The following is a 72,089-nucleotide window of genomic DNA, read 5'->3' as shown; positions in this document are numbered from 1 at the left end:
AAGACTCACAGATACCGCTCTTGTTGATTAGCAATACGAGGCTGCACAGGTGAGCAAAAGAATAAAAAATTAAATAAATCCTGCAGGGTACTTAGGATAGGAATAATAATAATTGCAAAATTTTTGTATGTTTTTTGAGAGCTCGGTGTTTATAAAGGCTTTGTGTTTGTAAAAAGTGTGGTCATTTCTGTGGTTTGTGAGAGTATCTGTATCTGTGTTTGAAAGTGTGTGAAGAGCAAGTGTGTATGGACGTGTATGACTGAGTACAGACATAAGCCCAGTACAAAGATTTGAATGAAAGCCTGTCTTGAGAAACTTTGGAATAATTAACTTTGTTAAAATATAGAAAACTAAAAATGTTCCAAAATATCAGCCTGTGCTGCATAACTGGTGAAGATGTATATATGCAATTTACAGCAGAGAAAATATATTTGGGCTATTTTCAACCTTCCATCAATATATGGAGGCAGAAGAGAGCTGATAATTGCAGGCAGAAAAGGCACCTAATAAATATTCTGGTTGTAAAGTGGAGATAAAACCAATGATAAAGATATATAGATAGAAAGATACATTTAATAGAGTATAAACAAACAATAAGAAAAAGAATAAAAACAGTGAGATAATATAGATGTAAAACAAAATTAGGAAAAAAGAAATCAAAAAGTTAACTCACAACTGGCTGGAAAATATTTAGTCTTGGCTGTTCTTAGTCTAGCAGCTGTTGATTGGAATGGGATAGAACATAACTCCTAAACTAGACTGTAGCATAGAAATGTATTTGACTTCATGCAGAGAATCTATACATTCAAGAGATATTGTAGGGTGTGTGACCAAGATAGAGAGACTCAGCTTTTGCTGCTGGAACAGAAATTTAACTCTCAGCTTGTGAGTTTTTTTTTAGACTGGCAGCTGTCTGTAAAAAATATGCCAGACTTCTGAACTAGTCTGTAACATAAAAGTAATGGATTTCATACAGAGAATCTATACATTCAAGAGGTATAACTGTGCTTAGAGAAAAGTTTATATTAAAGTGACGAGTAAGAATATTTAAATTATAAAGAACTGTAAAGTGACTTAATTCCATTTGGGAAATCACATTATCTGGACAAATAATAAAGCTTTGAGTCCAGTGTATTGCATTTAACTGAAGTCAACTAAGTAATTGGAATTTAAACAAAGGTTGTATTTAAGAAAAGTGTTGTTATATTACATAAGGTAAAACTCCAGTGGATATACTAAAATTTAATAAAAGTCCACTGTGTAAAATCTCAAAGAAATGAGAAAGCAAAATAAATAAATAAATAATAAAGTGACGTGAATGAACTTTGTGTATTAAGAAGTAAAGGTGAAAGAAATTGGAAAAATTGTTTCAAAATATTGCCGTTGAAGATTAGTGTAGAAGGAAATACATTTAAAAAATAAGAGATTAATTTATTCTCTAAATGTAATGATTTATCTAAATTAATGCTGCTACAATAATTTTTCATTTTTATATGCCAAGTAAATAAACAGTGGAGGAATAAAAAGATCTAGATGAAAACTGATCCTAAAAAGTAAATTGACAAACATATAGGAAATGTATTCATGTATGGGGTATAATAATTCACATATTAGAAGAAGATAAGGAAATTGATTTAGAAAGACATTTAGATTAAAAGGTTAAAAAAAAACAATAAATATAAAGATAAGAGTAAAAACTAAAAGCAGGAACAGTAAAAATAATAAAGAGCTATGTCCAGTAAGTTTAAAATTCACTGAGAAATATGAGGCAGGACAGAAAAGCTGAGGGATGCAGAGAAAATACCTCCCTATGTGACCCCAAAGGTCAGCTCCCAAAGGTCAGCTCCAAATACTTTAGATAGAATGTGGATGGTATTTCTCTTAGAAAAGCCAGTAGTTATCAAAGCCACAGAAAATGGGAAAGGGAGATTAAAAAGAAGGATTTTGAAATTTTTGAGGAATATGAAAAGTAAATCTTAAATGTGAAAATTTCACATTCATGTGTCTGTTTTATGTTCTGTCTAGTCCAATATGAGAGAATAACATTTTTAACAATATTAAATTAAACTATAATGTCCTGATACATTTAAAAACCCATGATTATATGTTTTATTTTTGATGTGTTTAAATATGTCTGGAGAACAATGTACATGTGTGTGCAACTTTATTGGTGTAAAATTGATTAACCAACAAAAATAAGACAGATAGTGTTTATTATTTTTGCTAGGGAATGTCTGACTGGAGAGATTGAGTGAGACCTGATAGTGCTCTTAATAGAAACAGATCCAGAAACAGAGAGGTTAAACCCGGTATCTCTCTTGATGTCTCCACTCAAACAGAGGGGCCCCGAATTTAGAAAAGATAGAAAGAAGATTCTTTTAAGAATAGATATTTTTCTATTATTTCTTGTTTTATATATACAGTGTAGGCATTGGTTGATCATGGGTACACTGAAAGCTGTCACTGAGACTAGGACTAAAGAAAATAAATTTAAGAATAATTTAAATCATTTCATGTTCTCTACGTTTCAAATTTGCTTAGAGAAGTTTTTTCTTGGGTTTGTTCTATGAATAATCATGCCAGATAAAATTGAAATAAGTTCCAATATGTGGTGTATGTGATTGAAAAAATATTGATAATGCTAAGGAAAAACTGGAAATTGGTACTAGGTGAAACCCACAGAGAACCATTAAGATTAAATTGAATATCATAAATAATTTCATGTTCATGTATCTATTCTGTGTGAAAATGATGCTAACTATGTTGTACCCTCTCTGTTGTCAGCATTGTGTGAGTCATTTCAATAACTCATTCTGGAACCAGTCTCTCACCATTGCAGATTGCTGGGCCAGTTGATTTATTGAAGAAGCTTAGATTACAGGAGGCAGTCCGGAGAAAAGAAAAAGACAGAGAAATACAGTATGTGGGCTGTTATATGATTGGCCATCCTACTATCATGAATGCTGGTAATCATTACTGAACTGACATTTCAATTGTGGATTCAAATTTCTCTTGATACGTTGATTTCAGTCATATATGACTAATTGGATGTTTGATTCTCCAACTGCCATCCATGGGTTCAATACCCATGTCTAAATTGTTCTGAGGGTCTAAATTTAAATCCAGCATCTAATTGCTAATTTGTTGGCAAAGTAAGAGTTACATATTGGATTGTTTACTCTCCTAAATTTTCCAAAGACTACCCTCACTTTAAAGAAAAAGATTAATCAGTGCTGCAAGGAGTTAATTAAGTGTCTATTTCTAGTAAGCTATTTTTATTTTGAGTTAAATCCATGAAAATAAAATTTTAGAGGTATACAGTTTATGCACAGTGACATCTGTCTCTGCTATTTAACTGAATAATTGATCATGAAATGCTGATAAGTATAAGAGGATAATAACTGAAAAATCATATTATTAAATGATGCTAACATTAGGATATAAAAATTAGACTTGTAAGAAATTCAAAGGATTTAATGTATTTTACTGATCAAATATTGCAAAACACAAGACATTTGTCTGAACTTCCATTGTGCCACTTTACTATTTTATTTTGTTTAAAATATTTAATTTCTTTTTTTTATTATTTAAAAAGGTGATTTAGGTTGGTTTATTTGACATAATGAAAGTTCCTTCTCCTGAGAAAGAGTAAGAAAAGGGAGAAAGTAATCATAAGAAAGTTTATTGATTTAAAAACAAAAACGTAAATTTCTCAATGGTCTGAATACAAATGCGCATTATTATCATTGCGCGAGGGGGGAAGGGATAAGAGGAGTAGAAATTCTAGAAGTTTTCTTGAAGATGGTTTAAAATGGGAAAGGTTGAAAGCAGATAATATAATGAAATATATTTGATTATATTATTTCATTAAATTACATTTATCACTATTCTCACTGTTGTAGAATTACATAAATGTGTTATTGTAATTTTCTAAAAAAAAAAAAAAAAGTGAATAACTGTAACAACAGTGTGAAGGAGTGCAATCTCTCCCTCAAAATTATTTCCCTCTCACTCTCAGTTTAAGTGGGCTAAAACCATATCTCTAAATTGTTTTATTTTCTTTTGATTTTATTTTCTTTTATATGGAAAATGATGTGATTTGACAATAATGTTAGATACAGCAATATGAAGGAAAGGTTCAAACAGCTTTCCTCATCATGATTAAAGATTTTTTATGTTCAGAGGGCAATTTGAATCTCATACTAAAGATAAGAGATTTGGTTGAATGTACATCTGGATGAATAAATGTAGGTTCTAAAACTACCTAGAAATTATTAAATTAAGTGATGATTTAAATTAAGCATCTTAGAAGCTTGATAGAGGCGACCCTGTATTTTGATATGTTCTGATGGTTAGTCTTCACCAAGAGACAAGGTCTTTTGTGACCTTTGCTAAAGAAAAAAACATAACAACTTAAATGGAAATTAGTGAACTGTAGATGAGTTCAATTGTAACATTTTACTTTTAATTTGGACAATTTCAATAGATTGTTGAACTTTGAATAATGCTTTGTGAATTTAACCATGTTTTGGACTGTCTCAATGTTTGAGCAGTTGTAGATGGCTCCATTGGCTGTGATGGTTCTCAGGTGATGCTCCCTGAAGCAAGGGAAAATGTCTGTTTACGGATACCAAATTATTAAAGATTAGATAATAGGACTGAGCGGTACCGAGACAAGAGATGATAACCCAATGATGGGTAAAATTCTCCAGTGGCAAGAGATGATGACCCAATGATGGGTAAAGACTCTCCAATTGCAAAATGAGAGCTGCCTAAGACAGGGTTCCACTGCTCTGGAAACATGCCCAAGAAGGGTGAACTGGGTTTAAGGAAGTGGATGGATGCTTTTAGAAAAGAAGCATCAAAAGGGAGGGAGGTCTAGAAGAAACCTGTCAGAAGTTGTGAGTTCCACTCAACCCGATTGTGTCTTAATAACCGCTTTATTAAAATATTTTATCACAGCGATGAATAACAAGCATTCTATCACTGTGTTATCAGGGAATCACACCCTGTGTAGAAGATCAATTATAGATTGATTTTGGAGGTAAAGCTTTGAGAACCGTTGCATACAAAGAAGTGCCTAAATTATTAAAGAAGTATTAAGCAAACCATGGACTGTTTGCATGATGAAGGGTTAAAAAATAATTTTTGTTTATGCTTTTATTGAACTCATGTACATTTTAATAATAATGAAGAGGGCAAAAAGAAAACATGGTGGTGACTAAAAATTAACATGGCCTGATTGCCATAAGAAATGGGGTGTACAATTAACTAAAATTAATATAATATCTGGATAAAAATTGTGGAAGGAATAAGATTCTGTTGTGTGTGATCATTGATAAAATAATTTTGGATTCAAGCAACAGTGAAGCAGATGACTTTGATAGATGTGAATGGCCTAATGCAATGGCAACTACCCTGAATGGACAGAAAAACCAACTTGGGAGGAAATTGATTCCTTCAATGAATATATAAGAAGATATGAAGAACCACGCCCTGGTGTAAGTGCTGGCTAACCTCTCCCCAAAGGGTGACCCTCTACGATGCGCAAAGTATCCGGGTTGAAGACATCTACACTACAAGCAAGAACTCTTAAAATTAGGATGAATATTTTGTTTGATACACTCTACATAACTGTGACAACCAAAAACAAGGCTGAACCACGAGCACGCACATGCTTAAATATGTTAATTTGTGACAATAATGTCACAGAGGAGGGAATATGTAGTATATTTTTATCAAGTTAATCAGGAGTAATCAATGAAAACATTGTTGATTTGTACCACAGTTATGTCTGACAAGCAAACATGCAGTTTACTGTGTGTAAAGGCATGTGGACGGTGATGGAATGTGTGCTCAACATATGTGTGACCATTTGAAGGTATGTGCAAAAACAGGAATAGCATTACTTGGGGGGCTCTCATGACCGCTGGGAGAATTGATCTCTTCCCAAAAGACGTTTTTAACTTCTCAATATGGTCAGACCAGAGTCAATGAAGAGGATGATAGATAATGCATGTAAGCCCCACCTTGTTTGAGGAGATGTATTTAAGTGAAAGCAAACCCAGAGATGGTTCAGTTGTTGTTTCGGTGGTTTCATTGCAGGCAACTCGGCTTTATTGTATGATAATAAGGTCTATTCTTCTGAAATCAAAACCCCAAAGATGTTGAGTGATTTTTCACAAAATTAGCAGAAACGTCTAGGTTACGTATGTAACCTCCGTTCCCCGATGGAGTGAACGGGACGTAGTGTCAGAGAAGCGACACTAGGGGTCTCTGTTGAGCGCCGATATTCACCTCTGAACTATGAAAAAAGGCCAATGAGAGTTGGCAACCAGTATTTGCATGACCCGCCCCCGGACATACGGGTATTTTAGCGGCGCAAATACGGGAATTCATTCAGGATTTTTCTGAGGAGCCGGAAATGGTCCAGCCACAACAGTGGCTCGGCTCAGCGACGTGGCAGGGAGACACAACATCTTGTTCCCTCCATCGGGGAACGGAGGTTACATACATAACCTAGACATTCCCCTTCTGTCACGCTCTCCACGTTGTGTCAGAGAAGCGACACTAGGGGTCCACTTATAAAGTGCCATGCGCTGAGCCGTGTACGTGAACTGCTGATACAGGATCGAGCAGGTATTCTTACGTGCAGAACGACCAACTGTATCAGGCTGCACGTACCCTTCCCCAATGCCCCATTCAAGCCATCAGACTCCTTATCTTTACCCTGGAGGGGAACAAGGTGATGGCCGCCAACATGGGAACGGGCCAGCCTGGCTGGGCCTCTTTCTCTCTATGTTTCTCTCATAGAGCAACTACGGCCAGGGCCCTTACACGCATTGAGGGAAGGGGTTCTAAGCCCTTATTCAGGGCGGGGAAGACCCTGCGGAGGCCATACCTACCCGGGAGGGGAGGCAAATTTTAGTGGCAAATGCATCACATGGCCTAACTTAGGACCTATGTGGAAAAGCTGGTGCGTTGGTAGATCCAACCTCGTAGAGGGGGGAAGCATACAGCACGGTGACCGAGGCAGCTGTAACTGCCTAAGGGAAACACAGAGTCAACTCGTGAGGGGACAGTACTGTGGTATTACACACAGGGGGAGTCCGAACAGGAGGCCTTACCTGTGGAGCACCTATACCAGTACAGGGTAGCTTGCAGTACCTGCAGTGGTTTGGGTCGGCGAGTTCCTCTGCAGAACTGTGACCCACGAGGGCTAGGGAGGAGTCAACCAGTGTCCCAAGATGGGATCTCCTGGAACGACGGCGCACTGTTTTCCCTTGGTTAGGGGGAAAGGGCGCTAGGTGCAAGCGGTTCACCCGGTCAGATCGTCAGCGTGCTACCGAGTTCTACGGCTCGGACCTGAGAAAACACGGGACGATACTGACTCAACTCGGAGATTATAGAATCTCGCAAAAGTGTTAGGTGTTGCCCAGCCCGCTGCTCTACAGATGTCTGCTAGGGTGGTGCCCCTAGCCAGTGCCCACGAGGACGCAACACTCCTGGTGGAGTGAGCTCGGACCCGCAAGGGGGGGGCACAGCCTGGGTGTGATAAGCCAGGGAAATGGCGTCGACAACCCAGTGGGCGAGTCTCTGCTTGGAGACAGCGTTCCCTTTCTGCTGTCCCCCAAAGCAGACGAAGAGCTGCTCAGAGCGTCTAGTACTCTGTGCGGTCCAGATAGATATGTAAAGCACGTACTGGACACAGCAGTGAAAGGGCCGGGTCTGCCTCCTCCCGGGGCAGCGCTTGCAGGTTCACTACCTGATCCCTGAAGGGTGTGGTAGGAACCTTGGGCACATAGCCTGGTTGCGGTCTTAGGATCACGAAAGTCTCTGCCGGACCGAACTCCAGGCAAGTGTCGCTAACAGAGAACGCATGCAGGTCCCCGACCCTCTTGATGGAAGCGAGCGCGATCAGCAGGGCGGTCTTGAGAGAGAGGGCCCTGAGTCCAACTGAGTCAAGCAGCTCGAAGGGGGGTCTCTGGAGTCCTGTAAGGAGGACCGAGAGATCCCAGGAGGGGAACAGGTTAGGCCGGGAGGGAGTCATCCTCATCCGATCCTCCGGATCGTCAGGTTCCTTTTAGGAACCTGACAATTAAGTAGTGCTTACCAAGAGACTTGCCGTCTACTGTGTCATGATGGGCCGCGATAGCGGCGACATACACCTTGAGGGTGGAGGGGGACAGCCTCCTCTCCAGCCTCTCCTGTAGGAACACGAGCACTGACCTAACTGCGCACTTCTGTGGGTCTTCGGCTCAGGAAGAACACCAGTCTGCGAACAGACGGCATTTTAGGGCGTAAAGATGCCTGGTCGAAGGGGCTCTGGCTTGGTTAATAGTGTCTATGACGGCCAAAGGTAGGCCGGATAGATCTTCCGTGTCCCGTCCAGGGGCCAGACATGGAGATTCCAGAGGTCTGGGTGCGGATGCCAGAGCATGCCCCGTCCCTGAGAAAGGAGGTCCTTCCTCAGGGGAATTCGCCAGGGAGGGGCTGTCATGAGGAGCGTGAGATCCGAGAACCACGTCCGGTTGGGCCAGTAGGGGGCCACCAGAGTGACTTGCTCGTTGTTCTCCCTGACCTTGCATAGCACCTGTGCAAGAAGGCTCAATGGGGGAAAAGTGTACTTGCGCAGCCCCGCGGGCCAGCTGTGCGCCAGCACATCTGTCCCAAGGGGGGCCTCTGTGAGGGCATACAAGAGCGGGCAGTGGGAGGTTTCCTGGGAGGCAAACAGGTCTACCTGGGCCTTGCCGAACCTGTCCCAAATCAGCTGGACCGACTGGGGGTGGAGCCTCCACTCTCCGCCGGGCAAGCTTTGTCTTGACAGCGCATCCGCTATCACATTGAGGTTGCCGGGGATGTGAGTGGCACGCAGTGACTTGAGTCGCTGCTGACTGCAAAGGAGGAGACGACGGGCGAGCTGTGACATGTGGAGGGAGCGTACTCCACCATGGCGGTTTATGTAGGCTACTACCGTGGTGCTGTCTGTCCTGACTAGGACATGCTTGCCACAAATTAATGGAAAGAAACTTCTTCAGGGCAAGAGAAAGGCAGTTGATGTGCCAACGCAGCGGGCCTCGGTTCCACCGGCCTGCAGTTGCGCACCCGTTCCACACAGCGCCCCAACCCAATTTGGAGGTGTCGGTTGTAACCAGAACACGTCGGGACACCTGCTGCAAGGGTACTCCTGCCCGTAGAAAGCAGATGTCTGTCCAGGGTTTGAAGGTTTGGCGGCAGGCAGTGGTAACTTTCACAATGTGCGTGCCGCGGCACCATCCTCGTCTCGGGACTCGAGTCTGGAGCCAGTGCTGAAGTGGTCTCATATGCATCAACCCCAGCGGTGCGGCTGCCACGGAAGATGCCATATGCCCCAGGAGCTGTTGGAAACGTTTTAAAGGGACCACGGCTCCTGGCTTGAAGGAAGCGAGGCATTTCAGCACTGACTGAGCATGCTGTCATTGAGACTGAGTCTAACTTCAAACCGAGAAAAGAGATGCTCTGGACCGGGGTGAGCTTGCTCTTCTCCCAGTTGACCTGAAACCCTAAACGGCCGAGGTGCTCGAGCACCTGGTCTCTGTGCGCGCATTCCTGCGAGGAGGCCAGAATAAGCCAATCGTCAAGGTAGTTGAGTATGCATATGCCAGCTCCTCGTAGCGGGGCAAGAGCCGCCTCTGCGACCTTTGTGAAGACGTGAGGGGACAGAGACAGGCTGAATGGGAGGACTTTGTACTGATACACCTGGACGCCGAACGTGAACCGTAGGAAGGGTCGATGTCGAGGGCGAATTGAGACGTGGAAGTACGCGTCCTTCAGGTCTACCGCTGCGAACCAATATAGATGCCGGACGCCAGATAGAATTTGTTTCTGGGTGAGCATTTTGAACGGGAGTTTGGACAAGGTCCAATTGAAAACTCGCAGGTCCAAGATCGGTCGTACGCCGCCACCTTTCTTGGGTACAACGAAGTAAGGTCTGTAGAAACCCTTCGTTTCGGTCAGAGGGACAGGCTCTATCGCGTCCTTGATTAGAAGGGAGGCGATTTCTTAGTGCAGGGAGTGGGCATGAGTCACCTGCGGAATAGGTAACGTGGCGTCAGGAGGCAATGTAGCGTCCCGAGGCTCTGGTGCTGAGAATAAACTCAAAGCACTTACCTTGTTCTGCGCACCTGGCGGGGGGCGGGTTCATGACTGAGGAGGAGGTCTGATGCTGGCGTCCTCTGGACTCATCTGAACCGGCCGGCCGGGGAACAGTCGTGGGGCTGAGGGCGGGGACACCGCGTCCAGGAAGCCGGGACTGTTGAGGCCTGAAAGCAGAGTGCCGTGAGAACGGCATTTGCGGGCCATGTGACCCAGAGGTAAAGGAAATAGCTCTTTGGTGCGGCAAATGAAAAAACAAAAGATTCTCCTCCCGGCCCTCCACCAGGGGACGGAGCGGTCTTACCACCTCTGGAGCTAACTTCTTGCACTCTGGGTCTGCTGTCTCAGGAATGCTTGGGAGCCTTCCGGGTCCTCGAATGGGTCCATGAGACAGGGGGCGTATGCTTCCCGCGGTTTGCTGGACGCCGGGGCTGAGAGCTGGGCCCAGGTTGGGGCAGAGCAGAAGGTCTTCTGGCCGCAGGAGGACGCCCTTGGCGAGCAGATGGGGCCTGGGCCGTGGCGGCAGGCTTGCGGCGAGGCATGATGTGAGAGATGGCCTCCGTCTGCTTCTTCACCAGGGAGAACTGCTGGGCAAAGTCCTCAACGGTGTCGCCGAAGAGACCGAACTGGGAGACAGGGGCGTTGAGGAAGCGAGTCTGGTCAGCTTCACGCATCTCGACCAAGTCCAGCCATTGCTGACGTTCCTGGACCACCAGTGTGGCCATCGCCTGCCCGAGCGCCTGCGCTGTGACCTTCGTCGCTCTTAGGGTGAGGTCGGTCGCTGAGTTCAGTTCCTGCAGCGTGTTGGGATCAGGGCCACCCCCGTGCATGTTGGCTTGGTGGACCTGCAGGAGAGCCATGACATGCAGGGCGGAAGCGGCATGTCCGGTAGCGCTGTAGGCCTTCGCGGTGAGTGAGGATGTTGCTCTACAGGACTGGGAAGGGAGTACAGGGCGACCCCGCCAGGTGGTAGCGCTTCCGGGGCATAGGTGGAGCGCAACAGCCCTATCCACCTGGGGAATCTCCGTGTACCCGTGGCACGTTCCGCCGTCAAGGGTGGCAAGGGCGGATGAGCAGGTGGCAGTGCGACGAGTGGAGAGGGGTGCTCTCCATGAAGACATCAGCTCATCATGCACCTCCGGGAAGAAAGGAACCGGGGGGGCGAGGCTGTGAGCGGCGCCCAACACCCAAGAACCAGTCGTCCAGCCGTGATGGCTGTGGGGAGGATGGAGGGTTCCAATCCAAGCCCACGCTGTTGGCTGCCCGGGAAAGCATATCGGACATCTGTGCGTCGGCCTCTTCCTGGGCGTGCAAGCCCAAAGGCGGCAGCCCAGAGGAGTCCTCAGCATCAGAGCCCACGCCCTCCGATGTCGCGGTGGATTTATCTGCTTCCATCGCAAGAGGGTAGGCAGACTGGCTGTGAGGCGAGTCGCTGCCACCTCGAGCGGGGACGGGAGTCAACGAGCGTGCCGGGGCGCGGGTGGTCCGAGGGGGCGTATCCGGCGGAGCTGCACCCGCTGCCATCCCCGAATCGCCTCCATCGCCAGCCGCATCGTCCTCAATCCCGTGGGAAGAAGGAGGGATGCGGGGGGCGGCTTACGGTTGTAAGCAAGCCACGACCGCAACGTTGTTATGGTCATGTTCTCGCAGTGAGTACATGAACCATCCACAAACGCAGCCTTGGTGTGATCGCTGCCCAGACACACGAGACAACGCCTGTGGCCGTCGGAAGCGGAGAGTACTCTACTGCATCCAGGAACAACACAGGGGCAGAAAGGCATCTTGAAAAGACGCGTCCTTAAAAGGACGTTCAACGCCGCTGTGTTTTGCTCTTTTAGAGGAAATTACTCTTAAATAAAATCACTCTTTTATGAAAAAAAGAATTCGTGAGAGATCTTTATTATCTGCACTGTCGAAGCACTCAGGGGCAGGAAATGCACAGCCGTGCAACCAGGAGAAAGCCGCTGTTGTGCGCCGTAGAATCCAACAGCATGCAGCAGAGGGATAGCAGGAACTCGGTGTGTACACGCAGCAGTTTGCAGACACGACCATCGGCTGCGAAGAAATTTTCTGAATGAACTACCGTATTTGCACCGCTTAAATACCCGTATGTCCGGGGGCGGGACATGCAAATACTGGTTGTCAACTCTCATTGGCCTTTTTTCATAGTTCAGATGTGAATATCGGCGCTCAAGAGAGACCCCTAGTGTCGCTTCTCTGACACAACGTGGAGAGAGCGACATAAGGGGAACTACTACACCAGTAATAATATTTGAACTGTGGTAGGCTAAACCCTCCATCCTTCTTAGCTTTACATAGATGCTTCTTAGATATTCATACACTCTTATAATCCCACAAATAAGACACAATTATAGCATCTAACTGTTTAAAAAAAACTTTGTGGAATAAAACAGGGAATTGCCTGAAAAGTGTACAAAAATTGTGGGAGTACCACCATCTTGATCGAGTTCATCCTACCAGCCATTGACATGGGCAACATCATAGTTTCAATCCAGCCCTAAAAGACATGCCCAAATCCAAATGCTTCTATGGCGGATCTCATGTATGACCATTCTACCTGGTCAAAGGCACGTTGCGCATCAAGAGAAATGCTATGTCTGTATAATGTTTGGCATATAAAATATTAAAAAGATGACGCAAATTAAAAAACATGTCTGCCAGGCATAAAGCCTGTTTGGTCAGGATGAATGACAGCGCAAATGTGGCTTCTCAGACGATTTGCCAGTATTTTCCCAATAAGTTTTGTTTCTATTGGGATCAGTGAAATAGGACGATAAGACCCGACCAATAAGGGATCACGTCCTGGCTTGGGAATCAGAGTTATGTTGGCTGTATATGAAGTAGGTGGCAGCTCAGAGGCATTGCCGCTATGTTTATACATACGCATAAGAAATGGGGAAATTATATCACTAAATTTCTTGAAAAATTAAATGGTAAACCCATCTGGTCCAGGAGATTTATTATTTGGAAAATAATAAATTGCTTTATTAATCTCTTTAAAGTCCCTGTGAACCGGAAGTTGCAAACGACTTTTCTCCAGTGTTGTGACGTATTTCCGAGAGAAACGGAATACTAAATGAGGCAAAATAGTGGGCGTGGCTTTTTTTTCCAACTAGCACCTGATTGGATCTAAAAAAGTAGGTGTTTCATTCAGAAATGGAGGCAGATCTGAACGCAAGTTTACAATCAGTTGTTGAGGATTACTCGCCGCCTGAAACACCGCCAGCAGTCCCCTTCCTGCAGCAAGAGGAGGAGGAATATGAAGAAGAACAGGAACACATGGAGGATCATTTCGTCACGGGGGGAATCAGACCTTACATGTTTGAGCCGTTACATGCGGAGGGTTCGAATGGTAAAAAGTGTTCCGTGAGTGTCACAACCAAAAATGCACCTCCTCGCCATCTCTCCTTTCACACGCTGTAAATGCTCGCAAACACACAGGCAGACCTACATCATCAGGCAAGGTCCTCCAATGCAGAGGGGCGGGGAATTTTCAGATTTTGATTAAAGATTACGAAGCCAAATATTTTTTTGTGTGGATTCACTTGCATGGATGAATTGTTCACCACAAAACGATCAATTTAGGCAAACAAAGTAAGTATGGTAAATTTTGAATTCATGGGGACTTTAAGGCTTATATTTGCATCTAAATGTTTTACTGCATCTTCATTTAATTTGGGAAGATTCAAATTGGCTAGGAAATTGGTTGCTCTGTTTGAAGTTGTATTTTCCTGGGACCGATATACATCTTCATAAAATTTTGCAAAACATCTATTTATATCAACAGGATTATTTAAGAGTTTGCCACTATTCGATTTAATTGAATGTATAGCTCAAGATGCTTGGGCGTGTCTCAATTGGCGAGCAAGTAGTTTTTGCGGTTTATCTCCTAGTTCAAAGTGTTGCTGCTTAACTTGGTTGAGTATTTTTAATACATTTTTAGACATGGACACATTATATTCATATTTTAATTTAAGAATTTTATTCAATGTTTCAGCAGTCTGAGTGGCTCTATATTCTGTCTCCAACTGCATAAGCATGTCCTCAATTTCTTTCAATTTTTCTTTTTCCTGTTTTCTTTCTGCAGCCTCATATGCTATTATATTTCCTCTTAAAACAGCTTTCATAGATTCCCAAAGCATTGAATCGTGAACGTCTCCTTTATCATTTGTAGATATGAAGAATTCTGTTTTCTCCCTGAGATAATCACTGAACCGCTTGTCCTACCAGTTAAAATCCACGATCCCGGATCCGGGATTTAAAATGACGTCAGTAATAATGTACTTCAAATTTTAAATGTATGCGGAGGAGTTATGAGCTCATATCTGGTACCATTTGAAAGCTTAGAATGTCTACTTTCTTGAGATATGCATCACTTTGGCATTTGTTTTACACTAAGTAACTTATTTACAATAAATTACATAGTTCCACCCATCAAAAGTCGTGTCATAATTATGTGCGTTTTTGAATACATATATGTCTCATATCGCTCAAATATGACGCACATGTACAAACCATGTATCAAATAAAAGCTCTCATTGCCAGTAAGAATTTCCAATAAGTCTTTTTATTGAGGTATAATCACATATCTAATACACTTCGAATGAATCATGAGGTATACAATCAACATTTGTAAACATACAAGTGAAATTATTGAATATTTGCCGTGCTACTCGCACTAGACAGCACAGTTAGCCACAAATGCTACATAATCCTTTACCTTAGGTTATTCTCTGCAAAATGAGCCGTTTTTCAGTGTTTTCTGTGGTTGTGTGCCCAAGTAATCCCTCAATATGTCACGCGAGTGCAGAAACACCACAAAGTAATGTTATATGATATTCAACAATCCAGGAAAATATGTAAACATCTGATCTGGATAAAGCATATATTGCCGAAAAGTTTAGACCCTCCGCTTTCCGGCAATATCTCTCAAGATCAAATAGACCAATCAGGGGCTGTGATATTGCATCCTGACTGTGAAGTGATCACTAGGTAGGTTACGTGCGCAAAACACACAGACGCGTCTCACCAGACACCTGAGCGCATATTTACCACTTTCAACAGTGTTTTATGTAATGACAAAGGGTTTTCTGTAAAATTACACTGGGATTTTGCATTTATAGCACTGTATATGGGTATGGGGAGACTTTAGATTTGGGTAGGCGGAAAGTACACCAAAAAAGGTAATATTCCTCCCTTCAGATACATTTAAATAGATATTAAATATAACATGATACAGACAAAATTCCTTTTTCAGGTATTTGCTGACATCTAGTGGAAACAGCCAAAACTGTCTGCATGCTGCTATGGCAAACAGGGCTTGAGGTATACACTTTCAAAAATGAATTTATATAAAAAAAATCAAAAAGCGCCTCTTTTTTTAGGAGGGTTATTACTGTTCAGACAACATATATTTAATTTTTTTTTATTTTTAGCAGTGTTTTATGCAACTTCAAAGGGTTTCCTGTAAAATGACACCAAAACTGTGTATTTAGGCCAAAGTATGTGGGAATGGGAAGCTTTTTAATTTGGGTAGGCCAAATCCAGGCGGAAATCCCCAAAAATGGCAAGGATCTTAATAGACTGTTATTCATTCTCCATGTATATTCTCCTTTAACTACTCCTAAATTCAAATCCAATGAATGTGGGGAATGGTCTGATATTAATACATTATGATATTTTGAGGCGGTTGCCATAGATATTAATTTGGAATCAATTAAAGAATAATCAATTCTAGAGTAAGATTTATGCACAGAAGAGAAAAAGGAATAATCTCTATCAGAGGGATGAAGTACTCTCCAGATATCTACTATACCGAGATTTTTAATATAATTATTAATAGTTTTACAAGACTTTGACGCAGTTAACTGACTTGGTTGTTTGTCAAGAGCTGGATCTAAAACACAACTGAAGTCTCCCCCGATGATGACATTTCAATCTTGCAGGTTAGGAAGAGTTTCAATTACTTTAGTAAAAAATGACAGATCGTCGAAATTTGGGCCATATATATTGACTAACGTAACTGGAGTCTGATTGATCATCCCACAAACCACAAGTTATCTACCGTTTTGATCTGCAATAGTTTGCTTATGTATGAAAGGGAAATTCTTCCTTATAAGGATAGCAACTCCTCTAGCTTTTCCTGAAAAGTTTGACTGATATATGTAAGAGGCCCACCCAGGCCGAAGGCATCTTTGTGCTGTTCATATCAAATGTGTCTCCTGGAGAAAATAAATATCTGCTTTAAATGTTTTTAGTTGTGCAAATACTTTCCCCCTTTTTAATGGGCTATTTAGTACATTCCAGCTTACAAACCTAACTAACCCTTTGCTTTGGGTACTCTGAGACATAACCATCAAATAGTTGTTCTTGATAAAGTGCCCTTAAAAACAAACAAATTTTATGTAACATAAATTAGGAACGCTGACATAATAACTGTTGCATGATCCCTCATAGAACACAGAGAACACTTTCCCATACCCCAGTAAAACAATCTTTCCATACTTCGCTTAAACCTAACATCACAGTATCATTAACGTAGGTTACCATTTGTTATACCTAGCGAAATAAAACAGGCTCCATTCAATCTTACCTCCTGAACTATTAGAAAGTTCCAATTGAATAAGAAAGTCTCACCACAAAATCTGGAACAAAACAGTCATGAACTGTAAAATAATTCAATCTGTTTCTCATTTGCACTATAGTCCATTTCAATTACTCGGCACGATGATTCAGCTCTTCATGGTGTTTGACGGGCAACTGACCAGTCAACTACTTTGTCACTCAAGAATTTGTTCGCCGCCTCCGGGGTCTCAAACGTCACCATTATGCCATCCACCATTACAATGAATCTTGCCGGGAAGCGAAAGCCACACCGTATCTTCCTAGCTCTACATTTCTCTCTAATGTTGTTGAACACCTGTCGCTTTTTCAAGGAATCCATGGTCCAATCTGGGTAAATCGCCACCCGTGTCCCCATATAGAACAGCGGCTGGTTCTGCCTGGCTAGGCGTAGGACGAGCTCCTTGGTCTGATAGTGATGTAGCCGGGCAATGATTGCTCTCGGTCTGCCACCAGAAGCCGGCTTTAAACTACGGTGCGCCCGATCAACCTGTATTGTCTTTTGAAAATGCTCCTCACCCAAGAGCTTTGGAAGCAGTTTCTCGACGAAACGGGTAGGTTGACCTTGCTCCTCTTTTTCATTTATACCTATAATCCATATATTCTGGCGACGAGATCGAGACTCCAAGTCGTCAAGTTTTGCATACATTTGTGACGACTCAGTATCTAACTTTGAACACAGCTGCTCTAAAGCCTCGATTCGCTGTTCATGTGCATTCGCAGCCTTTTCAATTTCCTCCACCCGCGTGACAGTTTCATCCAATGCACATTTCACTGTGGAAAGTGAGGCTGAAAGTTCGTTAAACCTATTGTCCATATTGCCGCTGAGTGCATTAATAGCAGTCATGAGATCGTCATTACTGGCCGATAGGGCTGGGGAGTTCATGCTAGCATCTGCTCCTTTAACGCCATCGCCAGCTTTCGCCGTCTTTGTTTCTTCCTCCTCTGTGCCTTTATCGCCTTTTTTAACTTTATTTGGCTTTGTCATTATCTTATGAACTATTCACTACTGGATTGTTATTGTTATTAACAAATAAAATGGTCTAGATAAGAAAATTAAGGTAAGTCAAATAGAGCTTCAGTCTACTCCATTTCGCACCACCGGAAGTCCCCAGAATAGATTATTATGTCGTCAATGTACAAAAAACAAATTGTCTCCCTCAGATCAGACAGTACTCTCTCCATCAACCGTTGGAAGGTAGCAGTGACATTTCTGAGCCCATACGGCATTGACTCGAATTGAAATAGCCCCTTGGTGGAGATAAAAGCAGTCTTCTCTTTACTCTGTTCGTCCATCTCCACCTGCCAGTACCCAGACTGCAGATCCAAGGAACTAAACAAGGAAGCTCCTTCCAGGGATTCAAGGATGTCATGAATCAACAGCATTGGGTAAGCGTCTGGTACTGTCTTGCTGTTCAGCTTCCTATAATCCATGCAGAACCTGTAAGAGCCATCAGGTTTGGGGACCAGGACTACAGGTGAAGACCACGGTGAAAAGGATGGTTCGATGATATCGTCCCGTAGCATCAGGTCTACTTGTTCCTCAATGATCTGCTTCTTAAGAGGAGACACTTTGTATGCTCGGGATTTGAGAGGTATGTCATCTGATAATGTGATTTTGTGTTGTACAATAGAGGTCTTACCCAGGCTGTTTGAAGTGGTGCGTGGCCAGGTGGAGATTAACTTCATTAACTCCTCCTGATTGTCAGTGTCCCACTCAGGGATCTCTGGGGAAATGGACATGAGTTCGGGAAGTCTACCAGTGGAGGGTAAGGCATAGTATAAATTCAGCAGCGCAGTCTGTCTTAGTGGGCATCTGTGATGGCACGAAAGGGTAATAGGTGTATCCTTTGTCAGATCCTAACCCATATCTGCCTCGTCCCACTTCTAGTACTGCTCCCATGGCTCTCAGGAAATCCAGACCAGCAATGAGTGGTTAGGTGAGGGTCTTTTAGGATATAAGTATCCATCCGGCATACGTGGTTGCCATTGAAACTCAATCCTTTGCAGGTCTCTGGACTGGTGAATCGTTCCGTCTGCCATCATGAACCCCTGTGGACTGGAGGTAACCACTGATGGAATCTCCCCTCTCAACTGTTTCCACAGGTTTTCTTGCATCAAGGTGTGAGTGCTACCTGTTTCTACTACTGCCTTCACCTCCTTGCCCTTAACCCTTACAGGCACCACAAGAAGAGACGACAATGGATGGGGTTGAGCTAGTGTTACTCTAGCCAGGTTTTTGTGGAAGGTACATTCAGCAGATTTTTTGTTGGTCTTTCCTTGGCTGCTCTGAGTACCCACTTTCTGCCAGTAGTCTTTAGCTCCCATGTAGTCCTTTTCCACCTTGGATCCAATTTTCACCAGCTGTTCAACTGAGTTGACTGTTCCCCTCATACACCCGGCGACTCTGGGTTTGATGTTGTGAAGTATACGATTTACTAGCTCCTCCTCAGAGATATCTGGCTTCCATTTCAGACATAAGGCCCGGTAGTCATAAGCAAAGTCCCTCAGGCGTTGTCGTGGCTGCTGAACCATCATCCTCAGCTTTTCCTCCACTTCTGAGAGGTAATCATCTGAAAGAAAAGCAGCCATGAATGCCCTTTTGAAGGATCTCCAATCTGTTACCTTGACCTTCTCTGCCTTCCACCAGCTCAGAGCGGGTCCCTTCAGCACCGTACTCAAGGTTCCTAGTAGTTCAGCACAGGGAAGGGTCCGAATCTCTAGGAAGTTCTCACATTGCTCGATGAAGTTGAGCACCTCCGCCATCTCACAGGAGTCTCCAAAAGAAGGGAACTCGATGCGGATAGGCGGACGGGCACAGAATGAGGATGCACCTGCCACTACAGAGGAGGTATGCACATTAGGATGGTGAGCAAGCACCTGATGCTGAACAACATAAGTATCATCGAGAGATTTCTGAGTGGGAATTTTCTCTCCAGATACTAGAGCTGGGGTCAGTGGTTGATGGACAGTGGGAAATTGGGAGGCATCAGGTGAGTAGGCCTGTAATCTGGTGAGTGTGGGAGTACTAGTGAGCCTAATTTTTCTCATTTGATTTTCCCACTTTGCATCTCTCCTTAGAAAACAATCTGTTACAGCCTTTTCTAATTTTCCCAGTGCCTTACAAAAATAATCCTCCAACCCTGTCAAGCTAGCGTCCACAACTTGCCTAAAGCTTGCTTCTCGATTTAACGTACTGTCCCTTGACTGTTTGAAATCTTGATCTAAAGTATGTAATTTTTGATTTAGGGCCAATAAATTATCTTTACATTGAGTCAAGTCAGCATGCATCAATTGTACCATGTCTATATTCAGTGTAAAAGCATACTACTCAGCTACTGTTCGGACGCTCTTGCTTACTGCTCCGCGCTTTGCTCTATCGTGTTTATATTTTTATATTTTATCTCCTTTTATCAAATAATTTGTATTTGATCAGCACAGTGCTCAAAAGCTTGGACTACTTCTACAAAAAAGCAGAATTCTTTTATCCGACCAGCCTCCCACTGAAAGTTTTAATTCCAGGGAAGGGAAAACACAACTGCCTACATTCAAAAGGATAAGAGAAAATGCCTCTTCTGGAATCTACTTGCTGCACTAACTGCCACAGACTTTTAAACAGGATTGCATTTCTTGAAACAAAGTTACTTACGGGACCACCAAACCAGACGAAACACACAACAGAGCTTCGTTATGGACGCCCTCAGCATACAGCCGGTGAGTCCATGAATCTAGTGCTCCTCGACAGGCCATACTGAGTGTAGAGAAACAAGCCGTTCGACTTACAAATCGATGGCACAAACAGGGAGCGAGACCAAAAGGCACTCGAGACATCAGATTGTCACGAGCATCACATATTGCCGCAGTAGCATCCTCTACCCCAGATACGGCTCTGACAAGGATTGCAAACACTGGTTTCCTACCACCGCCTATACATCTTGAGAACAGATTTCAAGTATTAATGAATGAGGAATCCCCAAACGTGATAAATGTGATCGAACACAGACTTAATCAGCCAGTAGCTAACACTGATGCTAACTGGCGCTCAAGGTCGAGCAGACAGCGGCATTCAGCTCAGAGCGCAGCCGGGCCCAGGACTCCATAATCAGAAACATTAGCAGCAGGCATACAACTACATGCTGCCTTCCACAAGCAACAACTTCGGATGTAAACAGGGAACTTCAGAACATTCTGATGAAACATAAGACTGCAAATCGACTCATCATTCATGTGGGGAAGAATGATATTCATAAAGAGCAGTCAGAACTCCTTAAGAAGGATTTCAATGAACTTTTTGAAACACTTAAAAGACTGAAAGTTCAAACATTCATCAGTGGACCACTTACAGCAAGAGGAACAAACAGGTTTTCACGGTTGCTTGGGCTTAATACATGGCTGCAAAAAAACCTGCAATATAAAAGGAGTGAACTTCATTGACAACTTCAATCTTTTCTGGAGTCAGAGGCAACTGTTTCGACAGGATGGTCACCACCCAAACAAACTTGGTTCAAAAGAGTGCTAAAGGACAATATCTACTTCTCCCTCAATCATCCTTCTGCAGTGTGTGCCAATCCACTCAATCTGAATGGCACACACACACCTGGACACAGTATGAATGACCACAGGACTTCACTTCAGCACCTGAATGGACATGCGGTTGACAAATCACACAAGGACAATGATAACACCACTCAGCCACAACAATTTCTGCTCACGGACACAATCTCAGCTGAGCCCTGCCCACAAAGCTCACCACAGATGGACTGTGACATATTAGAACTGCTCCAAGATTCAGCACCCAAGGATGACTTTCTGGAAAACACCCAGGGAAACCAGGACAGCATATTACAGCCTCCGAGAACACCAGAGCAACAGCCCCTCTCACCAGACACGTTATCCCTCTCTCCAGCATCTCCACATCTGTGCTTCTCAGAGAAAATGGAAGAACTGGTGTATGCTGGAACCAAACTATCCCACTCTTTTGCTGCAAGCCCCCAGATATCAAGCAAAAAACGGCAGGCCCCTCAACCACCTGCGGGCCCAGCTCGTCCTCCCCCTCCTCCTGTGAGAGCTCTTCGACCTCTGCCACAACGCTATGGCTCACACCCTCCTCCATCTGCTCGAGGTGAACCAAAAACAACTGATACCAGCTCTCAGTGATATGTGTCGTGTCCCCGCTATGATAACAGTAACTTTCTTAAATGTTTACAAAACAAGCGGGAACCCAGTGTGCCTGTATCTTTCTCTATTGCTGTACATGATAGAAATTCTAAGGCCTTCAAAAGCCGTACAGCAAACCCATCTAATCTGGTGCCTATTACACGCCAAACTAAGATTGCTGTGGGGACAAAAACTGTTAAGTTAGCACTTTAAAACATCAGCTCACTTAAAAATAAATCACTTCTAGTCAACGACTTAATAAGCACATACAACCTGGATTTTATGTTTCTAAATGAAACTTGGCTAGAAGACAGCTGTAGTGCAACAGTCCTTAATGAAACATCCCCTCCTAACTTTACTTATTTGAGTGTCTGCAGAGAAGGTAGGAGAGTTGGGGGTTTAGCTGCTCTTTTTAAAGATGTCTATCAATGTAAGCAAATATCATTTGGGAATTACCCGTCTTTCGAATATCTGGGTAGTGTGTTAAAAGGTGCTCCACGCATTTTGCTTATCATTATTTACAGGCCTCCAAAATACTCTCCAGCCTTTGCTGAGGACTTTACAGAAATGTTATCAACAATTACCTCAGAGTTTGACTGTTTTGCCATTGCTGGAGATTTTAACATTCACATAGATAATGCAGAAACCAATATGACAAAAGAAATCAAAACTGTTTTAAAAACTTTTGATCTGACTCAGCATGTACATGGACCCACACACAATCATGGACACACTCTATATTTACTTATCAGTAAGGGTCTAAACATTTCATTGATTGTTATTAAGGATGTAGCACTGTCTGATCATTTATGTATTTTCTTTGATATATTAATCTCTCCTGCCATTGAAGCTAGATCTGTGTCTGTCAAGAAGAGATGCTTAAATGAGAACACTAGTGTACTATTTATGAAGGCTATATCTTTAACACCAAGTATATCTGCTGACTCTGTTGATTTTCTCCTTGATACTTTTAACTCAAAAGTGAAAAGTGTAATTGATGATATTGCTCCTGTGAAAGTCAGGAAGAAGAGTGGCAGACAAAAAGCACCTTGGAGAAACTCAACAAAATATGAAAAGACAATGCAGAAAAGCAGAGCGCATGTGGCGGAAGACAAAACTTGTAGTCCATTATAACATCTACAAAGACAGCATCCATGCTTTTAATATAGAACTAGGCAAAGCTAGACAGACTTTCTTCTCGAATATTATAAACAGCAACTTAAACAACACACGCACTCTTTTTGCGACTGTAGAGAGACTGACAAACCCCCCAAGCCAGATTCCCAGTGAAATGCTCTCAGACAGCAAGTGCAGTGAGTTTGCTTCTTTCTTCTCTGAAAAAATCAATAATATCAGAAAGGTGATCAGCACATCCTTGAGTTGTGCTGGGGTCAGACCAATCAAACTACAACCTGAGAAAGTAGTTACTATGTCTGATTTCAAAGAAATTGATGGCAACATTTAGGAAGAAACCGTACAGCACCTTAAAACATCAACCTGTGCCCTTGATGCACTTCCCACATCTTTTTTCAAAAGTGTGTTCAACTGTTTAGAAGCAGATCACCAAGAAGTGATAAACTCCTCAATTCTCTCTGGGAGTTTTCCAAACTCCCTGAAAACTGCAGTTGTCAAGCCCCTCTTGAAAAAGAGCAATCTGGATAAGACCATATTAAGCAACTATAGACCGATCTCAAATCTTCCTTTCATAGGCAAGATCATTGAAAAAGTTGTCTTCAATCAGCTGAACAAATTCTTGAACTCGAATGGATACTTTGACAATTTTGAAGTATCCAAAAATCTGGTTTCCGATCGCATCACAGCACAGAGACGGCGCTCATAAAGATAATAAACGATATTCGCTTAAATACTGATACAGGCAAATTATCAGTACTGGTACTACTCGACCTCAGTGCTGCATTTAACACTGTCGATCACAACATACTTCTTGACAGGCTGGAAAACTGGGTGGGGCTTTCTGGGATGGTCCTAAAATGGTTCAGGTCATACTTAGAAGGGAGAGTTTATTATGTGAGTATTGGAGACCATAAGTCTGAGTGGATGTCCATGACATGCAGAGTCCCTCAAGGCTCAATTCTCGCGCCACTCCTGTTCAATCTGTATATGCTCCCAATGAGCCAAATAATGAGAAAGAACCAAATTGCTTACCACAGCTATGCAGACGACACACAGATCTACTTAGCTCTATCACCTAACGATTACAGCCCCATTGACTCCCTGTGCCAATGCATTGATGAAGTAAACAGTTGGATGTGCCAAAACTTTCTTCAGTTAAACAAAGACAAAACTGAAGTCATTGCATTTGGAAGTTCTCAAGGTGAATGCATACCTTGACGCTAGGGGTCAAACAACTAAAAATCAAGTCAGGAATCTTGGTGTGTCTCTAGAGTCAGAGCTTAGTTTCAGTAGTCATGTCAAAGCAATAACTAAATCAGCATACTATCATCTGAAAAATATTGCAATTAGATGCTTTGTTTCCAGTCAAGACCTAGAGAAACTTGTGCATGCTTTCATCACCAGCAGGGTGGATTATTGTAATGGACTCCTCACTGGCCTTCCCAAAAAGACCATAAGACAGTTGCAGCTCAAACAGAACGCTGCTGCCAGGATTCTGAGCAGAACCAGAAAATATGAACATATCACACCAGTCCTCAGGTCTTTACACTGGCTCCCAGTTATATATTATATATTGCAGATATGCTCACTGAATATAAACCCAACAGATCACTCAGATCATTAATAATAATAATAATAATAATACATTTTATTTAACAGCGCCTTTCTAAACACTCAAGGTCGCTTTACAGATAATAAAACAGGAACAAGGAACATAAAAGTATAAACAAACAATGATTAAATTATTAAAAAAGGACAAGAACGGTGCATTTACAAATAAGCAAGCTGGAACAGGTGGGTTTTGAGTCTGGTTTTGAACAGGGGGAGAGAGTCGATACTGCGGAGGTCAGGTGGTAGTGAGTTCCAGAGCTGGGGAGCAGAGCGGCTAAAGGCTCTGCTCCCCATAGTGACAAGTCGAGCAGGGGGTACAGTGAGGTGAATAGAGGAGGAAGATCTGAGGGAGCGGGAGGAGGTGGCGATGTGAAGGAGAGCAGATAGATACGGAGGAGCAAGGTTATGGATAGCTTTGAAAGTATGCAGAAGGATTTTAAATTGTATTCTGAATTGAACCGGGAGCCAATGGAGCTGCTGAAGGACAGGGGTTATATGATGAAAAGAGGGGGTTCTGGTGATGACACGAGCTGCTGAGTTCTGGAGAAGTTGAAGTTTATGAAGAGATTTCTGGGGGAGACCAAAAAGAAGGGAGTTGCAGTAATCAAGGCGGGAGGTGATGAGGCTGTGGATAAGGATGGAGGCAGTGTGAGTGGTAAGTGAGGAGGCGGTTAATGTTACGTAGGTGGAAGTATGCAGACCGGCTAACATTATTTATGTGTGACTGAAATGATAGGGATGAATCGAGGATTACGCCCAGACTCTTGACCTGAGGGGAGGGGTAGACCAAGGAATTATCAATGGGTAGTGTGAAACTATTGATTTTGGAAATGGTGGATTTGGTGGCTACGAGGAGGAGTTCAAATTTATCACTGTTAAGTTTAAGGAAGTTTGAGGTGAACCAGTCTTTAATTTCCAATAAGCAGTTGGTAAGGGACGGGGGGGGGAGCGAGGAAGTGGGTTTGCTGGATACATAGAGCTGGGTGTCATCGGCGTAACAATGAAAATGAATGTTGAATTTGCGGAAAATGTTGCCAAGGGGCAGTAGGTAGGTGATGAAAAGGAGGGGGCCAAGAACTGAACCTTGAGGGACACCAGTAGTGACAGGGGAAGGGTGAGATGTGAAAGATTTGAGTTGAATAAACTGAGTGCGGTAGGAGAGATATGAGCGGAACCAATCAAGAGGGGTGTGTGAGATGCCAAGAGAGGATAGTCTATTCAGGAGAATAGAGTGAGAAATGGTATCAAAGGCCGCACTAAGATCAAGGAGGATCAGGATGGAGATGAGTCCGGAATCAGCAGCTATGAGTAGATCATTGGTGATTTTTATTAGGGCAGTTTCGGTACTATGGGAGGGGCGAAAACCAGACTGGAAAGGTTCGTAAAGACTGTTGAGGGTAAGGAAGGCGTGGAGTTGTGCAGACACTATTTTTTCAAGTATTTTAGAAATAAATGGAAGATTTGAGATGGGACGAAGATTATTGTAGTTAGTGGGATCTAAGCCAGGTTTTTTAGAATCGGTGAGACAGATGCAGTTTTGAAAAGTGAGGGGACAATACCAGAGGAAAGAGATGAATGAATAATGGAAGTTATGAAGGGGAGGAGGGAAGTGAGGCAGGTTTTGACCAGGGCTGTGGGGAGGGGGTCAAGAGAACAGGTTGAAGACTTTGATTTACGGATAAGATCAGAAATTTCAGAGGAGGAGGGCAGTAGAAAGCAGCAAAATGAGTCACTATTGGGGAGGGGCAAAGGGGAGGGGTAGGCAAGGGGATTGAATGTAATTGCTGGTGAATAGAGGTGATTTTTTTATTAAAAAGATAATTAATGAATTACAAGTCTCACTTGAGTACATGTGAGAAGGTAAGGAATCAGGGGGTTAAAAATGTTATGCATGATTGAGAAGAGAGACCTGGAGTTACCTTCGTTGGAGCAGATGAGATCAGAGTAGTAGTTTGACTTAGTTACAGCTATTGAGTTTGAGTAGTGAAGAAGATGAGTTTTGTGCATTTCTTTATGAATGGAAAGACCGGTTTTTTATGTAGGCGTTCAAGTTGGCGACCTTTGGCTTTCATGAGGCGAAGCTCTGATGAGAACCATGGGGCAGAACGTGAAAAAGTAACAGATCGAGTTTTGAGAGGGGCAAGGGAGTTGAGAATATTGCAAAGTCCAGAGTTATAATAAGTGGCAAGGTGGTCCGTAGAAGAAAAGTCAGGGATGGGCAAATTGTCAATATAGGAAGATAGGATGTCTGTATTTATGTTGTTAATATTACGAAAGAAAATCTGGCGGACTGGCTTGATTACAGCCAGACACAGGGAGATATTAAAGGACAAAAGAAAATGATCAGAAATGTGAACATCATCAGCAGAACAATTGAAGGGGATTAAGCCAGAGCAGCAAATCAAATCAAGTGAGTGACCTTTTATGTGAGTGGGAAATTCAACATACTGATAGAATCCAAAACTGTCTAAGCAGGAGGTAAAGTCTCTGGTGAGTGGGAGGTTTATATTGTCCATATGAATATTAAAATCACCAAGGAGAATGACATTAGGAGAGAGAGTAGAGAGATGGGTGAGTAGTGTAGAGAATTCGTTTAAAAAGTCACTGTGTGGTTTGGGAGGACGGTAAACTGTGGCAATAACTGTTGGAGTGCGACCAGGCAATTTAAATACAAAGCATTCCATAGTGTGGAAAACTGGAGTGGAAACTGGCAACATCTTCCACTTCTCGCGATAGAGCAGCGCGAGACCTCCCCCGCGGCCAGAGCCACGAGGAAGAGAGTGGTAAACAAACCCAGATGGAGTGGAGGCGTTGAGCCTCCACTCCATTAGGATCACATCAGCTAAAAATACCAAGGGTTCACTCTAAGCAAGGAGAGTCTGCTTTTAGCTATTATGCCAGCCGCAACTGGAACCAGCTTCCAGAAGAGATCAGATGTGCTCCTACAGTAGTCACATTCAAATCCAGACTCAAAACACATCTGTGCATTTACTGAATGAGACACTGTCCGACTGTTTATACTGTATTTAATTTTATTTTATATTCTAAACTGTTTCAATTATTCTTATTTTAATCTCTTCTATGTAAAGCACTTTGAATTACTATTGTGTATGAAATGTGCTATATAAATAAACTTGCCTTGCCTTGCCTTGCCTATACTACTTTCATCATCATTATCATCATCATCAGATTGTTCAGTGTTAGACATGTATAATGAACTAATCATTGAAGTTATTTCCTACAAATGGACCTGTGGTAAAATCCACCTCTGTTTGTTCAGTATTATAATGGTCATTTACAGGTTTCACAGAGTTAACATTCGTCGCAACATATGTCACATCCATTTTAAATTGTAAAGAAAAAAAAGAGAAAAAAAACCCCCACCCCAAACAAACACAATAATAATAATAATAAAGGGTCCCCGTACGGGCCACCACTATGTACCTGTCAGGATTGTAGGTGAAGGCAGACAAGAGAGGAGGATCTAACTGCAGCGGAACTTTATTGAATAAGAGGGCAACACGAAAAACAACACGAACAAAGGAAACATCCACGATGGGAAAAAGTAGAACAAAGCACGGAAGGCATACAAGGGGTTAACCAGGGGATAAACAGAGGCGGAACAAAACACGGAAGGCATACAAAGGGTTAACCAGGGGATAAACAAAGACGGAGAGCACGGATAACAGGCGTCCACATCAGGGTTTCCATTGTCCGGTAATTACCGGACATTGACCGGTAAAAAAATTAAATGTCCGACAAAATTAAATCTCTCCGGTCAAATTGTCCGATTAAAATTGCCTAATAATCCCGTCCCCCTAACACAATCTGAATTTGAGAATAAGCCTAAAATGTATAAAGCAAAAATACACGATCTCTTGCTATGTTATAAAGGAACAGGCTCTATCGTTTGAAAGTTATGAAACAACATCGCATGCTGCATTTCAAATAAAGCGCACGCCTAAAACGGCTGCAATATAGACCTAAACAACGAACGATTGAGTGAGACGTTTCAAATATGGCCAGGCCCAGGCAGACTAGCTTTAAAAGCTTTTTTCAGAGGCCAGACGATGGTGAATCAGGAACATCTCATTATAGATAGATCAGTGCTTCTAATCCGCGCATTCGTGCAGTTTTTTTCTCTATCATCAAAACTGAATAGCCTATGTTCATCAGTGCATGGTTACAGTCTATATCAAGCAGGGACACGTTTGTTTGCATTTTATTTTGTGATTTCACCGGAATTAATAGAGTCTCCGCAACGGCGATAGATTGAAACGCTGCGTCCTAGTGAAGATTGCGCAACTCGCGCAGCGCGTCGTCCATGCAACTGATAGCAGCGGACACGAGCGCTCAGCTTGATTTCAAAAACAACAGATTTTAGCGCTAGATCTCTTATTTAATAACGGACTAAATGAATGATCTGCTAGTTAACTGGAGATGTTTTATTTATTTGTATTAGGTACATCCGTGCCTCAATGTTTCAAAAAGTGAATGTGTGTTAAACCACAGTAAAAAACAATTGGCGTTGATTGACGCCAATCGGACGTTCATGGTTTTTTTTCGTCTATTTGAAAGTTAAGCTAATAATAATATGTTGCATTCTATACGGCCTGATTATGTCATTTTTTAAGTTACATAGACTGCCTCTAGTTTTCCTCAACTTGACTAAGAGGCGATATATTTGACCGGCATATCATAAAAATGTCCGTAAAACGAAACCTCTGCCGGTCACTTTGACCGGCACCATTTTTTTCTAGCGGAAACTCTGGTCCACATACATCAAAGACCGACAGGGGAATGGAGAAACAAACGGGGTTAAATACAGCGACACAGGAAGATAACAAACGACATTCAGGTGCGGATAATAACGCTGTGGCAGTGGTGATGAGGGCCGGGAACCATGGGAAATGTAGTTTTATACACAGATAGTGAAACACGGGGCGGACAACAAGGAAAACGTGACATGGAACGTGATAAGTGAAATGTGAAACCGAAAACACGGGGCAGACAACACAGGAACGTGACAGTAACGCTCAGCCTAACTGAAAGGTGATGCTACACAAAAATATTACGGTCTTGACCCTATGTTTGAATGGTGATGGGAAGTTTATCAAAAAGAAGAAGGCTAGGAAGACAACAAATATATATTAAACCCCAAGTGTATTTACATCTAGAAAAAACATCAAAGTGAATCCAGAAATATATATATACAAATGTACAAAAGACAAACAAGAAAGAAAGAAAAAGATAAATACTAAAGGTGTATGAAAAGCGGATGAATTGACTGTGGGAGTCCCGTACAATGTCCTGTTTGTGTGTGTGTGTATATTGAATCGGCCTCACCGGTTGATATGTTAAGTCCAGGAGCTCGACGTGAAGCAGCGCTGTTCTGTGATGAGTCCCAATGGCAAATAACCCCAAAAACAACTATTAATCCACAGTGGAACATGCAATCACAGACTGGAACAGCAGGCTTGGTTAGTTTCCTTAGACGATCGATCAATAATTCATCAGAGGGCAACGTGTCGCCCGGTACGGCATTTTCCGTTTCCTAATATACGGAAGTATGGTCATGTTGTTGATTAGAATGACGTCACTGTGAATTCCTTGGTGCAGTGCGACAAATTCTCGCTTGAGTAAAACTAGAACTAATACACTTTGCTAGGCAATAAACACAGGAAAAATACATATATTAATCATAGCTGTCTTATAAGAAAAATGTAGATACTTTACAGCAATATACATATTCAGCCCTTATGTGGCTGCGCTACAAGCTCCCACAGCCCCCACATTTCACACGGTGGTAGCCTGACATCCCTCGAAAGACATATTGAGAGCACGAAGCTCTAGAAAAAGATTCTGAGATTCTCTCACAAAGGCTTCTTGCACTGATAGCTTGACACAGCCTCATGAATGATGAGAGACAACTAGGGTTAGGGTTTGGTTATACACTCAGGAAGGTTCTAGAGACCCCAAACTTTGGTTCCTGATTCGGGGGGACTTGACGCTCGCGGACCAGGAGTTTCAAGATTCTGCAACCTTTTGACCCCTCTTTTCTAGACATCCCACTATCCCTTTGAATCAATGCATTTTTCACAACATGCTTGTGGACAACGTCCCTAAATGGGCCAAATTAAATAAAAAAAAGGTCAAACGGTCACAAAACTCTCCACGCTGTCTAAGAACACTCAGACGATACACATATGTCAATTTCGAGTCGTTCGGATCTTTCAGAGCTCCATCCACCAACCCGTTGTAGACAATGAATGAAACAAATTGCACATGGAGTTTCTCTAGAAAACTCCCACAGCCCCCAAATTTCACACGGAGGTAGCCTGACATCCCTCGAAAGACATACAAATGAGGCTCTAGAAAAAAGGAAAAAATTTTTGGAGAGTTTGTGCAAGATTCTCTCACAAAGGCCTCTTGCACTGATAGCGTGACAGAGCCAAATTAATGATTAGAGAAAACTAGGTTTAGGGTCTGAATATACACTCAGGAAGGTTCTAGAGACCCCAAATATTGCTTCCTGATTCGGGGGCCCTTTTGCTTGAGTTTTTATAGTTTCAAGATCCTATGACCTTTTGACCCCTCTTTTCCAGACATCCCACCATCCCTTTGAATCAATGCATTTTTCACAACAGTTTTATGGACAATGTCCCTAAATGGGCCAAATTAATCGAAAAAAGGTCACAAAACTCTCCACGCTGTCTAAGGACACCCTGACGACACGCATATGTCGTTTTTGAGTCGTTCGAACCTTTTGGAAAATGAATGAAATAAATTGCAGATGGACAGATGCAGATGGGCCCCAAACTTCACGTGCTGGTAGTCAAGGGCTCCTAGTGTGTCATAATAAAAGCACAAGTCTCTAGAATGAAAACAATTTGTTTTGCTTTAATGCAAGGATCAACTTCACAGGCCTCTTGCTCTCAAAGCCAGAGAGAGCCTCTTGCATGTGCAAAGTCATTTGGGTGTTAATTTAAGGTCTAGAGCTGATTCAGAAAATGTCTAGAGCCTCCAAAATTGAGATTGAATATCTAAAATTTCAAGGTTCTGCGTCCTTCGGAACCCCCTTTTCTAGACGTCCCACTTGCCCATTCAACCAATGCAATTCTTCAGCAGTTTCGTGGACGGGGTTTAATTTGGTGCTAAGACCTGGGGGCTTAGAATGCTTCATTGTTGGCCCTCAGAAACAACATATTAAAAAGGTGTGTCCCTCAGAGTTTAGGAAGTACTATAAAAAAATCTAAAACAAAACTATAGGAAAATAAATGTCACTTTTCACTCATGAGTCAGCCAATTAAGCACTTAACAAAGTCATTCGGAGATTAAACTTTGCACACTGACTAGAGGGCCCCTGAGAAGCAACATATTTCAATTTGGAGTTGTTTGGACCTTTCGGAGTCGTGTCCACGGACCCGCTGTGAAAATGAATGGTAGAAATGGTAAGTGGGATGTGCTCTAACTTTGATCCCTTAGCTCCAACCGACCGCAAATTTCACACAGTGACATGTCAAGTAAAGGTTGATTCTTTACATATATGTTTTTCTTTGCTTTGCTATATATCTGAATCAATACAAAATATTAATCAGAGTAAAAATATTTTTTGTGATGGTGCTGTTTTTTTACATAAGTAATGTCAACACTGTACTTTGTGATCAGTTGAATGTCACTTTAGTGAATTAAAATACCAATTTTTTGCTTCAATAATAATCTTCCAGATCTATCTCATACACTAGCCCAAACATACCCCCCTGTACTAAATTACCTCTGACCTGAGCTCGGCAGAAGTAACGTGCTGTCAGGCATGGCTTGTCTCAGACATGTTTCCATGAAACACAGAGCAGCGGAGTTAGAAAAGTTCTTATTTGTTTGAGTGAGCAGAAGCAGAAGCGGTCCGTTTTGTTGGCGAGGGAGCGGACATTCGCCAGATGAATACTCTGCAGCGGAGTCCTAAAGCTGTTTTGACGAAGCTTCACAAGCATGCCAGCTCGCTTCCCTCGCGTGTCTTTTGGATCACTTGAAGAGCAATGCTGTGCCTCCAACTAATATGTCTAATAAAACGTCTGAATAATCAAACACCAGCAAAAAACTATGAAGTCAAGTCAGTTTTATTTGTATAGCCTTTCACAACACACATCGTTTCAAAGCAGCTTTACAGAAGATCAGCATTAACAGACGATACAACTGTAATGTCTATAAAGTCGATTAATCATCATTGTGTAATTTAGATAAAATACGATTTTTAATAGTGTTTAAAAATAATTAAATGATAATTGTATTAATAACCCCAGTGAGCAAGCTGTAGGTGACTGTGGCAAGGAACACAAAACTCCATAAGATGTAGATTAATGGAGAAAAATAACCTTGGGAGAAACCAGACTCACTGTGGGGGGCCAGTTCCCCTCTGGCTAACATTATTAACGTAATGTAAATATTAATTATGTATAGGTAAAATCATGGTTTTAAATTATTAAACTAAGTGTTAAGGGTCAGTGATTAAACATCGATTGTGTTTGAACTGTAAGATTAATGACCAAAGTCTTTGAAGTCCATCTTGATTAATTGCAGAAGTTCACATAGATGCAATTGTCCTTGTTAATTGGCTGATGAAGGCTTTCGTTGGCAATAGTTAGTCTAAGCATTTCATTTCAAGATCGTAGTCCATAAATAGACAGAGGTGATGCAGGTTGGAGTTGGCATCATTTCATTCTCTGAAGTCCGTCATAATAGATTGAAGTGATGTTTGGCTGGCACAGGCTCCATTTAGTCATCATCATTCTGCGACATGTTAAATGTGTGCTTAGTTAGTGCGGTCAAACCTACACATGTAAAAAATTATCACCTGCTGTTGTGACAGAAATATTGTCAGCACATAGGCTACGGTACGCACACTGGGCAATAAAAGAAATCAATTATGAAAATCGAATGTTCAAAGATAATGCGCTGAAAATTTAGCTAGACGTGTCAAATGGGTGTGACAGGTTGAGTGTCTCCAGTATTTTCCCTGGTGCATGGTTCTTTAGAATTTGTTTTGCTATCTTAATGGTTGTGCACATCTCAAATGGGAAGACACACCCACTGGCGTTGAGTGGCATCTTGACATTGAGCACACCTGCGGCTCAATTACTGAGGCGCTTTAGACATGCTTTTTATAAAGCCACTAGAAACTAAGTGTGGTGTTGTGATTCTCCTGCATGTTTTTTGGGCAGTAAGGCTCTACTGGGTTCGATTTCTTGTCACTTTTCCCTGGTGTGTGTGTGTGTGAGGTGACGAGCGCAGTTAGAATAAAGCCTTCTGTAGAGTAGGAATTTCACCATGGAGGTGCAGCCTGAGAGCGCTAGCTACTGTTTTTTTGTGCCTGTTTGATACTGCTGATTTACAATCTTGCTCATACGGCTGTCCGTCTCTGACGGCTGTGGCCGCTGCTGTCTTTAACCACTGATTTGCAGAGTGTTTTCTTGATGATTCTGCTCTGTGGATCCATTTGATATATCTGTGAAGTTTTAAAATTTGTGACCTTTTGAGTTCATAAATTAAACCTATCGGTCAGTATTCTGATTCACTGAAGTGAAGCGGTTAGAAAGATTTTAAATAGTATTTGTGATTTAAACTTTTCTGAATTTAGTTTTTTTGCCGTTGTATATGTACACATATTATTGTAACAGCATTTGGTTTAAAACTTTTGGGGGGTATTCTCACTTTATTTTCCTGGGTGGCAAAATGACCTAGGTGGCGTAGTTGGCTTTCTTTATACCTTTTTAGCCAAAGGTTACACGGGCATGTCTCATCTGTTCAGGGTCTGTAGGGCTCATAAAAATGTGATAATGTGAAACTGAGCCTGGTTATATTTGGTTCTATATACAGCTGTGAGTCAGTCTGCTCAATCATGAGCATCATCAACTGAGTTTGTTCTTTTTTGCCAATGATTATCTGCACAAAAATATGGCTCCTGTGCTGGATATTTTGTGCAAATACACAATATTTGCAAGACTCAAATTGGAAGAATTGACATTAGATCTCGTTTTTTTTTTTTTTTTTCAAAAAAGAAAATTACATTTAAATGCATTAAGTAAACATGACATTTTTATTTGATCATTGTTTTCATATGGGATAATGTTGTAAGAGGGCTTTAGCAGATCTAAATGTTTCTCTTGGGTTTTCATAATTTTAAAATGATAGAAAAAGATAAAATATGAAAATTATTTTTGTTTGTTTTTCAAAGTAAAGTTGATCAAAAATTATTTGTTATTTAAGAGTTTCAGTCATATTTGTTCTTCAGCCAGATATTATAAAGGAATTTATGGCCAGACCTTAGAAAAATTATAATTCAACATACAGTATACCCTGTGACTATTTTAATATGAATAAATGCACAGAATTAAGAGTTTTTTAATTAACATGTTACTTGCAATGAAAGTGTTATCTAGCTAAAATAAATATGGAAAAAATTTGTTTTGATCTGGATAATCTGGCTCCTGCATGATAGTAGCTGAAAAGCCCTGGTTTAGATGAATTGTAATACGGGGATCAGGCACTTATATTTTCAGTGTAGCTTTAACATGAAACAGGAAACTCATGAAAACTCATGTATGCTCGCCCAGTGCAACCGAAACTTTCAGAACACCTGTTCCGTCTCTGCTAAACTGTCTCTAACTAAACGATACTAATGAAGAAAAAAGGACGCGCTAGAATGAACAATTCATAATGCAGCAGAAAGGCAAAACAGTTGGGATTACAGAAAACAGGAAGTGTTTTTCTAACTGGTCAGATGAAATGAGATCACATGAGCTAGAAAAATATGTTCTGTGTGAATGAAGATTCTCATTTAAATATCAAAGGTCCAGATATATATATATATATATATATACAGGTGCTGGTCATATAATTAGAATATCATCAAAAAGTTGATTTATTTCAGTAATTCCATTCAAAAAGTGAAACTTGGATATTATATTCATTCATTCCACACAGACTGATATATTTCAAGTGTTCATTCCTTTAATTTTGATGATTATAACTGACAACTAATGAAAACCCCCAAAATCAGTATCTCAAAAAATTAGAATATTGTGAAAAGGTTCAATATTGAAGACACCGGGTGCCACACTCTAATCAGCTAATTAACTCAAAACACCTGCAAAGGCCTTTAAATGGTCTCTCAGTCTAGTTCTGTAGGCTACACAATCATGGGGAAGACTGCTGACTTGACAGCTGTCCAAAAGATGACCACTGACACCTTGCACAAGGAGGGCAAGACACAAAAGGTCATTGCTAAAGAGGCTGGCTGTTCACAGAGCTCTGTGTCCAAGCACATTAATAGAGAGGCGAAGGGAAGGAAAAGATGTAGTAGAAAAAAGTGTACAAGCAATAGGGATAACTGCATCCTGAAGAGGATTGTGAAACAAAACCCATTCAAAAATGTGGGGGAGATTCACAAAGAGTGGACTGCAGCTGGAGTCAGTGCTTCAAGAACCACCACGCACAGACGTATGCAAGACATGGGTTTCAGCTGTCACATTCCTTGTGTCAAGCCACTCTTGAACAAGACACAGCGTCAGAACACAAAAAGGACTGGAGTGGTCCAAAGTTATGTTCTCTGATGAAAGTAAATTTTGCATTTCCTTTGGAAATCAAGGTCCCAGAGTCTGGAGGAAGAGAGGAGAGGCACAGAATCCACGTTGCTTGAAGTCCAGTGTAAAGTTTCCACAGTCAGTGATGGTTTGGGGTGCCATGTCATCTGCTGGTGTTGGTCCACTGTGTTTTCTGAGGTCCAAGGTTAACGCAGCCGTCTACCAGGAAATTTTAGAGCACTTCATGCTTCCTGCTGCTGACCAACTTTATGGAGATGCAGATTTAATTTTCCAAAAGGACTTGGCACCTGCGCACAGTGCCAAAGCTACCAGTACCTGGTTTAAGGACCATGGTATCCCTGTTCTTAATTGGCCAGCAAACTCGCCTGACCTTAACCCTATAGAAAATCTATGGGGTATTGTGAAGAGGAAGATGCGATACGCCAGACCCAACAATGCAGAAGAGCTGAAGGCCACTATCAGAGCAACCTGGGCTCTCATAACACCCGAGCAGTGCCACAGACTGATCGACTCCATGCCACGCCGCATTGCTGCAGTAATTCAGGCAAAAGGAGCCCCAACTAAGTATTGAGTGCTGTACATGCTCATACTTTTCATGTTCCTACTTTTCAGTTGGCCAACATTTCTAAAAATCCTTTTTTTGTATTGTCTTAAGTAATATTCTAATTTTCGGAGATAATGAATTTGGGATTTTCATTAGTTGTCAGTTTTAATCATCACAATTAAATGAAATAAACGTTTGAAATATATCAGTCTGTGTGGAATGAATGAATATAATATCCAAGTTTCACTTTTGAATGGAATTACTGAAATAAATCAACTTTTTGATGATATTCTAATTATATGACCAGCACCTGTGTGTGTATATATATACACCATAAATAAACATGCTGGATGTTCTTGATAACACTGTGTAATATCTTCAATTTACAGCATTTGTGCTGTTATGTTGATTACCATCCTTTTCTTTAAAAAAAAAAAAAAAAAAGAACAAATCTGTGTTCCAATGAGACACTTACAATGGAAGTCATTAGGGCCAATTTTTGGAGGGTTTAAAAAGGCAGAAATGTGAAGGTTATAATTTTATAAAAGCACTTACAATAATTCTTCTGTTAAAAATCATGTATTATTTGAGCTGTAATGTTTAAATCATAATTTTTACAGTTGACATTATATCGTCATGGTAACGAATAGTAAGTGATTTTATCACACTAAAATCATGTTAACACATTGTTTACATCTTGTGCCCATAATTTTGAAACAGTGAGTATTTTAACGTTTACGGATTGACCCCATTCATTTCCAATCTAAGTGTCTCACAGAATTCTGCTTTTTAGTTTTTTTTCAAGAAAAGGAGAGACAAGTAGAAATTAATTTTGTGGTAATCAACATTATGCCACAAATGCTGTCGATTGAGCTTAACTTGTAGTGAACCCAGAATATTCCTTAGTTCAACACTAGTGTAGCATGTTTGTTAGTTTCTTTTACATCCTTTGCAATGTCTTCATTGTGTAGGAACTGGTTTCTTTCTTTCGACAATACATTTTAAAATAAAGTTATAGAACAAATAAACCACATTTAGAAAAAGATTCTGGAATGAAGACAAGAATATAGACAGCGCGCATTTCTTCAGTGGGTAAAACGACAGAGAAACACTCATTGGACCATTAAAAATGGTTATTTTAATAACAGAAAATAACTTTGTCTTTTGTTTTGTTCCTTCTGTATGGTTTTGGTTGGTGTGTAACTGCTGTTTTTTTTCAGGCTGTGTTCTTGGGCATCCCATCAGCAGCCAAAAGATGAAGGTTTGGATCCTCCAGTACACACGGTCCAGGACCAGCCTTAAACACACACACACACACACACACACACACCACACACACATTAATTCATCATGCACAGGACATCTCTACTGACACAACATTTATTTTCGTTTTGAGTCAGTTACCTTAGTGCTGATGATATAGCGGATGCCGTTGGGTTTGGGCTCCATTTTAATATCTCGCTTCAAATCTTCAGAGAGAGAGGCCGAACACACAGGAAGACCCTTCACAAACCTGCAGAATATAGTTACAAAGTTCAGATGGTAATGTTCACCATGAGTTTTTAAACAAGCACTTCTTACAGCATGCATGATACTTGTAACTTACTCTCCTCTGTTGGTTTGTGGGGGGAAGAAATGATGGAGCAGCTCAACAAACTCTGGCAGGTGCTCTTGTAAGGTGTATATAACTGCATTAGGACCTGCATCAAAGGTGTAAGCCACCTGAAACAGGAGTCAAACATGCTAATATATCAATCCAACTAAGGAAATGTATGTGGAGATTTAAGAAAGAGATAGTATAAAATAAAAACAGACCAAGTATTTTCTGTAGAATCTGTAATTAAATTGCACTCTCTCAAAATCACACATTTCACACAGTACCAGTCCATTCAAGTGAAGGTCAATAGACAGCATTTACGGCATAATGTTTATTACCACAAAAATGGAGTTTACAGAGAGGCACTTACAATGGAATTGAATGTGGCCTATTTTTGGAGGGTTTAAAGGCAGAAATGTGACACTTTAACACAGATATTTGCTTTTTTTTTTTTTTTTTTAAAAGAAAATGATGGACGAGTCAAAATTATTTTTGGGGTAATCAACATTATGCCACAAATGCTGTTGATTGCACTGAACTTGTATTGAACTCAGAATATTCCTTTTTAAGACCGAGATGTTTTAATAGCATGTCATTTAAACCTCAGTAACAAAAACAGTCACATTTAATTCATTTTTATGAATCAGTTCAAACTGTCTGTTTCAGTGAACTGGTTCAAAACTCTTAACAATTTATTGGTAGCATCATCACTCAAAAATGTGGCATTTTTAGGTAATAAAATGTTTGCATTTATACAATGTATCATTGTATTTGTGCATATAAATGAAAATGATCAAATATAATTCTTTCTAGTGTTCATTTAATGTGGAAAGCATGCCTTCATGATTTCTAATGAATTGTTTTACTTCTTGAATTAAACATGTTGAATCTACTTGGCCACAATAGTGGTTTGGTTGAAATGTTGCCGTTTCAGAGCAAACGCATAAACGGATATTGATGACATTGATATCACACTAAAATTGTTTCATCTACACCACTCAGCACTAGTTAATATCAGGATTCTTCAGTGTTTTTTCATCATTATTCTTCAGTTAGAGGGGGTTTCCATTTTTTTTTTTTTTTTACTGATTTCACCATCACTTGGTCTTATCATAGTAGCAGAGAAAAGTGTTTGAGAATGTCTCACTCGGGTCTCTCTGTAGTGCTGGTTGTAGCAGTGCACAAGGTTAATTATGCTGTGCGAGATGTCATTCAGGTAGAAGATAGGTGGGTAGGTGTCCAGACAGGTGGCATGAAACTGGTTACTGTCTTTCATGGTGAGCTCAGCGAATGCTGCAAAGTCCCGCTGTCGAACAGCCATGATCATCTCCTCCATACGGCACGGCACCACAGCATCTGCCCGGTACTGATAGGGAATAAAGTAAATATTAGGGATGTCAAAGAATAATCGATGATGGATTATTTACCATTACCAATTTTATCGGTTAAGCGAATCAATCATTGATTAATACATTTTAGCACAAATGCGTCAAACGTGTCAAGACTCTAACTGTGCTTTCTTTTAATGTGCCAATAGGCTAGCCCATATTTTATATTTTTAAACAGGATTATCAAATTTGAATAAACTCATTTAAATGTATACCATTGTCTCATTTTGTGTTGTAATCTCCTGGCAATAAAAAAACTATATTAATAGTGAACAGAATCATTCATATATATATATATATATATATATATATATATATATATATATATATATATAGATATATATATATAATATATACAGGTCCTTCTCAAAAAATTAGCATATTGTGATAAAGGTCATTATTTTCCATAATGTAATGATAAAAATTAAACTTTCATATATTTTAGATTCATTGCACACCAACTGAAATATTTCAGGTCTTTTATTGTTTTAATACTGATGATTTTGGCATACAGCTCATGAAAACCCAAACTTCCTATCTCAAAAAATTAGCATATTTCATCCGACCAATAAAAGAAGTGTTTTTAATACCAAAAAAAAGTCAACCTTCAAATAATTATGTTCAGTTATGCACTCAATACTTGGTCGGGAATCCTTTTGCAGAAATGACTGCTTCAATGCGGCGTGGCATGGAGGCAATCAGCCTGTGGCACTGCTGAGGTGTTATGGAGGCCCAGGATGCTTCGATAGCGGCCTTAAGCTCATCCAGAGTGTTGGGTCTTATGCCTCTCAACTTTCTCTTCACAATATCCCACAGATTCTCTATGGGGTTCAGGTCAGGAGAGTTGGCAGGCCAATTAAGCACAGTAATACCATGGTCAGTAAACCATTTACCAGTGGTTTTGGCACTGTGAGCAGGTGCCAGGTCGTGCTGAAAAATGAAATCTTCATCTCCATAAAGCTTTTCAGCAGATGGAAGCATGAAGTGCTCCAAAATCTCCTGATAGCTAGCTGCATTGACCCTGCCCTTGATAAAACACAGTGGACCAACACCAGCAGCTGACATGGCACCCCAGACCATCACTGACTGTGGGTACTTGACACTGGACTTCAGGCATTTTGGCATTTCCTTCTCCCCAGTCTTCCTCCAGACTCTGGCACCTTGATTTCGAATGACATGCAAAATTTGCTTTCATCCGAAAAAGTACTTTGGACCACTGAGCAACAGTCCAGTGCTGCTTCTCTGTAGCCCAGGTCAGGCGCTTCTGCCGCTGTTTCTGGTTCAAAAGTGGCTTGACCTGGGGAATGCGGGGATGTTTCTACTCCAGACTCAGTCCACTGCTTCCGCAGGTCCCCCAAGGTCTGGAATCGGTCCTTCTCCACAATCTTCCTCAGGGTCCGGTCACCTCTTCTCGTTGTGCAGCGTTTTTGCCACACTTTTGCCTTCCCACAGACTTCCCACTGAGGTGCCTTGATACAGCACTCTGGGAACAGCCTATTTATTCAGAAATTTCTTTCTGTGTCTTACCCTCTTGCTTGAGGGTGTCAGTGATGGCCTTCTGGACAGCAGTCAGGTCGGCAGTCTTACCCATGATTGCGGTTTTGAGTAATGAAACAGGCTGGGAGTTTTTAAAAGCCTCAGGAATCTTTTGCAGGTGTTTAGAGTTAATTAGTTGATTCAGATGATTAGGTTAATAGCTTGTTTAGAGACCCTTTTCATGATATGCTAATTTTTTGAGATAGGAATTTTGGGTTTTCATGAGCTGTATGCCAAAATCATCAGTATTAAAACAATAAAAGACCTGAAATATTTCAGTTGGTGTGCAATGAATCTAAAATATATGAAAGTTTAATTTTTATCATTACATTATGGAAAATAATGACCTTTATCACAATATGCTAATTTTTTGAGAAGGACCTGTAAAAGACTCCCAATTGTCCATTACATGAATCAGGGTGGAATTTAGTTCTGTGACCACAGTATTTACATAATATTTGCGTTTGAGTTTTATGCTACATATAATAACCAGAAACGCTATGCAGTTTAAAACTGAGGGTAATGAGCTTTGTTATTCATTATCTGTCTTTGTATTTTATTAGTAGTTAATATTTGCTATTAACCAATGTTGCCCCAAATTTTCATAACATTGATTATTTTTCAGAGAGACTATTTGCATTCAGATGTAACCCCAATAGTCTATTGGCAACATAGAAATACACAATAAAGTGCATTGGGAGTTTCGCTCCAATGGGGTGGAGTGTAACCTTCGGTTCTGCTTTTGATATATTATTTTTCCCATTCCGTTTCTTGACTACAGTTTTAATATTTTCTTTAATTCTACTTATAATTCATAAAAATGATAAAAGTAGTTTTTACTATAGTAATATTGTAGTAACCATGTTTTTATATGTTTTGGCAGAAATATTAATACAATTAACAATGGTGCTACTACAGCAATATGGTAACCATTTTTTCCCCTTCACTTTTCTCCCCAGTTTGGAATGCCCAATTCCCAATGCGCTCTAAGTCCTCGTGGTGGCTTAGTGACTCGCCTCAATCCGGGTGGTGGAGGACAAATCTCAGTTGCCTATGCAACTGAGGCTGTCAATCAGCGCATCTTATCACATGGGTTGTTGAGCGTGTTACCGTGGAGACGTAGCGCGTGTGGAGGCCCACGCTATTCTCCAAGGTATCCACACATGACTCACCACGCACCCCACCGAAAGCGAGAACCACACATTTCAAACTTTGGTGTATACCCCACTGAACGCGAGAACCACACATTATAGCAACCGCGAGGAGGTTACCCCATGTAACGCTCTTGTGTCACACTATTGTGAACTACACTCACGCCATTATACTGTTAATGTTTTTATTAATTAAGTTCATAAACGTTATCATGTAATCGTGAATGGCGCCACCCAATGCGACTGTATTGCCAATGATTTTACTTTCAAAATACAATTGTGGCAATAAATATATTAATAAACATAATAAGTTAAATACCATGTTTAAATTATATACAGTAAAGAACAAATGACCAACAATGATCTTAACAGGACAGTGTCAGTAACAGCCACAGTGCAAAATGGCCTTTTGTGAATGGATGTAGTTTACTTTCTACATGTATCCAAACAGACAATAAAATAAGAAAGATGGCAGGTTCTGGTAGTATCTTGGAGTTCATACGTAAGTGCACAGCCCCTGAGCTATCAGTCCACATGTGTTTATCAAAGAACTTGAGCTTTTTACTACTCCAACTACAGTAACTTTAAAGGAATATAATTAAAAAATGACAAAATAAGCACACACACACATATATATATTTAATTACGCTTATGAGCAGGGTTTCGATTGAACCCACATTAGTCTATCACTGCAGACTAGTCAGATCAATTATAACACAGGTTAACCCCATTAATTAAATGCATTGTTGTGTTTTTTTCATTAGGGTTTCAGAAATGAAATTCTGAAAGTTCAAAATGCATTTTTGTTTTTATTTTCAGGAAGATAATTAAATAGCTAATATCCATGAAGCAACAATTTTCATTTATTGAAAAAGGCATCTTTTCTGTATATCACGAGCCAACTAAACTATAACTTTAATGCTACCATTAATTTTGCATTGTTAGATTGTCTTCTACACATCAAAATGGAAAAATATAATACAAATAATAGTATTAACTATGTTAATCATAATAACTTGCTTGCTTCACAATAAACGGTGATGCCAAAAGTGTCACTTTGCGCCTCCTGGCGGTGATTTTGCGAACATGTCTCTCATATGGGAATATCAAGTTTAACTGCTTCATTAATCACTGCATTAGTAAGGGTCAGTCTGGTTGGATTCACACTGTACATCAATGGCCATTTAGTGTTTTCATGTTTTCTTCTACAGTAAGGATTTTTTCTCCGATGCAATGTTGATGTTTTCAAGTTTTCCATTTGAACAGTTGGTCAGTCAAAAATTCAACTTTGTATGAATACAGATTCTACTTCATTTTACATCCACTTTTCATTGTTTTCTTGTTTAAATTAGATTTTGAGTCCCAGATTTACAATATGAACATCACTGTGAATTATAATTATCAGATATTAAATAACCAAGTGACACTGCAATGAGTCTTACTTATTTTAGCAAAAAACAAAAATGATTTGTGCGATAGCTCGATCTAGGTTGGGAAATTTTGCGTGAGCATCTTTTCTGCACACATACTGTAGGCAAAAACACTTGTACACATTGATTAGTGAATGAGAGCCAGTGTGCACCTTGAGAAGTGGACTCGTCTCCACACTTGTGTGCATTCCAGACGTGCTGCCGACAGACTTCTGCTCAGCACTCACCTGAGAACAAACATCTACACATCAAATACACAAACACACCGACACATGAGTGAAACCTTCAACATTTAACCAGTCTTAAAAGAGATTTCTGTCTTCACTTACTCACCCTCGTGTTATTCCAAACTATCGTCGTTTTAGTGTCTGCAAACAGTGCTTCACTTGTTTTAGAGTATTATTTATTGCTAAAGTGCAGCATAACTTATTTGCGCTGTACAGAAGTTGCGTTTGTTCCCGCGCAACCCTCAGTTTCGGTTGACCACGTGACTAGCTTTATTGTGCTAATTTGCATTAAGACGTGGCTTCTATTTTCCACTGAACGGCTCATTAAGGTGTGTATTTATTGGACTTAATGCTGACGCGGAAGTGGTGGCCCTCGTGTAAAGCCCTCCTCGTGTGAAGACAGGAGGCAGTGGTGGCTCAGTGGTTGAGGCTCAGGGTTACTGACCAGAAGGTTGGGGGTTCAAGCCCCAGCACCACCAAGATGCCACTGTTGGGCCCTTGAGTAAGACACTTAACTCCAGGTTGCTCTGGGGGGATTGTCTCTGTAATAAGTGCACTGTAAGTCGCTTTGGATAAAAGCGTCTGCCAAATGCATAAATGTAAATGTAAATGTAAGACCTACTGGGGTAAAGACCAGTGAGTCTACCTGTGCGAGTCCAACGAGCAAGGACACTGACAAGGCTCCACTCACCAAAGCACTTAAGTATTTTTTCTATTCTATTCTATCTCTTTTATTAGTTTACTTATACATACATACTAACATGTCTAGTTCACTAATAACACATGCCTTCAAGCACATCCCTGTTATATGTTGTAGACCGTTCAAAAGATACAGATGAAAGACAAAATGCAACCCACATAACCTACGGCCGCTTTGCACTTCAACACCTGCTCCGCTCTCGATCTCAGTGGGACTCTGGAACTGCCAGTCTGCTGTGAACAAAGCTGCCTTCATCTCAGCTTTCGCCACACAGTCCACCCTCAGCATCCTGGCACTGATGGAGACATGGATACGTCCTGAGGATACAGCAACACCTGCTGCTCTCTCCAACAACTTCTCCTCCTTCTCCCACACCCCTCGACATACTAGTAGGGGTGGAGGAACAGGTTTGCTCATTCATAATAACTGGACTTTTTCACCACAGGCTTCACTATGTAACAATACATCTTTTGAATTCCATGCCATTACTACAATGCAACCCACAAAATTGCATGTTGTTTTCGCCCCCCAGATCAGCTGACAAGCTTTGAGGAATTGGATGTCCTGCTGTCCTCCTTGCCAGAGGATGGCAGGCCACTTGTGGTTCTTGGCGATTTCAACATACACCAAGACAAGCCCCAGGCCATTGAACTGAATACTCTTCTGGCCTCATTTGACTTGGAAAGACTACACACCACAGCAACTCACAGGTCGGGCAACAAGCTGGACCTCATTTTTACATGTAACTGTACCACCTCTAATATTCTTGTTACACATTTACATGTCTCTGATCACTACTTTGTTCAATTCAACATGATTCTCCCATCCATTGTAAAACAGACTCCACCTTTGGTTTCCTTTCGCCGTAACCTCCCTCTCACCCTCTCGCCTTTCCACTGATGTCTCTGCCTCTCTTCCCACAATAAATGTATTTTCCATGCTTGATGTAAACACTGCCACATACACACTTAGCTCTACTTTAACAACCTGTCTAGACAACATCTGTCCTCACTCCTCTAGACCAGCACGTACTAAACCACCCAGCCCCTGGCTGTCTGACGTCCTTCGTGAACATCGGACTGTTCTCAGGGCAGCTGAGAGGAGATGGCGGAAATCTAAAGATCCAGCTGATCTAGGTAAATATCAGCTTCTGCTTGCAACTTTTTCAAATAACGTTAAAACTGCAAAAACTTCATATTACCAGACCAATATCAACAGCACCACAGACACTCGTAGCTTGTTTAGAACATTCAACACACTTCTCTGCCCTCCCCCTCCACCACATCACTGACAGCAGATATATTCGCCACATTTTTTACTAATAAGGTTACAGCCATCAGCAATACATTCACTGCACCACACCCCGTCAAACACCTGGCTCCTGTATGCAACTCTTCTTTCTCTATGTTCTCTCCTTTAACTGACACGGAGATCTCTAAACTCCTCCTCTCCAACCACCCCACAACCTGTTCCCTTGACCCCATTCCATCACACCTTCTCCAGGCCATCTCTCCGTCCATCCACTTACACACATAATTAACCCATCCCTTCTTGCAGGCACTTTTCCCACTACATTTAAGCAGGCTCGAGTAACCCCACTGCTGAAAAAACCTGCACTTAACCCCACACAGATAGAACACTACAGACCAGTCTCTCTCATCCCATTCATGGCAAAAACACTTGAAAGGGCAATTTTCAATCAGATCTCCACCTATCTCTCACAGAACAAGCTGCTGGATGACAATCAGTCAGGCTTCAAAAGTGGACACTCCACTGAGACTGCCCTGCTGTCTGTCACTGAGTTGCTGAGACAGGCGAAAGCTGAATCCAAATCATCCGTTCTGATTCTGCTGGACCTTTCTGCTGCCTTTGACACAGTCAACCATCAGATCCTACTCTCCACCCTCTCTAAACTGGGCATCACTGGAACTGTGCTTGACTGGTTCAACTCTTATCTCTCAGAAAGTACCTTTGAGGTAGCCTGGAGAGGGAGGTATCCAAGCCACATCAGTTACTTACTGTTGTACCTCAGGGATCAGTGCTTGGGCCACTTCTCTTCTCCATTTACACAACATCACTGGGACCCATCATTCAGTCACATGGTTTCTTTTACCACTGCTACGCTGATGACACGCAATTCTACTTGTCTTTCCAGCCCAACGACACCACAGTGACCGCTCGAATCGCTGCCTGTCTGGCAGATATCTCAGCCTGGATGAAGGAACACCACCTTCAACTCAATCCAGCCAAGACCGAACTCCTTGTCTTTTCAGCCAACCCTGCTGTTGAACACAACATCACCGTCCAGCTGGGTCCAACTACAGTTTCACCTTCCAAAACGGTCAGAAATCTAGGGGTAACCATTGATGATGATGAGCTAAATTTCACAGACCACATTTCAAAGACTGCAAGATCATGTAGATTTACACTCCACAATATCAGGAAGATAAGATGCCACACAACTGCTCGTTCAGTCCCTTGTCATAACTAGACTGGACTACTGTAACGCTCTCATTGCAGGCCTTCCTGCATGTGCTATTAGACCTCTCCAAATTATCCAGAATGCTGCAGCACGTCTGGTCTTTAATGAACCTAAGAGAGCACGTGTTACACCACTCTTTGTCTCTCTCCACTGGCTGCCGGTTCATGCACGTACTAAATTCAAGGCCCTAATGCTGGCATATAAAACAGTCACTGGGTCTGCTCCAGCATACCTAAAAACATTTATGCAGAGCTACGTTCCCACCAGAAGCCTGCGGTCGGCTAAGGAACGTCGCCTTGTCGTACCAAAACAAAGAGGCACCAAAACACTTGCCCGGACTTTCAGTTTCATCATACCACGGTGGTGGAATGAACTTCCCAACTCAATCCGGGAAGCTAACTCACTCTCTATCTTCAAAAAACGGCTAAAAACACATCTTTTCCAAAAGCACTTAACCGGTCACTAAAAAAAAAAATATATATATTATTTACATTTCTTGCTGCACTTAAATCTGTTTTGTATACTATTCTGATGATAGTGAAACTTTTTAATATGGCACTTTTCGTACCACTGTCTCCCTAAGATGATTCGCTGATGTTTTTCCTCTTTTCTAAAGTTGCTTTGGATAAAAGCGTCTGCCAAATGAATAAATGTAAAAGTAAGACATCATTCTTATTTGACAAGGAATCAGTTCTCTTGCCACTAAAAATGAACATTTTGCAGTGAAAAGTGTTTTATATAAACTGCAGCAGTGCTTAATGCATCATATCATGAACAAGACAAACAATCGATCAATGTATGAATCAAACTCACTTAGAATGGTGACAATTTCTTATAATCCATGTATGTGGTTACAGACAAATTATAATGAACTGTGAAATTGATCACAACATTAACATTAACTCTGTGTGGCCTGGACTTGACTCCAGTTGGAGACAGTAAAAGCCAGGCTAATATCGCAAGCCAAGCTCATTTCGCTCTGTGAGGATCATTTCAACATCTCTGCATCTTGTTACATTGTTAACTAGTTTTGGGGCTGCTTTTAATCAGGATCATATGCTGAAAGTAACATTTCATTTCCCATATTGTTTTTTTTATCATTAAGCAATAAAAGAAAATGCAATATGGATATATGTAACTTTGAGGCAATTATTTCATTACTTTCATTACTTCATGAAACTTAATCAGAATCTTGAAAATAGCACATTATTACTTACAGCATAGTATCACGATTAAAACAAGCCCAAACATAACATAAGACGGTGCATAGATCTTGAAATAATCCTCACAGAGCAACGTGAGAACGTGAGTTTGCTAGCTAAACTAATGTGCTTTGTGTATTTTACAAGTTTTCTAACGTTATTACAATTTGTGATCTGTATGATATTTTTACCTACGAGCACTGAGCACTTTATTTGGAACACCTGTACCCATACTTATCTAATCAGCCAATAATGTGACAGCAGTGCAATGCATAAAATCATGCAGATATGGGTCAGGAGCTTCAGTTAATGTTCACATCAATCATCAGAATTGGGAAAAAATTTTATCTCAATGATCATAGATGTTTTTGCTTTATCATCATGCAGTAACACATAGTGATTGATGTTTGTTGTCATGACATCAGAGACCCTCCTCTTGAAATCCCAACACAATTGCTCACAGCAGATGCTTTTGAGCGACCAGGTGTAAAGGCTGATGTGTCTTGAATGACCACATATGATTGGATCACTCGAGATGCATCTTAACACCAAGTGTAAACATGGTCTGAGAATGTTCTTATAGAAGATACAGGAGGATTACATGTGAAATGTATGTGATTTCTGTGCCACTAGTGTCACTGTTGCTTTTTTGAGCTGCCTGAATGGGTGCAACATAACATTGCCTGACCAATGGCATTTGAAAACGGTTTAAAAACGGTCATGATTTTTCCTATTCTGTTTGATGCCATTGTGGTGTAGAAATTACATGTCACCTTTAATGTAGGTATTCTTCTAAAATAATTGTAACATGAATAATGCATTTTGGAGAGACAGAATCTGCCAAATGCACACATGTCTGAGTAAATATTCTCCTTTATTCTCTTCAATTTGCCATCTTCTGTCTATGATGAAAATGTTGAATTCAGCATATTTCACATAAAGATGATATTGGGGCGAATCTCACAAAATCTGTCAAGAACATGTACAATGAATTTCACTCCAAAAATAAGAGTAAGAAATAAGAAATGTGCTTAATTGTCATAAAAAAATATTGTCACTGCAAACATTTTTTACGTTCTTGAAATCAGGATTCTTTTATTTATTTTAAATTTGGAGTCAAATCTGCCCTGAACACATTGTAATTGTGAAACACACTCACCACTAGTATGAGCACTCTGAGCTGCGGCCAATGCGATTCAGATTCCACCTGTTCGGCGACACTGTCTTCACCATCCGACCGTTCACCCATCTTCCACTGGACGAATCCGCCATAAAGACTCCTGCATGCACTGCCAGATCCCTGCCGTGCCACCACAGACAGATTGCCATCTACGCCGAACAACTTCGACAGTGTGTACACTACACACACACACAGACACACACATCAGCACCAGTGGATCATTCCTCATATGAAGGACGTTTTTAAAAAATTCATATCAGTTAGTCTACAATATCACAGTGAAGTGAACCTGGGGGTGAATGCCATTTCACTACTGTCATTTGAAGAGACTTTTGCAGATTCAAACACACTGGCAATTTATAGTTTTATATGGTAATCATTAAATAGGAAAAACATATGACCTCAATATGGTCTTTGATAATATCCATTTAAATAACAACATATCCTAAATGACATTATCATCCAGGAAGTGGCATCACTTTTGGTGGGAAAAGAAGCACAAATATCAGTATGTATTAGCAATGGATTTGATTGGCTGGCTATTAGATGGCCTGTCTCCCTCTAAAACATCCCTTTGTTTCATAAACAGAAATCAGTATAATATTTTCATATAATAAGACTTTTTATTTGTATAGTGCATTTCATAACACACAGTTTCAATGCAACTTTACAGAAAATCATGCATTAACAAAAAATGAAACGGTAATATCTATAGTCTTAGAGTGATCACTGTATAGTTTGATAAAATATGATTGTAAATTGTGTGTAAAAATGAAATAATTGTATTTAGAAACCTTGCGAGCAAGCGACTGTGGCAAGGAACACAAAACTCCATAAGATGTTGGTTAATGGTGAAAAATATCCTTGGGAGAAACCAGGGTCACTGTGGGGGCCAGTTCCCCTCTGACTAACATCATGAATATAATGCCAATATTAGTTATGTATAGTTAAAATCATGGTTTAAAATGATTAAACTAATAAGTGTTAAGAGTCAGTGTTTAAACAAAGATTTTATATGAACTGTAAGATTAATGACTAATGTCTTTGAAGTACATCCTGGATTAACTGCAGAAGTTCACATAGATACAATTGTCCTTTGTTAATTGGCAGATGAAAGCTTTTGTTGGCCATTGATAGTCTATTTATTCCATTTCAAGATCGTAGTCCATCAATAGACAACGGTGATGCAGGCAAAGATCAATGAGGTGCATCGCTGTTCAACCGGCAGGTCATATCGGTGAGGTCCATCCTAAGTCAAAGACAGAGGTTGACCGATAGTGGATTTTCCCGATACCGATAACAAAGTTGGGCGGTACCTGCCGATAACCGATTAATCAAACGACAGTTTTTGAAATTGATACTGAATGAAAAAATAACACTCAAATTAAAATGGTGCTGAACCATTTACAAAAATAAACAGTTCTGACTGAACCATGAAAATATATTGTACTTTTTTAAATGAAATAAATATATAAATATTAAAATCTATGAACTAATATTAGAATTTAAAGTCATCTGATTTTTAAATTGACGTTGATTCCTTTGTCCACAAGAGGGCCCAATAAATACATAAACCATTCAGCATCATTCTATTATTGCAAAGAACATTCCTATCCTGGCTGTTAAATTTTTTTTTTATTTCATTTAATTTCATTTTCAACTAACTTGCATAAAATAAAAATAAGTTTTAGTCAGTCCATATTCTCAAATGTCAAGTCAGAAGTAAAATGAGGGGGAAAAACTCTTCAAGACAGTTCACATAGTGTTACACATGCACTGATTCCAACTACTCCAGACTAAAGCTTCATAATAACAACGAAATACCACATAGTTTTTTTATTCAGTACAGATGTATGTAGAGTAGCAATATTCACAGATAGCACTGGTATTTGGCTGAACTCTGTGGTGAGGCAGATCAGACTATGAGCCTAGGCCAGGGGCTGTTTAAACAGACAGAACACAACAGACTGGATTTGAACGGGAGAATCTCGAGACACACATTTCCAAGTTGAACATCTTTTCTGACAAAGCATTTAAACGACTCAATGCTTAATCTGAGAAACGTTTATAAGAGAGCAAGATGCAACGGCCAAGTACCTCCACCAATTGTAAGGGGCTGTTCACACCGAACGCTTTTGCAACCATCCATGTGTTTTTCTATGTAAACACACGCTAGATGAACATCTCCACATATTTCCCTTTGTTTTTGTTTATTCATCGTCTCGTGCAGAGCGCTGATTTTTAGATGTGCCTAATTAAAAATAACTTTAAAAGCATATTGAGACACCTGCTTTCTGTTAAACTGTATTTGTTGCGCTGTCTCAAGTCCTTTTAAGTGCAAGAATGTGATTGATCAGAAGTCATCTTATTACAGTGAGGATACAATTTTTTTTTATTGCAATCAGATGCATTTTTGATTTGTTAATACGTTTCTCTCAGCTGCATGAAGATATAAATTTGCTTTCTCACATCACTAGCTTTAAATATGCAACTCAGCTATCAAACGAATGCATAACCAAGACCAGCTTAACATAAACCAATGCAAATAGCTGGTAATAACAAGCACGTGTCAAAACAAACGCCACAAGGCGTCAGTGAAGTGTTTTATTTCACCTCTAGAGGCCACTCTCATACTGTATAACGACAGTGGATCCTTCCCAGCCGCTCCAGCACTGGACGTAATGGGGAAAACTATCGGTGTGGATATAGGCAGTGCCATATGAAGTATCCGATGTCTTACAGTTGGCATCAGTTCATACTCTGAAGTCCATCGGAAAAGACTGGAATGATGTCTGTCTAGCACTGGCTGCATTTAGTCATAATCACTCAGACACATAACAGTGGAGTCCAACACTAAGCAGGAATGGAGCTGGATCTGGCTGGCTCTGGTACACTTTGGATATGAATCCAGAGGTTGAGACAGGGAAACAAATAGAATACTATTAGCGTAGATGTCATTCAATTTTATGCAGATATATAGATCATGATAGATGTTTCTGGTTCCAGCAGAGCTAACGAAAGCAGCCTAATTGTGCGGTGATGGTTAAATTAGGTGTATACCTGGCAAAATAGATGACTCTTCAGTCTAGACCTAAACTGAGTGAGTGTGTTTTGTGTTAGGGAGACTATTCCATAGTTTAGGAGACAAATAGGAAAAGGATCTACCTCCTTTTGTGGATTTTGATATTCTAGGAACTATTAACAAGCCAGAATTTTGTGATCATAATGAACGTGTTGGAATGTGTGTGGAGCTAAACCATTCAAAGCTTTGTATTTAGTTAACAGAATTTTTAAATGAAATTAATACGGAATTTAACAGGTAGCCAATTTAACAACGATAAAATGGGGCTAATGTGATCATATTTCTTGGGTTCTAGTCAGCACTCTGGCTGCTGCATTTTTAACCAATTGAAGTTTATTTATTGAACTTGCTGGATCCTCCCTGTAATGCATTACAATAATCTAGTCTTGAGGTCATGAAAGCATGAATTAATTTTTTCAGCAACAGACAGCATGTGTCGTAACTTGCCAGTATTTCTGAGGTGGAAGAATGCTGTTCTACATACATTGGAAATGTGATTTTCAAAGGACAGATTGGTATCAAACATAACACCCAAGTTCTTTTTGGTCCAATAATTAGTACCTCTGTTTTTTCAGAATTGAGTAGAAGGAAATATCTGACCATCCAATCTTTGATTTCATTGATACACTTGGTTAATTTGGAGAATTGTGAATTTTCGTTGGTTTTAGAAGAAATATAAAGTTGGGTATTGTCGGCATAACAGTGGAAACTTATTCCATGATTCCTGATCATATTTCCCAGGGAAGCATTTATAAGCAGAAAAAAGGGGAGTCATTACATTGATAAGTAAACTAGGAATGCACTGATACCAATTTTTGTCTTCTGATCTGATTCAGATATCGAAATCTCAGTATCAGCAGATACCAATCCTGATTTGATTTGGGTTTTTTTTGCATAATCAGTTTAGAATATCTTTATATTATTGTGTGGAACAAATGGGGTGTGCTCTTTAATATGTAAAGAAACACTGTGGCATGGGGGGCGTGGTCGTGTGTCGGTCTGCGGGCGAGAGAGAGAGCGGTAAGGCTTGTCACCTGGAGTTTAATTACCTCTAACACCTGTGTCTTGTTATAGTGATACGGAGAGAGACATTTAAGGAACGCCAAATGTCGAGAGGGGGAGAGAGTGAACGCGTGAAACACGACAGCCAGAGAGTGGAGACCTGTGCCCTGTTGTGTACAAGCGTAACGACGGTTACCGTCATATCTGTAAAAATACTGGGAATAAAAACACTAACCTTGAACCTGCCTCATTGTCTCCTGACTCTTCCAAACCCCCAACCAAACCAGTCTACAGTGGTGCCGAGAACCCGGGTTTGGAGGAGAGCGCCGCTATGGAGCCTTCACCACTGGCCAAAGTCATTAATGCCCTCACCAGCATCCAGCAGACACAACATCATGCCCTCTTGGAGGTTCGCCAGAAGCAAGAGCAACGCTTCCAAGTCTTGCTCCAGGCACAAGCCGAAGACCGGCAAGCGCTGCGGAGCCTGATCACTGGAGAGGGGGCTGGTGCTGCGTCCTCCTCGGTGCCCACCCCACCGCTTGCCCTCGCGAAAATGGGGCCAAGCGATGATCCGGAGGCCTTCCTCGACCTGTTCGAAAAAACGGCAGAGGTATGGAGGTGGCCTCCCGAGCAGTGGGCGGTCCGCCTACTGCCCCTACTTTCCGGGGAGGCGCAGCTGGCAGCACAACAACTTCCCGCCGCCAGCCTCCTGGACTATAGCCACCTGAAAAAGGCCATCCAGCAACGGGTCGGTCGCACCCCGGAGCAGAATCGACAGTTGTTCCGCTCGTTAAGCTTCGGGAAGGACGGCCGCCCGTTTGCGTTTGCGCAACAGCTCCGTGACGCCTGCTGGAAACGGCTGCTGGTGGGGGGAACCCGCGACGTCGTGGAAGTGGTCGACATGGTCGCACTGGAGCAGTTCGTCTCCCAGCTTCCCCGAGGCATGTCGGAGTGGGTCCTGTGCCACCGCCCGGCGTCGTTGGATGGAGCCGTCCAGCTGGCAGAGGACTACATGGCGGCGTTCCCAGGAGACGGCGAGGCAGTATCACCTCCCTCTCTCTCCCTCTCTCCACCCCCTGTGCATACTATCCCCTCCCCTTCTTCCCGCTCCCCTCACTCCCGCCCAGTTCCGGCTCCTCGTAGGTGGGGAGGCCCACCTAGACCCCGACCCCGGTCCAGAGGACCCTTTCCCTTTTCTGCCCCTTCAAACCCCCCTGTCTCTCTCCGTTATTCTACCCAGGTTGGCGAGCCCGCCCCCACGAGTGCGGAAGGAAGACCTGGGCCGGTCTGTTGGAGCTGCGGGAAAGCCGGACATAGCCAGGAGCGGTGTCCAGTGATGGAGGTGGGGACACTGGTTCGAATCCCCGATGCTCCACAGGCCGCCCCCGATCGGGCAGGAATGTATCGCATACCGGTAAGGGTGAAGGGGGATACACATCAAGCTTTGGTGGATACAGGTTGCTCTCAAACCTCGATCCACCAACGCTTGGTGCAAGGCGGGGCATTGGATAGAGATAAATTGGTGAGGGTGAGATGTGCGCATGGTGACATTCACAAATATCCAGTGGTTACCATTGAGGTACGATTCAGGGGAAAAAGGCATAGAGTCAAGGCTGCGGTTAATTCCCGCCTCACCCATCCACTAATCTTGGGAACCAATTGGCCCGGCTTTGAAAATTTACTGAGGGTAATGTGTGTGGATGGGTCCTGCCGAGTGGTGGCGCGAGGTGTGGCATGTGACACTATGGCTGGGGAGACGATGCCGGGTCCGTCAACGTCGGCTCCGCGTCAAGATGACGCAGACAGGGGTGTTTCCGCCCTCAGGGGCTTCCCTGAGGGGATTTTCCCCTGGAGCAGTCGCGTGACGAGTCCCTTAGGCACGCCTTCGACCAAGCGAAAGTAATTGATGGTCAACAGCTCCAGCCTGGTGTTGCGCTCACATACCCATATTTTGCTATTATCAAGGAGCGGTTGTATCGAGTGACGCAGGACACTCAAACCAAAGAAGCTACAACACAGCTATTAGTACCGAAGAGCCGTCGGGAAACACTCTTCCAGGCGGCTCACTATAATCCAATGGCCGGCCACTTAGGTCACGAAAAGTCTTTGAACCGTATAATGGCCCGTTTCTTTTGGCCGGGCATTCACGCGGACGTTCGCAGGTGGTGTGCGGCGTGCCGGGAATGTCAGTTGGTGAACCCACCGGCCACCCCAAAAGCGCCATTGCGCCCGTTGCCGTTAATCGAGATCCCCTTCGATAGAATTGGAATGGATCTCGTGGGGCCATTAGAAAAGACTGCACGCGGGCATCACTTTGTGTTGGTTCTGGTGGACTATGCAGCGCGATATCCGGAAGCAGTGCCTCTACGCAACATCTCAGCACGCAGTGTTGCGGAGGCACTCTTCAGAATTATCTCCCGAGTGGGGATTCCAAAGGAAATCCTCACAGATCAAGGCACGACATTCATGTCACGTACACTTCGCGAACTATATGAATTGTTAGGCATTAAGTCGATTCGTACCAGCATCTACCACCCGCAGACCGATGGACTGGTGGAACGATTTAATAAGACCTTGAAAAACATGATTCGTAAGTTCGTACACGAAGATGCTAAAAACTGGGATAAATGGCTCGAACCCCTGCTGTTTGCAGTACGAGAGGTCCCCCAAGCCTCCACCGGCTTTTCTCCGTTTGAACTACTGTATGGGCGCCGGCCACGGGGCGTGCTTGATGTCATACGGGAAGCTTGGGAGGAGGGACCTTCGGATAGCAAAAACCAAATTCAATACGTTCTTGACCTTCGAGCAAAACTCCACACTTTGGGACGGGTAACACAGGAGAATTTGCTCCAAGCGCAAGAACACCAACGCCGACTGTACGACAGGGGCACTCGGCTAAGGGAATTTTCACAGGGAGATAAAGTACTTGTGTTACTGCCCACCTCGAGCTCCAAATTACTCGCCAAGTGGCAAGGACCCTTTGAGGTCACACGACGAGTTGGAGATCTCGATTATGAGGTTAAGCTGAACGGATAGGAGAGGGGCACGTCAAACGTACCACCTCAACCTCCTCAAATCATGGAGGGAGGCGGTACCGGTAGCCTTGGCGACGGCAGTTCCGGAGAAGGCGGAGCTCGGACCGGAGATATCGCTCAAGGCAAATTCATTTACCCCGGTCCCTTGCGGAGACCACCTCTCACTGTCGCAGCTGACGGATGTTGCGAGGCTGCAAGCGGAGTTCGCAGACGTGTTTTCTCTCCTGCCCGGTCGCACGAACCTCATAGAACACCATATCGAGACCACCCCGGGCGTGGTGGTTCGTAGCCGGCCCTATCGCCTCCCGGAACACAAGAAAAGGGTCGTTAGGGAGGAATTAGAGGCAATGCTCGAAATGGGGGTGATACAAGAGTCGCACAGTGATTGGGCCAGTCCGGTAGTCCTGGTACCGAAGAGCGATGGCTCGGTCCGCTTCTGTGTTGACTATCGGAAAGTGAACGCGGTGTCCAAATTTGACGCATATCCAATGCCGCGTATTGACGAGTTACTCGATCGGTTGGGCGCGGCTCAATTTTACTCGACGCTGGACTTAACGAAGGGGTATTGGCAGATCCCTTTAACTCCAATGTCCCGAGAAAAAACGCTTTTCAACACCGTTCGGATTACACCAATTTGTAACACTTCCGTTCGACTTGTTTGGAGCCCCGCCACGTTTCAGCGCCTTATGGATAAGATCCTCAGACCACACACGGCATATGCCGCCGCGATATCTAGATGACATTATAATTTACAGTAATGACTGGCGGCGCATATGCAACATCTGAGGGCGGTCCTGAGAGCGCTGAGGCGGGCGGACTCACGGCAAACCCGAAGAAGTGTGCAATTGGATGGGTGGAAGTTCGGTATCTGGGGTTCCACTTGGGTCACGGGCAGGTGCGTCCACAGGTTGACAAAACCGCAGCGATCGCAGCCTGCCCAGCACCCAAGACCAAAAAGGGGGTAAGGCAGTTTTTGGGGCTGGCGGGCTACTACCGAAGGTTTGTGCCTAGTTATTCTGATGTCACCAGCCCGCTGACTGACCTTACTAAAAAGGGGCTCCGATCCGGTCCAGTGGACAGAGTCGTGCCAACAGGCCTTCCTTAAGGTAAAATCTGCACTGTGTGGGGGCCGCTTTACATGCACCTGATTTCTCTCTCCCCTTTATTTTACAGACTGATGCATCTGACAGGGGGCTGGGCGCAGTGCTCTCGCAGGTGGTCGGAGGGGAGGAGCGGCCGGTGCTGTTTATTAGTCGCAAGCTCTCCTTCAGGGAGACGAAATATAGCACCATCGAGAAGGAGTGCCTTGCGATTAAGTGGGCGGTTCTGACGCTCCGCTACTACCTGCTGGGGCGGGCCTTCGCCCTCTGTTCCGATCACGCCCCTCTGCAGTGGCTCCACCGCATGAAGGATACCAACGCGCGGATCACCCGTTGTATCTGGCTCTCCAGCCCTTTAAGTTCAAGGTGGTCCACAGGCCGGGGGCGCAGATGGTTGTGGCCGACTTTCTCTCCAGAAATGGGGGAGTAGGCAGGCCGGATGTTGCCCCGGCCTGAGTCAGCGGTGGGGGCATGTGGCATGGGGGGCGTGGTCGTGTGACGGTCTGCGGGCGAGAGAGAGAGCGGTAAGGCTTGTCACCTGGAGTTTAATTACCTCTAACACCTGTGTCTTGTTATAGTGATACGGAGAGAGACATTTAAGGAACGCCAAATGTCGAGAGGGGGAGAGAGTGAACGCGTGAAACACGACAGCCAGAGAGTGGAGACCTGTGCCCTGTTGTGTACAAGCGTAACGACGGTTACCGTCATATCTGTAAAAATACTGGGAATAAAAACACTAACCTTGAACCTGCCTCATTGTCTCCTGACTCTTCCAAACCCCCAACCAAACCAGTCTACAAACACAAACCTCTAACTACCCATTATTTCAATATAAATGTATAGCTTATTAAGAAAAACTTAATTGTTAATTAGTAAACTGGATAATGTAGCAGCAAAATTAACAGTAATTCCAGTAAAAGTCATCAGTAGAAAAGAAGCCTTTTTTTTTGCAAAATGTTTTCAACTTGTATTTGAACTTCAGATCTTTTTTTGATCAATTTAGTTGTAAGATATCAGCTCACTGTTCATTGACAGTTATTTTTTGGAACCCATTCAACTTAAATATTATCAATTGTAAACAAATGATAATAATAGTACTAATAATATATTATAATAGTAATATTTATCAATCGTACATCTTTAACTTTTAAACCCTCACACTTTTATTTTGACATTTTGAACTATTCAGGAAGTCCTGTAAGTGTGTCTGATAGTTGGCAAGTTCACAGTAGTTCAAGTCGCTTCTTATTCAAATTCTGTTAAAAAAAAAAAAGTGCCATTCTAAATGCATACTATTAGTGAACCGAACTTTTGAGTATCTACATCTGAGATGTTGTTCGTGACTAGCGCTCAAATACTGCCACGGGAAGGCAAAAAATATTCATGAGTGTGTGTGTGTAAACAGAGCAGCGCCATTCACTGACGCGCTGGAGCTGCACGTGCATTTTATATATTTACTTATAAAACACAGTCTTTTGTGATTCACAGAGCTATCGCACGTCTTCAAGTGGCTTTGAATAAAATGCACGATTCATATGAACTACTTTAATTGTGTTTTTATGGTTCTATTGTCACTTTTTGAGCTTGACAGTAACGAACATGACTAACACACAGTATCGGATTTGGATCGGGGTCGTCGGACCAATACCGTTCCCTCTAAAAGCTTCAGTATCTGAGCCAATACCGATCCAGGTTTCATCGGTGCTGTGCATCCCTAATCTACATTTCAAATATCTCAAACATATTAAAGAAAAATTAGGAAGAGTCTTAATTGTTTTAGCAGAAATTTAGGGGCAAAGGTCAATTTTGGCTAATATTTATGCACCTAACGCTGATGATCAGGGCTTTTTTATAGATCTTGAAGGGATGTTGGCAAGCTGCTGGCACCCCTTATAATATTGGGAGGAGACTTCAATGGATTCAGTCCTTGATCATAGTGAAGCAAAACTGTGTAAGCCCCCTAAAGAAACATTTATGCGTCACAGGATGTGTAAAAATCATGGATATTTGGGGACTTTTGAACCCATCTGGTAGGTAATACCATCTTATCATTAGTCCATAAGATCTATTCTAAAATATATATATATATTTTATATCCAAGTCCCTCATTTTATCTGTTGTTTATTGCTCAATTGGAAACATCTCAGATCACAGCATGGTGAGTTTAGAGATGTTGCCACATACAGAGAAAAATAAATCATATAGTTGGTGCTTTAAATGTATCCCTTTTGCAAAATCCTGATTTCCAACAAATGTTAACGACTGAAATCAATGTGTATATGAAGACCAACAGGTCCTCAGTATCATCTGTAGGTGTGGTTTTGGAGGCACTTAAGGTGGTTCTTAGGGGTCAGATCATACAGTATGCCTCATTCATCAAAAAATCCAAAGCACGAGAAATCGAGAAATTTTGAATCGGGGGACAAAGCAGGCAAGCCTTTGGCTAGATATATAAAGCAGAGATAATCTTATTCTACCATTCCCTCAGTGAAATCTGATGGTGGTGAAATATTTACTTCAGCTATTGATATCAATACTGCTTTTAAAGAATACTACTGGTTGCTAGTGAGGGTAGTCCCACAAAGGGTAACCTCCTCGTGGTTGCTATAATGTGGTTCTCGCTCTCGGTGGGGCGCGTTCCAGTTGTGTGTGGATGCCGAGGAGAATAGCGTGAAGCCTTCATATGCGTTATGTCCCTGTGGTAATCTCACTTGATGCTAAAAAGGCATTTGATATGGTAGAATAGAATTATAGTTTTAAGATTTTGGAAATATACAGGTTTGGGAATACTGTCATTGGATGGATTAAGTTACTTTATAAACACCCGGTAGCGGAAGTATGGGCAGGGTTGCCCTCTTTCCCCATTATTGTTCTGTCTTGCCCTGGAACCATTAGCAGCCACGATAAGAAAGGAAGATGATTTTCCAGGGGTGGTAACGGGAGGTATAGCGCATAAGATTTTGCTTTACGTTGAGGATATTTTCTAATTATTCTCTGACCCGTTAGTTCTAAGCCTAGATTTATTCATTCCTTTTCTAAATTCTTAGGATACAGAGTTAATTGGTCTAAACCCAAAGCTTTGTCTCTGACAGCATACTTGCCCAGTAACGGATTTTCAACCGGGCACCTTCCAGTGGCCCAAACAGGGCACTAAGTATTTGAAAATGTGTGTGATTTAGTTCAAGTTAATTTTGACCCCTTAATAAAAAAAATTTGACTTTTCCAGGTTGGCTTCATTACATTTATCTATGATTCGGAAGGTTAATGTTATTAAAATCAATTACTATCTCTCCATGTAGATGTCCCTCTCTCTTATTTCAAGCAATTTGATAGCATAGCAAAGTCCTTCATTTGGAATGATAAGTGTCCCAGATTACATTTTAATAAGTTGCATAGGCCGATAAACAAAGGTGGGTTAGGACTACCCAATATTTTGTTATAATATTATGCATTCGGTCTCAGACATTTGGCTCATTGTTGGCTTTCAACTGAGAGAGCCCCTCCTTGGTTTTGTATTGAACAGGAATTTATTGCCCCTATTTTGCCATTGCAAAGCCTTTGTATTAAACTAATAGGCCGTAAAGTGAAGACGTTTTACGTTTAATCCCGTTCCCATATATGCGGCACTACATTCTTTTCATTCTAATAAAAAGATCTATTGTTTTTGGGCGAGAAAATAAAAGTTCTCCATGTTTAATCCTGCAGTTTATTTTTTATTACTGTTTAAAGTCGGCAATAGTTCTTTCCTCGTGTAATCATATTTGATCATTAGTGATGAGGCTTCGCGGAACAATCGTCCCGCTAGACCAATAAGGAGGCCGCTAGACCAATAAGGAGGCCGCTTTTTTGGGACGAGAGGTAAACATTAGTCCAAGATGTCTGCGCCCTTGTTGTCAATATCGAGTAGTGAAGAGGAAATTACGGCCAGACCTCCTTCAAAAGTCCGTAAAAAGTATTTTAAACAATGCTACATGCATCTCACGTCCATAAAGAAAGAAGAAACAAAAGGACTTTACACGAACACGGTGGGATACATTCAGAAACTGCGTCAAACGGTGGCTTGGTTTGCAAGGTGAGAATCAGAGAATAGCAGAAACATACAAACATTGTCTAGAAATCGAGTTTGACAATGTTCCCGAAAACGCTGGGTTTCACTCCACTCGCTACAGGCGTTTCATTGACAAAAAGCGCTTGGATGCGGCCGAGAAACGGGCCACACAGCGTCCTGAAGTTCAAGATCAAGGCCAGCATGTGCCATCGGGTAGTAACGTTAGTATCACTACAGTTGAATGTCCAACAAAGAAACTTAGGTCCAGGACCGGCCTGCCAGTAGCTTGTGCTGGTCCTGTGCTTCCTGCCTTGTGCATAATTTGTAAGAAAACGAACAAGTACATTACTGTGGGAGGCAAACGCCCTTTCACAGGCAGAAACGTTGTCAGCAGGTAGATAAAAACAACACACACACACACACGTTTGAACTTTTATTCCCTTATGCAAGGTAGCATGGCTAACTTTCAATTACAATTACATAATTTATGTAATGTTTATTTTACAGTCAGAGACAGATTTGCATTGTTTTGCATAGCCAGAACACTCAATATTGTTTAACTATTAACAGTTTTTTATTAGTTTAATTCGTTTTTATTTATTTATTTACAGGCCAGTTGCTGAAAGCTTCTGAGATGAAGGAAGACACTAGCATTCTTGTGCATATTCGACACAAAGACTGTGTCTCTGGAGGTGCGATACCACAAGTCCTGTTATAGACAGTACACCAGGTTCTTGACAAAGTCTAGTGCATCAGTTACTGGGACCTCAGAAGAACAGTGAGTTATTAATTTTTTATATTATTAAATAATAATTCCCTCATATTTTCACATTTCAAAAGTAAAGCATTGACCATCTATATTGTCGATTTGTCTGTAAACACAGTCTTGACTGCACAACTATTGCACCAGTAATTCAAAGTTATTATTATTTTTTTTTTTTGTGATTTGTTAAGGTAGAAGAAACTAGAAATTATTTTCTTGCTGAAGAATAAAAAAATAAAAAAAATCTCAAATCACTTTGTCAGGTTTTGATTTGCTACTATTTATACTACTACATTTATAATTGAAGCCACTGTGCAATAGTTATGGCACATAAAGTAATACATCTTTTCTGTTTTTAATGTGTTTTCTTTTCAGAAATGAGCCAACCTTTGATGCCAGCTACAAGATCTTCTGTGAGAGGATCATCCGCCATAGAATAATTGTAAACCAAGAGGTGTTGACAATGACTCAGCTAAGAAGGATCTTTTTAAATCTGGTGAAAAAACATGAAGATCTTGATGCTTCAAACTACAGGTAATTTGAATACCACAAGTGTCTTTGGCATCTTTGGAAAGAACGTTTAAGCAACATTCTTTTTCTAACAAAAATGGAATTCATAATAATCATAATCATATTTTACAACGTGTAGAATCTGTTAACAGTGTATTTTAACTTAAAAACAAATTCAGTGTGAATATATCTTTATTTATACCATTGTGATCATCTTTCACTCTATATTTTTGATTCAGGCAGGATAAATTGAAGAGGAGGTTGACCCGTGATTTCCCCCAGCTGTTGTTTCACTCCCCCAAGAAGCGCAACATAAATGAGATGGTTTTCGTTGAGACATTGTCTGCAGATAAGCTGATAGACAGGCTACCTCATCCATCAGGTACAGAAACAACAGAGTCAACTGAGGTAACTAGCCAAAGTGACTGTGAAAACAGGGCTAGTGCAAAAGCTGGTCCACAAAGACCAACTTCAATGGCCTCCATCAATACTGCAGAGGACACAAGGACACTTTACAGTGTGGCATTAATATTAAAGATGCTTCTGTGTGACTCTCCCAGTATGAAATGCCTGTGGCCACCCACATCAGATGACTTATATGTGAGCGAGGCAAAATCTGTCGTGCCAGTTGAACTGTACAATCTGATTTCCTGGATTATTGGTGCAACTGAGGAACCAACACTGGCCCATTATGTTGATATTCCAGATGATTTGAACCTAAAAGTGATATCTATCTGTCAAGACATTGTGTATCTTGCATCTAAGGGCCGGAGGCAGACCCCTAAATCATTGTGTCTTTGTCTAATGGTTCACTATTTAACAGGTTCATCACAAATTGTGTCACTTCTAAATAGACTAGGACATTGTGCATCATGGGACACAGTTGTCAGTCAAGACACTAGCCTTGCCCAACTTCAACTAGTAGAGGGCAGAGACAAAATACCAAATGGATTCTCAAAGAAGGTTCCTACAGTACTTGTGTGGGACAATATTGACTTTTGATACAATTGTCAGGTCGAGGAACTACCCACCACACAAATGGGATTATGCTGCAAAGTTCTGTAGTTGAACCTGTGTCAACAACAAACAGACAACCTCTACAGTAGGGCGTTTCCTCATTGAAAGCACCCCCTAGCATCCCTGTAGAACAGTACCATCAGTCTAAAAGACAAGGACCACAGAACTTGTTTCATCAGGAAAGTGTTCATTACAGGCAAACACATACAAATTGAACACTGTGTCTGCTGTACAAACTGAACTGGCATATGTTTTTGTAAAGTCCATAGATGCTGAAAGATGCACAATACCAAGCTGGACAGGTTTCCATACATTCTCTGAAAGGTATAATGTGTGCCCCTTCACCCGTTGGCAATGGATGGCACCTCGAGGATGGCGAGTTAACAGTGACCTGGATGACTAGAAATCCTGCCCCTGAAAGTGTGTTGCAGGCAGTCCACTGCAGTTGGAGTAAAATGTGAGACTGGAAGATGTTCCTGTATGTCTGCAAGACTGTCTTGTACTGATTTATGTCAGTGCCAAAATTGTGCAAATGTTTCACAGGAAACAGAAGAAAGACCTACATGGGATGATGGCTCTGATAGTGATAGGGATGATACTGTAAATATGCGCTGTGTTATAATTTAAGGTGATTTTGAGCTGTAAAGAATCTGTTGTAGAATTGTAATCTTTTTTTGGCAGCATTCAAAAATAAGGGGATAGTGTAGCATTGCGTCATTTCAGCCAACTTGGGCCAAAGTGTGCTTATATTTGTATTTTTCTGTGATTACACAGTACCTACTGAAAATGTTTGTATAAAACATCACAGTTTTGCTAAATTTATAATGTTTATGTTTAATTTTGCATAGTGCCAATCCATGAAGTTGAAGCATATTTTCTACAAATGTGCCATATTTCATGGTCTACATTCACACTTGAGTATATAATGCACCAAAACCTGTCTCAGGTGTTTAGGCACATGTATAAATGTCAGTTTGAGAGATAGCTTGTGTTGATGATGATTCATCGACTTTATAGACATAACAGTTTTATCGTCTGTTAATGCTGATCTTCTGTAAAGCTGCTTTGAAACTATGTGTGTTGTGAAAGGCGCTATACAAATAAACTTGACTTGACTGACTTGCTAAAATGTACACTCACCTAAAGGATTATTAGAAACACCATACTAATACTGTATTTGACCCCCTTTCGCCTTCAGAACTGCCTTAATTCTACTTGGCATTGATTCAACAAGGTGCTGAAAGCATTCTTTAGAAATGTTGGCCCATATTGATAGGATAGCATCTTGCAGTTGATGGAGATTTGTGGGATGCACATCCAGGACACGAAGCTCCCGTTCCACCACATCCCAAAGATGCTCTATTGGGTTGAGATCTGGTGACTGTGGGGGCCATTTTAGTACAGTGAACTCATTGTCATGTTCAAGAAACCAATTTGAAATGATTCGAGCTTTGTGACATGGTGCATTATCCTGCTGGAAGTAGCCATCAGAGGATGGGTACCCGGTGGGGTCTTCTGCTGTTGTAGCCCATCCGCCTCAAGGTTGTGCGTGTTGTGGCTTCACAAATGCTTTGCTGCATACCTCGGTTGTAACGAGTGGTTATTTCAGGCAAAGTTGCTCTTCTATCAGCTTGAATCAGTCGGCCCACTCTCCTCTGACCTCTAGCATCAACAAGGCATTTTCGCCCACAGGACTGCCGCATACTGGATGTTTTTCCATTTTCACACCATTCTTTGTAAACCCTAGAAATGGTTGTGCGTGAAAATCCCAGTAACTGAGCAGATTGTGAAATACTCAGACCGGCCCGTCTGGCACCAACAACCATGCCACGCTCAAAATTGCTTAAATCACCTTTCTTTCCCATTCTGACATTCAGTTTGGAGTTCAGGAGATTGTCTTGACCAGGACCACACCCCTAAATGCATTGAAGCAACTGCCATGTTATTGGTTGATTAGATAATTGCATTAATGAGAAATTGAACAGGTGTTCCTAATAATCCTTTAGGTGAGTGTATATAAAGTAAGTTACAAACAAAACCAGCAGCATAAGATTTTCATTTTTTCCAATTCACAATTATATCCATTTATGGATTGTGACAAAAAACTGCAGGGTATTTTGCTGAGAACTTTTAACAAAGTCAATAATGGTTTTGTCTATGCAAAAATTCATTTAAAAAGTAGTGCCCAGGTGTGGGAATGAAAATCATTTTCTAGCCACTTTTTCCTAGTTCACATTATGGCCTATAATTGGAGAAGTTACACCCCAATATATCGCATTTGCACTCGGTATGGACAAAAGTGTCCAGTGTTTAATTCTGACATTTATCTAAATGTTGCATCGAGCATATGGCTGAACCCAAAATTATGTATAAATAAGTCTCCTTTCTGCTTGTCAGAGTGGAATGTGAGGGAGGTTAATACGCTTGGGAGCTATATGAGGTTCAGCAATACCTAAGAACAATTTCCAATTTGAGTAACAAGAAAGCTGTAAAGTGTATTGAAATATGTAAACAATTTGATATTTTTATTAAACTGTTTATTTATTTATTTATTTTCCTTTTTGTTATTGTTTGTTTTAATATACCGCTTGGCTCTAGATGTAAAAGTTTCTAAGCATTAATAAAAAATAAAAGCGGATAAACCTTCTCCATCAGCTTGACAAATTCCTGACACGTGACATGCAATACAGGAAGAAATAACATGAGCGGATGCCATGACTTACTGCAATTGTTTGTTGTTGTTGTTGTTGTTATGGTTGTTCTTAAAGGGGCGAGGGTTTAAGATTGATGTGGTTCCTGATCAGCAGATGTTTGAGATTGATGCAATAATCCGTGTAAAACACAGTGAAGAAAATGAATGCACACAATCAAGGTGCGAGATATAGACAAGTGGAAAAAGAAAGAGAAAACGGTGCACGCAGTAAAATACTCGCAGTTAAAACAGTAGAAAACAGAAAAACCAGAAACATGTGGTAAATGATAAAATGATGAGCGTATAAGAATAAGCGATGCTAAGAGGCTAGCAAGATACAAACACTCGTGCAGTGTGCCGGCAGCAACCGCAACAGGAAGTTAACCGAAAATGAATTGGTCACATGTGATAGGAAAGAAGTCTGAATTGGTTTGCAATTCAATCTGAATGACTCATTCAGATTTAAGCATTACCTGGCATATTTTTATACGTTTTAATGTTTAAAAACATAATCTATACATACACAAATGTATATATACATTGTTGAGCCAAAACATAATGACCACCTGCCTAATATGCTGTTGGTCATCCGCGTGCCACCAAAACAACACCGACCTGCCGAGGCATGGACTCTACAAGACCCCTGAAGGTGCCCTATGGTATCAGACTTGTTGATCCAGCACATCCCATAGATGCTCAATCGGAATGAGATCTGGAAAATTGAGGCCAGGGCAACACCTTGAACTCTTCATCATGTTGCTCAAACCATTCCCAACAATGTGTGCAATGTGGCAGGGCACATTATCCTGCTGAAAGTAGCCACTGCCATCAGGGAATACCATTTCCATGAAGAGGTGTGCTTGGTCTGCAACAATGTTTAGGTAGGTGGCTCATGTCAAATTGACATCTTTATGAATGGCTGGACCCAGAATTTCCATCGGCTTGTCGTCTTCCCACAGTGCATCCTGGTGCAATCACTTCCCCAGGTAAATGGTGCACATGTACAAGGCCATCCACATTATGTAAAAGAAAACAGGACTCATCGGACCAGACTACCCTCCTTCACTGCTCCAAGGTCCAATTCCAACGCTCGCATGCCCATTGTAGGTGCTTTTGACGGTGGTATTCATGGGCACTCTGACCAGTCTGCGGCTACACAGCCCCATCAACAGCAGGGTGTACTGCACTGTGTGTTGTGACACATTCCTCCCGTAACATGATTAAAATGTTTTGTGACTTAAGCCACAGTAGACCTTCTGTTGGTTTGGACCAGACGAGATAGCCTTCGTTGCCCTTGCACATCGCTGTGCTTTGGAAGCCAAACACCATGAAGCTGGTTTTTTTGTTCGTCCCTCCTTGGACCACTGTCAGTAGGTACTCGGTACTGCTGACCGGGAGCACCCCACAAGCCTTGTCGTTTCAGAGATACTCTGACCCAGTTGTCTGGCCATAACAATTTGGCCCTTGTCAAAGTCGCTAAGGTCTTTACTCTTGCCCGTTTCTCCTGCATTCAACATGTTGACTACAAGAACTGATTGTTGATTTGCTTACCATCTAATCTACGCAGACCTTGACATGTGGCCTTGTTAGGAGATGATCGATGTTATTCGCTTCACCTGTGAGTTATCATAATGTATTGGATCAACAGTGTAAATATAGGGTTAATTGTACACCTAACATTAAATGTATAAATCCCTAATATTAATAATTAGCATCAAATCTATTTTAACAAAATCAAAACTGTGTGAACGAAACCCTGTAACGATGAAGATCAGAGCCCACTTTCAAGATCACAGACAGTGTGAATGCAAAGAGAACCAGGTCCTTTCTCACTCTGCCCACTTTTTGTTTCACTTAAAAGGATTCAAGTGTTTTCTATTGCTCACCCAGACAGGCGTATCCAGCTGCAGAGGAGGCGAGGCCTGCAGCCGTGGGGAAGTTATTCATGGAGCAGATGTGTAGCTTGTGGGACACACTGATGACATCAGAAGCTGGATCACCTGTATTACGTCTCTTGCGCACTAACCTCCGAACTGGGGAGTGAAAATTACATCATGAAGGACAGCTCTTGACATACAGTCCAACTGACTCTTACTGAAACTGTGACTCACTTTCTCGTAGACACAACTGCAGTCTGGGGTGCTTCATGTCCTCTTCTTTACCGTTCAGCCACATCCGATCCTCCTGGAAACTGCTACTGCAGGCCACTGTTGTGGTTGTTTTGAGCTGAGAATGCCAGAGCCATCAAACAACATACAATGACTGCTGAATGTGAAATATTAAAGGCATTTTTCTCAAAAAATGTGACCTCAAACTTTTTGTTGTTTGATTCAGTAAATGATCTTATCATGTCCAATTATTCTAGCAATCACACTTTAACGACATATCCTGTGTTCCCACAGTTTTAAAGAGAAACACGTCTGTTATTCACCTGCTCCTGATGAAGAGTCACACTCAGTGAGGAATTGACAGGCAGAATAAGACCTTCATCTCGCTTTCCCCCTGATACAATGAGACAAAAACATAAAGTAAGTAAGGATGAGAGCATGCGTCACTCAATGTATATAATGAATTTTAAGTGTCCTGGTCTAAAAGATAACATATAAAATGGAAAAAGTGGCCGCACTATGCATATATTGTTTATTTTGCAAGGCACACGCCGAAACGCGTCTGTGCAAAATAAACAATATATGCATAGTGCGGACACTTTTTCCATTTTACAAAAACAAAGAAAATACCGCAAACACGGCGTCAGAGCTACAGTAAGCTTAATTTCAAACATTTATAAGCACAGTTGAATGTTTCTATCTAATTCTTATTGAATTGAAATGAGATATGATTATCTATACAACTGAAGGACACTTACAGTATTTGATGACAGCGATGTTAACTGGCGCCGTGCACGTTACCATAGTGACATTTTGGTGACCGTTTTCTGGCATATTTGTAGTTTTATAAAAATTGCAGACAAACAGACAATTTAACAAAAGTGAGCAACTGCTGTTACTGATACCAACCGCAATTTGACGGCGAGAAATACACACAGCATCACATGCCCGAAGGAATCACATGCCCGAGTTTCGATTGGTTCATGCAATACACGAGGACCAATCAGAGAGGTCACTGTGCAACGCCACTGAAAAAACAACCAATGAATAAGCTCGGACCATGGTCACGCGAATAGTTCGTCCGCGCATGCTCAGTGTAAGAGTTTCATCTTGAACCCGATTCATTAAAATCTCAGAATATTTTTGTCTTATTGGAGTCATCGGTGCACTCGAAAATATGCTTGTTTCAATCCATTAGTGCCAAAAGTTGCTGCCTGAGATACAAATGTTAATCCTCCCCCGCAATCTCTATTAGCATGATTTATGAAAGCCCTTATGATGTAATCACACACGACTGTGATTGGTTCATCTTAAGAAAAGTATCATTTATCACCTGATAACGATCTGGGCAGTCTATATAGATTATTAATAATATGGAGGCCCAAACCTGCATAAATAATAAATAAATACATGTAATAATACAAAAATAAATAAAGGAACAAATGTCTTGATAAAACAAATATATTTAGTTTTTAATTAAATTTATTCCTGAATTTATTATTGTATGACTTTATTCCTTTATTATTTTCTATATTTATTTTTAACTTTATTTTTACTCTTTTTAACTTTTAATTATTTATTCATTTATTTTACATATTTTTTTAAATTATGTATTAATTTATTTTTTATATTTATTTATTCCCACATATATTTATTTCCATATTTAAATATTCCCATATATATTTATTTATTTATACATGTATTTATTTTTATTTTTCAGTGTGCAACATGTAAATGAGGGAGGCGGTCCTTGCGTATCTCAAGTGCATCATTGGTTGAGAGCTCAATAGTACTTATCGGAAGCAGATGGACGTCCCACCTTAGCACTCTCTGATTTGTAGCACCGCACAGATTTAGAATATGCAGGAAAAGTTTTGCAAAGAGTTTAACAATCCAGGATGTGCTTCGACATTCCTACCGGCCTACAGCTCTCCTAAACATCAATAAGCACCTCTACTCTAAATGAAACAGTCATTTGATACGTGGTTATCGACATAATTTGTAAGTTGCGCAACTGTCTAGATATATGTGAAGAGTCAGCTATAGATTTTTTTATTGCATAACTTATATATACATACATACATACATACATAAACGATCAGGGCAATGAAGCATGGTTGGCTCTTTTACAATGAACAATCATAACAACAGAAATCAAATCAATATTATGGATTTGCGGACATCAAAATATGACGTTATATACACAGAAAAAAAAAAAAGAAAAGAATAAAGTTAAATCATATAATTTATGAAACTTGCTCATTTTGTGGATTTGTTGAAGAAACAGCACCTCATTTATTTTGTGATTGTAGTATAACCAATAAATCTTTGATTGACTATAGTTTACACAATATGTAAGGTCACATCAAAACAAGTCAAGAGTAATCGAGCACATGCTTCAATCTACAATAAGCCAATGGTGAGCAGGACCCGCCCACATCATTATCATACAAGAGACAGAAATGTAAAAATAAATACATGTGGGAATATTTAAATATAGAAATAAATACATGTGGGAATAAACAATTATAAAAATAAATGAATGCATAAATAAATTATAATAAAAAAGTTTTAAAGAATAAAAAGAAAAAGAGAAAATAATAAATAAAGGAAAAAAGTCATACAAAAATAAATTCAGGAATAAATTTCATTAAAAACTAATTATATTTGTATTATCAAGACATTTATTCCTTTATTTATTTTCTTATTATTACATTTATTTATTTATTATTTTTGCATGTTTTGTCCTCCATATAATAAGACCGGCAATAGATTATGGTAGTTTGATATACTGTTCTGCATCAGAAACATGTCTCAAAAAGATCGAGGTAATTCAGACTAACGCTCTAAGGATCAGCTGTGGAGCATTTAGAACATCTCCAGTACCATCAATCCAAGTAGAGATGGGAGAAATGCCACTAGAAGTTCATAGGAGAAAGTTAAGAATGAGATACTGGATTAATATAAAAGGACATGATGAAAGACATCCAGTTAAAAAGGTACTGGGAAACTGTTGG

At 41.3% G+C, this 72,089-nt stretch overlaps 1 protein-coding gene and 1 long non-coding RNA gene across 3 annotated transcripts; one reads left to right on the top strand and one right to left on the bottom strand.

The window, feature by feature from the left end:
• Window positions 1-35,676: 35,676 nt before the first annotated feature.
• On the bottom strand, window positions 35,677-70,009 carry mvda (mevalonate (diphospho) decarboxylase a). Its single transcript, XM_052152961.1, has 10 exons — window positions 69,831-70,009; window positions 69,396-69,466; window positions 69,076-69,190; window positions 68,851-68,997; window positions 49,695-49,894; window positions 44,077-44,151; window positions 39,567-39,785; window positions 38,429-38,544; window positions 38,227-38,335; window positions 35,677-38,119 (listed from the first exon to the last, which is right to left on the bottom strand). The coding sequence occupies exons 1-10, from the start codon at window positions 69,904-69,906 to the stop codon at window positions 38,039-38,041; spliced, it is 1,209 nt and encodes a 402-aa protein (XP_052008921.1). The 5' UTR covers window positions 69,907-70,009; the 3' UTR covers window positions 35,677-38,038.
• Window positions 61,818-66,838, top strand: LOC127661973 (uncharacterized). 2 transcript variants are annotated; one of them, XR_007972822.1, is made up of 4 exons: window positions 61,818-62,006; window positions 62,594-62,760; window positions 63,121-63,279; window positions 63,495-66,838. It is a non-coding gene; the product is annotated as an uncharacterized LOC127661973 (long non-coding RNA). The 2 variants fall into 2 exon arrangements; XR_007972823.1 differs by having other exon boundaries at window positions 61,818-62,376.
• Window positions 70,010-72,089: the final 2,080 nt, after the last annotated feature.

Source organism: Xyrauchen texanus, chromosome 21 (assembly GCF_025860055.1).
Source record: "Xyrauchen texanus isolate HMW12.3.18 chromosome 21, RBS_HiC_50CHRs, whole genome shotgun sequence".
In the NCBI taxonomy this organism is placed as follows: Eukaryota; Metazoa; Chordata; class Actinopteri; order Cypriniformes; family Catostomidae; genus Xyrauchen; species Xyrauchen texanus.
Note: the sequence above shows the minus strand (reverse complement) of the source record. Positions and strands in the feature narration are given on the sequence as shown.

Bases quoted from the DNA above. Each gene is read 5' to 3' on its own strand.
- mvda (XM_052152961.1), bottom strand. From the start codon at position 69,906: ATGCCAGAAAACGGTCACCAAAATGTCACTATGGTAACGTGCACGGCG. The intron at 69,467-69,830 runs GTAAGTGTCCTT...TCATTGTATCAG, and splicing joins CATCGCTGTCATCAAATACT to GGGGAAAGCGAGATGAAGGT. The intron at 69,191-69,395 runs GTGAATAACAGA...TGGCATTCTCAG, and splicing joins TGACTCTTCATCAGGAGCAG to CTCAAAACAACCACAACAGT.